Consider the following 60,948-nt stretch of genomic DNA (forward strand, 5'->3'; position numbering starts at 1 on the left):
CCTAGTGTTTGAACAGCAGTGGTCAATTCTGCGCATCTGTTAGTTACACTGCATGGTGGAAAAATCAGTTTCCAATAAGTATGAATGGAAGCGAGGGATGTGCTAGTATTTGGGTAGAAGCTAGATCTTAGTGCAACTATTCATGGTTCAATGTAACCTGCATTAAGCTTCTAAAATGGATCCTTTATGTCTATGTTTTTTAGTAAAACAAAGAAATGTGCAAAAATCATAAGTATTCAAAATCTTTGTGTTAAGCTTCTAGAATGGATCTTTTATGTCTCTGTTTTTTTTAGTGAAATAAAGAAATGTTCCAAAATCATAAGTATTCAAAATCTTTCTTCTCACTAGAAAGCAACTAAAATCAATTAAAATGCAAAAATAAAGGGTTTAACAAGAGTACATTAGCCTGTCAGTTTAGTATATTTTGGTAATATTATGCATCATTTTCATGTCAGTACATGCCAAGTGTCAGGACAACCACCAGCCAGCATATATGCACTACAAACCTTGTGCCCACACTGGCAATATAGACTAATAATAATTCACAGATAAAGCTTCGCATGGATTGATCATTCTCAAGCACATACTGAATTCATAACACCTAGTCTTTATTAAATCCTCTTCCAAGTTATATTCTGCAATTAAATAAAATACCCTTAAACATTTGTGGCTGAACAATGTCACGTTGGAATGAAAAACAAATACCAGTTATGGACACACCTACATGACAGGAGTTATTCCATTTTACTAGTTTGATATTGCCGCCAAGCTCTTGCAGATGCTGAGCAAACCTAGAGATGATTTGGTAGGGAGCAAGGTCATCATCTTCGGAATATAATATGAGAAACGGGCCCATACTCTGCATGCATAGTTAAGTCACATAAATAAATGAGGGGGGAAAAGTTAAGATGAACACTATCAGTAGGTTCAAGTAATAGTGATGAACAAATAAAGAAAGGAGGCTTACAACAGAGGAGTACAAAGTTTGCCAATACTCAGCACGCTGGGCTTCAAATCTGCCTAGAAAGAGAGTATCCAAAGCGGATGCCAGGGATTTTGCCATCCATGATACTACTCTTGGTGGGTGAAACATTTTTGGAATGGTAGGATGAAGGAAAAATTGAGTGCCCACACCACTGGTAAAGTCTACAGGACTTGAATCATATACTTGTCCACAAATGCAGTCTCTTACGAGCTGATATTCATCCTTCAGAAGAAAAATAATTTATAAATTAAGAATATCATGAATTTATTAAAAGTACAACTAAAATAAGTAATGCATGCATCTCTGTTCCTGTAGTAATGAGCAATCTTAACAAGCATAAACAAGTCCTGCAGAATCATCAATTCCTCATAATCAAAAAAAAAAAAAGGAAGGGATAATCTACAGAGACAACAGCACCTGCAACTCAACTGCATCAACAAGCAAAGTAGCGGTCTAATGGGAATAAAATGATAACTGAATAATCACTAGCTTGGATAAAATTAATGGCGAATAAGTTCTTTGAACTGTATATTTCAGCAGGCTCTCTATCACACATGCAGAAGATACTGTAAAGGTATGAATATATAGATTCCTTTATAATCTTGAATTTCATTAATACGCACACAAGACTTTCACATCTCTTCTTCTATTTGAGAGGGAAAGGCTTTTCTAGCCAGATTCAACATGCCGAAGCCTTTGTATCTGAACTCTTCAGAACACCACAAGCTCCAACAGGGGAATCTATTAAGGCAAGAGGAATACTATTTTGGGATTTTGAGTCCCACTAAGATAACTTAATAGGGAAGGAGCAGGTCAATCTCATTGCCTCCCCATTGGAAAAAGATAAAGGAGAAAAAAGGGGCCCGACCCATCCATCTTTCTCCTCAAATCCCATCTTTTAAGCCCTTTTTCCTATTTTTTTTCAAAAACACATGTTTTGTGCATGCCCAACATTGTAAGTTTTATGTAACAACAAGCAACTGGATTTGCAATTAAAAGTAAATGAGCATACCAGACTGAGTTGTCCATCACATTTTCCCTCAAGCAACTGGAAGAGGAGATCAAAAGAATAAGAACTAGAAGACAGAAACTAAAATTAAAAATAAAGCAGACTATTGGATTGTATCCAGAACCAAAGTATGTACCTGAAGAACCTTGTACATGCAACCTTTTGAACCTCCAGAGAAAGCCACGAGTACAATAGGCAATGGCCTATTCTTCACTTCCTGTTTCTCCAGCAGTGCACAAGAGACGAAAACAAATTATAATCCAACCAGTTGATATTAATTTCTGTTAGAGCTAGATGGCAGTAGGGATTCAAATGGGCAAGGTTCACCAATCAGGTCATTTGGCTGGGCCAAAACTTAATTTAATCAAGGTTACATGGTATGATTATATGATGCAAATTCTAGGCAAAGCTCATCTAAGAAATAGACTGCAATTTATTCCAAGTCCAAGGAGAATGCTTTGAGTACAGTAGAAAGCATATAATCACTAGAGTTTCTTTCATTCAATAAAAGATATTGTATAACCACACCTTGAAAATAATCCAATGGAACTTGCTACATCATAACAGTACTAACCTCAACAAGCTCATTAAGAATGCCGTAGGCTAGTGATGTGGCATTCTCAGGGAAAAATCTGCAAAAAGCATAGATAAGTTATGTGCTCAAAACGTTCTGAGATATTTATTATAGACCTTTAAAAATAGTAAAGATTCAATTCGTACAGTGAAACAAAGAATCACATAGACTATAGAGAAATAAATGTAAATAAAATAAAATAAAACACATCCAAAGCCCCACTGAGTCTCATAATCCTGTTGCCTAAAGTGAGGCTTAAAATTTACCCTACAACTCATGACTCGGACTTTATACCATCGAAGGTAGAAAAGTGAAGGTATAATATCTTATTTATACATGCTATCACTTGCAGAGAATAGTTCAAATGACAGAAAAAAGTACTCAACTGTTAAAAATATCAATCTGCAAAATTAGGAGAATTTCTTTTACTCAGCAGAATCATATGTTAGAAAATTTGATTAAAAGCTTCAATAATAATTGTACTTTTATTATATTAGCATATAATCACAATGGTCATGTCCTGACTTTCGCAGATGTGAGCTATTGTCAGATAGTTGAGTTCTAGCTATTATTTGTCAGGTGCAAAGATATTCTCAAAACAGATTAAATTCAATAAAGCACGAAATTATACTCTTGCTTTCACTTTCCGAGATCAGTTATGTGAAAACAGAATTTCCAAGAAGGAACTAGATGAAAGAATAAGTGTTTATTTCTTTTTTTTTTTAATGATTCAGCAAAATTTTGTGCTCCATGTAGATCAATAACCGTTCCCAGTTTATGTCCTTACACTGTCCTGCCAATAACGTAAAGTCACAACTCCTCAGCTAGCATTTTAGATATCATCATAAGCTTGTATTTTGCCTAAAGTTGCTTTGGCTAGGAATTCTCGTTAAATCAGAGGCTTCATAGTAAGTTCAAGGAAGTCATAGAACATTTACAACCTTTTTGGATCACATCTTGATCCTTAAGCTGCTCTCATTTAAATTATAAGAGGGAGAAGTCTTGTGTTCAGTTGGTTGGCAATCTGAGTGAAGGGCTCCAGATGCAGAACTATTTTCTATTTGCCGAAAGATTTTCCATGTTAAAGAGATGCTTGAAATGTAGCATAAAGGTGGTATCATATACACTGATACGCCTATCTCTAGAACCATCACTAGTTATTTAGGTTTACCAAACTTCACACTAAATTACACCTCTATTAACATCACTCACATGCTTTGCAATGTAGGTTTTTGGTACGCGAAATGGTTTTCTGGGAAGTACATGGACTGCATATTCAAAACCAGAGAAAAACCAAAGTCTCAAAATCAACCCAAATTGTGTAGTTTGACCAAACTCACGGGCACAACTTCAGATCAACAATGCCCTATGCACATAAGAACAGCACTTTATAACTATTCTATTCTATGGGCAATCTTGCACACCATCATTGATGGCGTAAAATCTTCAAAGTAGAACAAATCAAATACCAAGAAAGGGATCTAAAAAAGAAAACACAGAATCTTAGTTCAACATACTTCAGCGAGCACACCATAAATTATTTATTTTGTAAAAACTTCCCAATTCAATCAAAGGCATCAATGGTGACATTTCATTACTCTTCTCTATAAGTTCAATACATGCATGGCTCAAAGTCTCAAAAGTCAAAACCATATTACTCTGATGGATTTCTATCCTTTTTATATTAGAGAGGGGAAAAAACTAAAGCAAAACAAAAATCATTATATTATGACTTCAAAATTTTTTATGACCAGGTTAAAGTTTGCAACTTTATTACATAAACAATCCATAGAGCTATGATTAAACATTAAGCTCATCTTTTGAATGCTTTTCCAGTTATCCAGCAGATCAAACAAGAGAAAGAGGATGTAACCAAGAGAGAACCCAGAATGCAAGGATTAGGTCTTACAGTGTGAGGAAATCAGAATGGCAGATGAGGCAGCTCCACCCAAGAGACCAATAGAGATCTATATACGGCTTGAGATGCCTCTCGTCGCTGGAAATCCAGGCGAACACCACCACTACCCCTTCCACGTTCTTCCTCCCCATTCGCTCCAGCCTTGCCCAGTAGAACCTACCTCCATCTCCCCACATTCCCGAAGATTATCGAGCCACGGACCTAATCTATGTCGTTCAGAGGCGATCCAAGGTTCCGATAATCGAATCCCGAAACCTAATTTCTTCAACGGGAGAAATAACTTAATTCGTGTGAGATTTCGGAGAGAAGAAAGAGGGGAGAAGACGAGGGAGGAGGACGAACAGAGAAGCTCTTCGCTTCCGTTTCGCTCCGAGCTTTAAATATCCGGATAGCGTCGGCGCAAGCGGCCGCTGGAGACCAGGATAAGCTTCCGCTCACAACACGAAAGCTAAATCTTGTCTCCGATATTATTTGTCACGCACGGCCCGAAAATTTAAATTGCTGAGAGCACATTTTTTTTATTAATCAATATGAAACTACAAAGGATAGCTACAAATTTAAAATATAAATATTAAAACAATGATAATGGTTCACAGTAATTTTGTAAAATTTAAATAATATATTATTTAAAATCTTACATCATCAGTGGTTTTTAAGGCATGTTTGATTGGGAGGGTTAGACCACGGAACGAGAATCTAAATAAATAATTTTTATTTCAACTATTTAATTGATAAAAAAATTATTTTTATTTTTATTTAAAAAAATAATAATATCTGAATGCTTTAAAATTTAGTTCTGATTTTCCTTTGGTATTCAAACTCTATTTTGATCAAGGATGCCAATAAATTAGATTGGATCAGATCATGAATGATTCCGATCTGATTTGATTATTTGATCAGATCTGATTATTAGACTCATATCCAGTCCAATAAAAAATCGAATTAGATTAGGTTGGGTTCATGATCAAATTTTTTGACGCAATTGGTCATTCGGATCGGATTAGATCCACACATAATCCGATCTAATTTATGAAATACAGGTTCAATTCAAATCCAAATCAGTCCAGGTTCGAATTATAAATAACAAGATCAATAAATATAAGATCTATAAGTAATCTTATCTGTACTATTATTAGACTTAACCAACTTCTTTTGTTAATGATACAGTTTTTCTCTTCATTTATAAAATTAAGTGATTAAAAAGCTACTTGTATTCAACTATTAATTTCAAAATTTACCGTAAATAAAGATTCTCTGTTCTTTAAATCACGTTGAAAATCTATTACTAAAATACATGGGCCATGCTAAATTATTACTGTTTTCTGCTGGTCCCAGCAATTTAACAAGATAATGTTAAAGTAGAATGGAAAACCTCATCTCAAACTACGGTCTTCAATTTCTGAAGGTATCTCTAAACAAAATTGACCAAAAGGACCGGATTTTTTAATCAGCACCTCTTTCTGCTTGCTTTTTCAGCACTGGATTTGGATGGTATTGCAACCACATAAATGAACAGTGTCACCAACAATAGAACTAATACAAGTGATCCATATTTAGCCAAAAGTCTCTGCATACATACAAGTTCTTTTTAGTTAGGTAGGCTAGAAGAAAATACAAAACTCTGGGCACATAATTATAAAATGATTTTGCATAGGAGAAATCTTATCTTTGCCTGGGGAAGTTCAATTGCAAATGATGATAATTTTGAAGAGAAAAATGCGTGCACAAATTATAATCAAACATAAAAAATTATAAAAATAAAAAAATAAAAAAATTATATAAGTAATGGCATGTGGTTCACTCGTCTATCTAAATTTCTTTTCATGAGGTATGTCAGCAAAAATATCTTATGGCACAAGAGGGATAGAATAAGCCTTCTAAAATAGGTGTGTTTGGGTTCAGATGAGTGTTCGATCTCGTATTGTGTTCAAGTCACATCTGGTCATTTATCTTAAGATTCAAATCAATTAAAAAATCTCCATAGATCAGATAAAATCGGATAAAAATTTAGTAAATACATATCCGATCCGAAAAATAAAACAGATTCAATTTTAAAATCCGATCCAGCTCCATGGATCTTTTAAAATGATTCGGATCGGATCAGATTGGATGATAGATGAATCCGATCTATTTGTAGTCTTAATTCTAATTTTAATTATAGACTAAATACCTCAGAGAATATAGTCATTTAGATCCAATTCTAATTGTGGATCAAACATGCTAATTCAATTCAAGGTTGCATAGGTTAGCTAATGTGCGCAACCATGGGTATGGTTTGGTAATTTTCTTTTATTTTTTAAATCACATCCACCTCCGTTGGCTTGGATTTGCGGAACGAGGACGGACCCGTTAGAGAAATGAGACGAGAGAGAGGGAGAGGGTAGTTGGTTATCTGCCAGCTTACAATTGACTGATAGATAAAGCATTGTTGTCTTTTCTGCACGTTGGAAGCTATGAAAAGGACAGCCCTAACCAAAATGTTTGGACTCTACCAAGTTGTGACTTTTATCCACCTCAATTCTCTCGATCTCTCTATCTCATATTTTAAGTCCGTGTAGAGACGTCCGGGTTGAAACAAATCCTTTGACGAGTAACCAAGGAAGCGTTCAAGGTGCACGTGAGTGACGAAGTTGATAGAGTTGACAATGTATTCTTTATCATCCACTTGAGCATATAAAATCGAATGCATTTAAATAGTATGTGGGAGTGGCCACATCATTGCTACCAAGAAAAGATGTAGGTAGATGATTGTGATCCATGGCTGAGGATTATTGGATTGGATTCTCATCGGATCAAATTTAGATTGAATTAATTTTATTTGATCCAAGCTTAGCATACAATTTAATTAGAACTTGAAAATACAAGCAAGTACCATACTTGTTTTACTTGTGCTTAATTTGAGGCCGGTTGAATAATATTAAGAAATGTTTGAGCAAGGCCAAATCAAGTATATTAAGGAAATGAATAAAAAGTTGCAGGATAGACATCAACAAGTCAGAACTTGGAACAAAAAAAAAAAACAGATGGCCTTGTAACAGGGAAGAGAGAAGGATGACAGGATCATATGAAGAGCTGAAATCACAAAGAAACCTACCAATGTTATAATATTATTATATTTCTAAGTAGATATTCAAATCTTTAAAATGTTTTATATACAATCCCTTAGTTGGAAATACTTTTCTCAATTTTTATTTTAATTTTTTTTAATTCCATCCAATTTAAACCTTAGCATTGAGCATTTAATAGTAACAATTTATTTACACCTAAGTATGGCAGGGTCTTATTGGCAAAGCACTAGTCTCCATGTTGTGAATTAGGGTGCCTCTTGACAAAAAGATAATTGAATGCGTCCACAACCCAATTTTATTGATTTTAGGTTTAGACCATGCATGCAATAGCCTTCACAACTAAACTCTATCATCTGTAATTATAATAACAAGAACAAATCTTATACTGTCAGCTCGCCCATAAGGAACAATTAATTCATTGATATCAAGAATAATATCCTTAAAACAGAGAAGAAAAGAAGAATCACATCTAATAAAAAGTAAGTTCTCGTAACTTATTCTGCATGATATGAGAATCATCTTTTTTAGGAAAAGGTAAGTTCTCCTCTCTCTCTCTCTCTCTCTCTCTCTCTCTCTATGTTTTTTAAATTTTTTTTGGGGGAAGAAATCCATATGCAATATACTATAATAAAGAGTGCTATGCAAAAACAGAGGGTAGCCTCCGTCAAATATTTTTAACATTGCAAATACTGGTAAAAGTAGGACTTAACGAAGGCTTTTTTTTTTTTTTAGGTACATGAGGGCGGTCACACTATTCTAATATGAGAGCAGTCCAGAAAATCAAAGTATAAGATCCTACAAGACCGGTGGGTAGCTCTTATCATGTCGTCGTGCCTAGTTTTTGAAATGTTCCACAACAAAAGATGTGATCCAATCTACCATACTATTCACCTATCGATAGATATGCTGCACCATCACTATTATAGAGAGGCAAAGAGTAGTCCAAATGCTAGCAAACTTTTAATAAAAGTATTTCGGGACTGTACTCACAAGATAAACTAGCAGCTTTTGAAAATCATGCATCTTTTATTTTTGTTTTCTTCTCTTTTTTCCTTAAGAAAACCCATAGGTAATAGGCTATGCAATGGAAAGTAACCCTCTTATAAACCCTAGTAAAGGCTAGATTTGATTCCAGCTCATCCTTTTATTTCATAGTTATCAAATATGATAACCATTACATAGATAAACTGCCCAACCTCATACTTGAATACAATAAACTTCTATGCCAACAAACAACTAAATATGGAGAAGCCTAGACTATGACCTGTAAAAGGGAAAATGAATAGTTACCTGGTTATCTACAAATACTCCTTTTTATTGTTTAATATTTTATTATGTTGTTGTTAATGTAAATACTTATTAAATATGATAGGTGGATTGCAACGTTGCATTTAACAAAACTAGGTTTTCGTAAACTAGAAGTTAAGCTGATAGTTACACTTGCTTTATATATGATCCCTTAGTTGAAAACAAATGTTTAAGCAATCCAATTTATATTTTCGTATGAAGTATTAAACATTAAAATTTTGTGTAAACTAAAATTTTACAAGATTTTGTGGCATATCACCGATCTCCATGTTGTAAATTTACTAGTCAAACTAAAAGTTTTCCTTTTGAAAAAGACTTTAACCAAGTGTTAGCTTATAATCCTGAGGAAATAGATATAGAAGAAAAAATTGATGTAGAAGTCAAGATCTATAGGATTATAGTTTTTCTGTAGCTATTTCTATTAGTTATATTTATTTTTGAAGATCAAAACTTATTCAAACTAGGAAAATAATCTGACTTGAATTGTACAAGAAAAAACATCATTACTATTATGAACTAGTCGAAGATCCGTGCGTTACGCAGGGCCGGATGCGTGAAAATAGTTTTTCAGATATTATTGTCCTTGTTGGGTATAAAATACCCGCGGCCGAAATTCCCATCAGAACGGCTCCGTCCGGACTCCTACGGGAGCCGGGCTCCACCTCCGACATCAGAAAGGCTCAGCCCGGACTCCTACGGGAGCCGGGCTCCACCGACGGCATCAGCACAGCTCCGCCCGGACTCCTACGGAAGTCGGGCTCCACCGCCATCAGCAAGTGCAGCTCCGCCCGGACTCCTACGGGAGCCGGGCTCCACCGCCATCAGCAAAAACAGCTCCGCTCGGACTCCTACGGGAGCCGGGCTCCACCGCCATCAGCAAGCGCTGCTCCGCCCGGACTCCTACGGGAGCCGGGCTCCGCCGCCAACATCAAAACAGCTCCGCCCGGACTTCTATGGGAGTCGGGCTCCGCTCTCAATATCAATCGCTGGTAAGCTCAATCCGGACTCCTATCAGAGCCGGACTTCACCCTTGACTTTGTTTGCAGCAGCTCCTCCCGGACTCCTACGGGAGCCGGACTCCACCTCCGACACCAGAACGGCTCCGCCCGGACTCCTACGGGAGCCGGGCTCCACCTTCGACATCAGAGCGGCTCCGCCCGGACTCCTACGGGAGCCGGACTCCACCTCCAACACCAGAACGGCTCCGCCCGGACTCTTACGGGAGCCGGGCTCCACCTCCGACATCAGAACGGCTCCGCCCGGACTCCTACGGGAGCCGGGCTCCACCTTCGACATCAGAGCGGCTCCGCCCGGACTCCTACGGGAGCCGGGCTCCACCTTCGACATCAGAGCGGTTCCGCCCGGGCTCCTACGGAGGCCGGACTCCAACCGCGGTCGAACCTCAATCGACAGATCCGCACCCCCTCGGCAGATCGCGACAACAATCATGATCCTGTTCCAGGTCCTACAGCAGATTCTACGCGGCTCCAGCAACGGACCCATTACTCCCTGACAGGCTGTAGCAAACGGCCACGATTCTGTCCCACTCCCTGCGGCAGGTGCTGCACGATCCCACTACTCACTGACAGCTAGCGGCAACGGACGCCGTCCCACTATCCGCAACAGGCCATACGTGGCAGACTATGACAACAGCCACGAGTCTACCCCACCACTCTCCATAATTAATTTTCCTGACCGTGGGCGGCCCACTACCAAACGGTTACACACGTCGCCATCAGTCCGTTGCCTCCCCCGCCTATAAAAAGGGGGGACTCAGATACGTTATTTTTTTAAGCTCATTTCTCTTATCTCAAAACTCTGCTAAATTCTCCGTTCGAGCACTCCATTCTTGTTGAGGCAGAGAACTGACTTGAGCGTCGAAGGGTCTTGCCGGAGCAACCCCACCTCCGGTTTAGACTTCCCTTGCAGGTCCCGGCGGCGACTGCGGCCTCCTCAACTCCAGCTTCCCCGGCGCAGGCGGATTTTTGCACCAACAGGATTGGCGCTAGAAGAAGGGGGCGAATCTTCGCAGCACCCTTGTTCTTAAAGGAGCGCTCAACGGATCCGCTTCCGGCCATCCTTTCCGGCACCCAAGCCTCCTTTCCCTGTCCGATGCCTTCTCGCAGGGTTTCTACACAACTACCTCTGGCTATGACCGCCGATAAAGGGTGGTCGGGCGACCAGTCTCCGCGGGATTCCGTTAATGTCGTCTCGGGGGAATCCCAGCAGGAGGCGATCGGCAAATCAGCTGCACCCCCCAAGCGGCAAAAAGTCGAGGAACCCATAGCCTTCACTGAAGAAGACGCCCAGGGAGTCCAATTCCCTCACAACGACGCGGTCGTAGTTTCCTTGAACATAGCAAATTATGATGTCCGTCGCGTTCTCGTCGACAACGGAAGTTCGGCTGACATCTTGTTCTACAACGCCTTTTCAAGAATGACCACTCTTGGCGGTCATCTAAGGCCGATGTGCTCCCCCTTGATAGGGTTTACTGGTGACGCCGTTCCTACGGAAGGAACGATAGCTCTAACTGTGACCGCGGGTCAGCATCCAAAGCAGTCCAGGGCTCTGGTGAATTTCCCGGTGGTAAAGGCGCCATCTGCCTACAATGCAATTCTTGGCCGTCCCGGCCTCAATGCCCTCAGAGCCGTTGTTTTAACCTATCATTTGAAGTTGAAGTTCCCCACTGACAAGGGGATTGGAGAAGTTCGGGGAGACCAGGCGCTGGCCAGGCACTGCTACAATATTGCCCTGCAAAGAAGCGATCAAGCGGATCTTTGTCCAGTCGACGGGTTGGATGCGCGCGACGACCTCACTGAAGAGAGGGGCGGCCCAATCGAGGACCTGATACCAATTCCTTTGAATGATGGGAACGCGGAGCACGTGGTGTTGATTGACTCCAACCTGGAGGAGGAGGTGCGGACGCATCTCGTGGACTTTCTCCGAAGAAATGCGGACGTTTTCGCATGGGTCCCGGCGGATATGCCGGGGATCGAAACAGAGGTCATGGAACATCATCTGGCGGTCGACCCTAAACATCGGCCAACAAAAGAAAAAATCCGGAGTCATGCCCCAGAGAGGCAGAAGGCGATAGCCGAGGAAGTGGATAAACTTCTCAAGGCCGGATTCATCAAGGAGGTCAATTATCCAGAGTGGATCTCCAATGTTGTCTTGGTCAAGAAAGCAAACGGCAAGTGGAGGATGTGTATCGACTTCAAAAAGCTGAATAAAGCTTGCCCAAAGGACAGCTACCCCCTGCCCAGGATCGACCAACTGGTGGACGCTACCTCGGGCCACGAGCTTCTCACTTTTATGGATGCATTCTCCGGCTATAACCAGATTAGGATGGCATCGGAAGATGAAGAAAAGACTGCTTTTATCACTAGTCGCGGCCTTTACTGCTACAGGGTTATGCCGTTCGGCCTCAAGAACGCAGGCGCAACCTATCAGCGGTTGGTAAACAAAATCTTCAAAGAACAAATCGGCCGAAACATGGAGGTGTACGTGGACGATATGCTCGTGAAAAGTAGATCTTCCGGAAATCATGTTGCCGACCTCGAGGAAGCTTTTGGCGCTCTTCGAAAATACAGAATGAAGCTGAACCCGACCAAATGTGCTTTTGGGGTAACCTCAGGAAAGTTCCTGGGCTTCATGGTGTCGGGGCGTGGGATTGAGGCCAATCCGGAGAAAATTCGCGCCATCCAGGAGATGGCCGCCCCGCGGTCGATCAAGGAGGTTCAGTGCCTCACTGGGAGGATCGCAGCTCTTAATCGCTTTGTCGCGAGGTCGGCTGAGCGATGTTTGCCCTTCTTCCAAACCCTCAAACAGCCGAAGAACTTCTGTTGGACCCCTGAATGTCAACAGGCATTCGAGGAATTAAAGAGCTACCTTAGCTCACCTCCACTACTGGCAAAGCCCGAACCTGGGGAGGAGTTATTTTTGTACCTGGCAGTCTCTCCCACATCCCTCGCGGCAGTCCTTGTCAAGGAAGAAATAAAAATCCAGCAGCCGGTCTACTACATTAGCCGCGTGCTAAGGGACGCCGAGACCAGGTATACTAAATTAGAGAAACTGACCTACGCTTTGTTGATTGCAGCTCGGAGACTCCGACCTTACTTTCAAGGGCACACGGTGACGTTGCTCACCGACCAACCGATCAAAGCGGTTTTGCACCGAGCTGATATTTCTGGGAGAATGGCGAAATGGGCAATCGAGCTCACAGAATTCGACATCAACTACCAGCCTAGGCCGGCAATAAAGGCTCAGGTATTGGCGGATTTCATAGTAGAATGCACCATCCCTGAGGAGGCCGAACCTGAGCAAAGCAAAATTGACGACCTGAAGACTCAACCGGACTCCTCCGATGAAGAAGCCAATTCCTTCGATGGCTTTTGGACCCTCCACGTGGATGGATCTTCCAACATGGCGGGCGCTGGTGCAGGCCTGATCTTGACCAGCCCGGAGGGAGTCGTCGCGGAGTACGCTCTGCGTTTCGGATTCCCCGCAACAAACAATGGAGCAGAATATGAAGCTCTAATCGCAGGATTGAGGGTCGCTAAGGAGCTTGGAATAAACCAACTCCGGGTGCACAGCGATTCCCAACTTATAGTGGGACAAGTCAGCGGGAGCTTTGAAGCGCGGGAGGACAGTATGGCCAAATATCTTGAGAAGGTGAAGGAATTCACCCCCGCCTTCAACAATTTCGACATCAAGCAAATTCCAAGATCGGAGAATGCCAGAGCCGATTTTCTCTCCAAGCTAGCAACATCGGCTCTGGCCGAATTACCCAAAGGCGTCCTCTTTGAAGTTTTAAAGCACCCAAGTACGGAAGAACCGCAGCTCGTAATGGATATTGACCACGAGCCCAGCTGGGTCGACCCGCTGATAACCTATCTTAGAGATGGGATTCTCCCCCAAGACGCGAAAGAGGCCCGGAAACTCCAAAATCAGGCATCTCGGTACATCCTCTATGAGGGCAAATTGTACAAGAGATCGTACTCTTTGCCTCTCTTGAGATGTCTCCGACTCTCAGAAGCCGACTACGCTTTATGGGAAGTGCACGAGGGAGTTTGCGGAAGCCATTTGGGTGCCAGATCTCTATCCCACAAACTACTCCGCCAAGGGTACTACTGGCCCACAATGCATCATGATTCAATCGAATATGTCAAAAAATGCAATCGATGCCAAAGGTACGCCAACGTCCAGAGACAACCTGCTACCGAGCTCACACCCCTGAGTGCCCCATGGCCTTTTGCGCAATGGGGGATGGATATTCTTGGCCCCTTTCCCATGGCGTCCGGTCAAAAAAAATTCCTCCTTGTGGCAATCGACTACTTCACCAAATGGGTCGAGGTCGAACCACTAGCCAAAATCACAGAAGCGAAAGTGCAGGATTTCGTCTGGAAATCAATAGTGTGCAGGTTCGGTTTACCTCGAACACTGATCACTGATAATGGACGGCAATTCGCGGGAGCCAGATTTGCTGAATTCTGTGAAGACCTAAACATCTCCCACAAGTTCACATCAGTGGCCCATCCCCAGGCAAACGGTGAAGCCGAGGTAACGAACAGAACCCTTTTGCAGGGAATCAAGACAAGGCTTGAAAAAGCGAAAGGAACTTGGGCGGACGAGCTTTACCATGTGCTATGGGCGTACCGAACTACCCGGAGGTTGCCTACGGGAGAGACTCCCTTTGCTCTAGCCTTTGGTACAGAAGCCGTCATCCCGATCGAACTTAAACTCCCGTCGGCACGAGTCGTGACGTTCGACGAACCCCAGAATGCACAAGATCTCAGGGCCAACCTCGACCTACTGGAAGAAAGGCGGGAGATCGCTCAGGTCCGAGTGGCGGCCTACAGACAGAAGGTTGCCCGATATTATAACGCCCGAGTCAAGAATAGGACATTTAGAGCGGGGGATCTTGTACTCCGACGAGCTGCTGTTTCACAGCCGCAGGCCCAAGGGAAGCTAGCCCCAAATTGGGAAGGACCTTATGAGATCAAAGAAGTAGTCCGACCTGGGACTTATTATCTTAAGGAGCTCGGAGGGGCCGACCTCCCGCGACCATGGAACTCAGAAAACTTACGGATATACTACCAGTGATTTCATCCTAATCGAAAAATGTGTGCCCACTTGTCTAGGGACAATTCAAGCAGACGGTATCAAAAACGAGAACGCAATCTTACAAAAGTCGAAGGCCCGGTTCCTTTAGACCGGATGGGGGGAGAGGCCTCACAACGCCCATATGTGCCCCCACAGCCCTGTTAGGGACAGGAGGAGAACCTCGCCCTAACTTGAGCAAAGTCGAAGGCCCGGTTCTTTTAGACCGGATGGGGGGAGAGGCCTCACAACGCCCATATGTGCCCCCACAGCCCTGTTAGGGACAGGAGGAGAACCTCGCCCTAACTTGAGCAAAGTCGAAGGCCCGGTTCCTTTAGACCGGATGGGGGGAGAGGCCTCACAACGTCCATATGTGCCCCCACAGCCCTGTTAGGGACAGGAGGAGAACCTCGCCCTAACTTGAGCAAAGTCGAAGGCCCGGTTCCTTTAGACCGGATGGGGGGAGAGGCCTCACAACGCCCATATGTGCCCCCACAGTCCTGTTAGGGACAGGAGGAGAACCTCGCCCTAACTTGAGCAAAGTCGAAGGCCCGGTTTCTTTAGACCGGATGGGGGGAGAGGCCTCACAACGCCCATATGTGCCCCCACAGCCCTGTTAGAGACAGGAGGAGAACCTCGTCCTAACTTGAGCAAAGTCGAAGGCTCGGTTCCTTTAGATCGGATGGGGGGAGAGGCCTCACAACGCCCATATGTGCCCCCACAGCCCTGTTAGGGACAGGAGGAGAACCTCGCCCTAACTTGAGCAAAGTCGAAGGCCCGGTTCCTTTAGACCGGATGGGGGGAGAGGCCTCACAACGCCCATATGTGCCCCCACAGCCCTGTTAGGGACAGGAGGAGAACCTCGCCCTAACTTGAGCAAAGTCGAAGGCCCGGTTCCTTTAGACCGGATGGGGGGAGAGGCCTCACAACGCCCATATGTGCCCCCACAGCCCTGTTAGGGACAGGAGGAGAACCTCGCCCTAACTTGAGCAAAGTCGAAGGCCCGGTTCCTTTAGACCAGACAGGGGGAGAGGCCTCGCAGCGCCCATACGTGCCCCCGCAGCCCTGTCAGGAACAGGAGGAGAACCTCGTCCTGACATGAGCGGAGAGTAAGGCCCGGACTCCTACGGAAGCCGGGTTCCGCCACCAAAAGGTTTCGCCCGAACTCCTACGGGAGCCGGGTTCCGCCACCAAAAGGTTTCGCCCGGACTCCTACGGGAGCCGGGTTCCGTCACCAAAAGGTTTCGCCCGGACTCCTACGGGAGCCGGGCTCCGCCACGAAAAGGCTTCGCCCGGACTCCTACGGGAGCCGGGCTCCACCTTCGACATTAGAGCGGCTCCGCCCGGACTTCTACGGAAGCTAGACTTTACTTATGACTTTGATTACAGAAAAACTTTGCCCTACTTCTTATGAAAACTATGCTGCTTCAACTTCCAGGAGCTTCTTCGAACCTAGCCCCAACTCCAGCGGAGAAAGATCCCAGCAAACCCGACAAGTGGACATCTTTCAACAGCAGGAAAAACCGAAAAGAAGCCCGACGAAAGACGACCCCACATAAACTGAAAAGGTCACCGACGGTCTTGGAACGGCATGACACTGGCAAAGAGAAGGAAAGAAGTTCGGCAGACAATTATTTGACACGAGAGGTAAACAAGGTACTGAAATCACTATTTTATTTGATAGAAGCACACGTTACAGGACCCGGTGGGTCAGGAAAAAGAGAAAAAGAAAATACATGTCTCGCAAAGCACGGTTCAGGCAGGATGAACCGGAGGCCGATCCAAGCTGCAAATTCCTCTTCCCGTCTCTGTTCTTCTCAGTCGCATTCTCCAGTGCGTGTAACATCTCTCGCCCCATCTCTCTTCATTCTGTCCCCAAAGTTCCGACCTTAGCGAGAAAGGGGTGGGATTGATCTCCGAAGGCGGCGGGGGTAACAACGGCAGTAACGAAGACCTGTTTCAAGAAGAGCCGTAGCCATGACGGCCGCCACCTGAGACGCTCCGGCAAGGTCGGCATGCGCTACTTCCACCGTCTCCGCAATAAGTTCTACCGCCCCGCCGTCGACCGTCTCTGGTCCCTTGGCCCCGACGGCGTCAAGGATCCCGTCATGACTTGTGACGTCTATTCTGCCCTCTTGACCGGTATTGCCCTGCCTTACTGCTCCGAAATTTGCGGGCAGAATAGCTTCTACAACAGCCCCCGATATTAAACCCCTGTTGTTGAAGGAATTCTTCCTTGGGCCCCCTCTGAGATGACAGAGATTCTCACCGACCGTCGTCCTCCTCCTCACCTTCCTCCAAGCCCTAACAATCCCCTCAAGAACAGCCTCCAGAGTTGAGGACATGGTGTGGAAACCCTACGAGAAGGATTGATGGGCAAAAGGCGGCGAGAATTGGCACGAGGGGAGCAAGACTCTCAGGGGAAAAGAAGAACGCCGGGATGAGACCGTGAATGGATCGAAGGGTTTAAATAGCCGGCGGATCCTGGCGCAGTTATGACGGCAAGAATTCCTGGGCCAGATGGTGTGTGCCGCGTGTCGCGCTTATCCGCTTCGTTGCTATCGAGGGTTGACCGCTCACAGATTTCCACAGGACGACGCCTGGGATCGCGTTTCAACGGGGGTTTCGAAAAGACTTTTCAAGTCGCCTTTGCCAAAAAACGGATTCTGACACGCGCACATTAAGTGGGGGCAGCCGCGCACAGGGATCGAGGAGGCAATTTCGGCTGCGCATCTCTCTCTGTGTACTTCCTTCGCTTGAAATTCAAACTTGGAAGTAGGGGGACTGGTGTTGGGTATAAAATACCCGCGGCCGAAATTCCCATCAGAACGGCTCCGCCCGGACTCCTACGGGAGCCGGGCTCCACCTCCGACATCAGAAAGGCTCAGCCCGGACTCCTACGGGAGCCGGGCTCCACCGACGGCATCAGCACAGCTCCGCCCGGACTCCTACGGGAGCCGGGCTCCACCGCCATCAGCAAGTGCAACTCCGCCCGGACTCCTACGGGAGCCGGGCTCCACCGCCATCAGCAAAAACAGCTCCGCCCGGACTCCTACGGGAGCCAGGCTCCACCGCCATCAGCAAGCGCTGCTCCGCCCGGACTCCTACGGGAGCCGGGCTCCGTCGCCAACATCAAAACAGCTCCGCCCGGACTTCTACGGGAGCCGGGCTCCGCTCTCAATATCAATCGCTGGTAAGCTCAATCCGGACTCCTATCAGAGCCGGACTTCACCCTTGACTTTGTTTGCAGCAGCTCCTCCCGGACTCCTACGGGAGCCGGACTCCACCTCCGACACCAGAACGGCTCCGCCCGGACTCCTACGGGAGCCGGGCTCCACCTCCGACATCAGAACGGCTCCGCCCGGACTCCTACGGGAGCCGGGCTCCACCTTCGACATCAGAGCGGCTCCGCCCGGACTCCTACGGGAGCCGGACTCCACCTCCGACACCAGAACGGCTCCGCCCGGACTCCTACGGGAGCCGGGCTCCACCTCCGACATCAGAACGGCTCCGCCCGGACTCCTACGGGAGCCGGGCTCCACCTTCGACATCAGAGCGGCTCCGCCCGGACTCCTACGGGAGCCGGGCTCCACCTTCGACATCAGAGCGGTTCCGCCCGGGCTCCTACGGAGGCCGGACTCCAACCGCGGCCGAACCTCAATCGACAGATCCGCACCCCCTCGGCAGATCGCGACAACAATCATGATCCTGTTCCAGGTCCTACAGCGGATTCTACGCGGCTCCAGCAACGGACCCATTACTCCCTGACAGGCTGTAGCAAACGGCCACGATTCTGTCCCACTCCCTGCGGCAGGTGCTGCACGATCCCACTACTCACTGACAGCTAGCGGCAACGGATGCCGCCCCACTATCCGCAACAGGCCATATGTGGCAGACTATGACAACAGCCACGAGTCTACCCCACCACTCTCCACAATTAATTTCCCTGACCGTGGGCGGCCCACTACCAGACGGTTACACACGTCGCCATCAGTCCGTTGCCTCCCCCGCCTATAAAAAGGGGGGACTCAGATACGTTATTTTTTTAAGCTCATTTCTCTTATCTCAAAACTCTGCTAAATTCTCCGTTCGAGCACTCCATTCTTGTTGAGGCAGAGAACTGACTTGAGCGTCGGAGGGTCTTGCCGGAGCAACCCCACCTCCGATTTAGACTTCCCTTGCAGGTCTCGACGGCGACCGCGGCCTCCTCAACTCCAGCTTCTCCGGCGCAGGCGGATTTTTGCACCAACAGTCCTATTTTTCAGATATTGCTGTGTTCTTATTATTATTTAAATTATTATTAATAATAAATTAATATTTTAAAAATAATATTTTTATTATTATTTTAAAAATAATATTTTTAAAATAATATTTTATTATTAATTTTGAAATTATTTTTTTAAAATAATATGTTAGTATACAAATAGTATTTTTAAATTAATAATAAAAATATTATTTTTTTAAAATAATATTTTAAAAAAATATATTTTTATTATTATTTTAAAATTAGTATTTTTTTACTTCAAAGTATTAATAATAATAAAATAATAATATTTTTTCTTTTTTTCTTCCCTCTCACCAAGTATTTTTTTTAATTTTTTTTCTTCTTTTTTCTTCCTCCCACTGCCTCCGCCCCCACAGCATGGGATCTAGGTTACAGCCATCTGCACCATCCCCACTGCAGCCCCACCCCATTATCGTCCGTATCGGATGTACGAAAATAATTTTTCTGATATTGCTGTATTCTTATTATTATTCAAATTATTATTAATAATAAATTAATATTTTAAAAATAATATATTTAATATTATTTAAAAATAATATTATTTTAAAATAATAATATTATTTATTTTTTGAGATAAATTTTTTAAAAATAATATATTTTTATTATTAATAGTATTTTTAAAATAATATTTTTTAAAAAATAATATTTTTATTATTATTTTAAAATTAATATTTTTCCTTTTACTTCAAATTATTATTATTAATAAAATAATAAATTTTTTTATTTTTCTTCCTACACTCTAAATATTTTTTTACAATTAATATCTTAAAAAAATAATATTTTAAATTATTATTAGTAATAAAATAATAATATTTTTTCCTTTTTTCCTCCCCCTCCCCCAAATATTTTCTCTTTTTTTTCTTTTCTTTTTTCTTTTTTCCTCATTTCCTTCCCTTCCTCCCACCATCTCTCCCTCCCACCCCCCACCCCGCCGCGTCCCCCAGCTTCAGTGCCACCAACCCCCCTCCCCTCCCCTCCCCTCTGTGGCTTCATCCCATCATCATCCCCACCTGTTTCCTTTCTCAGCCCTAACGAATCCGAGCCCCTGTGGCTCCGCGGGAGCACCGACGATCGTCTCTTTCCTCTCCCGACTTCGGCACCACCAACTCAGCCCCACTCCATTGCCGTCCGTGCTGCATTCGCCGTCCGCATTGCACCCAGCTCCATGCAACTACCAAACCTCCTCCCCTCCCCTAGCTCTGATGCCACCAACATCCCTTTCCTCCCCTTTGCGGCCCCGACCTATTGTTGTTCCCTCCTGTTCTCTCCTCTAGTCCCAGCGAACCCGAGCCCTATGGCTCTGCATCAGCACTGGCGACCGCCCCTCCCCTACTCCAACTATAGCACCACCAACCCTCCCTCCCCTCCCCTCTTCTCCTCTGGCTCCGGCACCTCCAATCCCCCTCATCTCCCCTCCCCGGCCTCGGCCTCTATGTGACCACCACCCCCATCCCTTCCCTCCGGGCCCCAATGGCCATCTGTGCGAACACCAAAACCATCTCCAACGTCTTCATTAGGAATGACAGTGGAGCCACCTTGTTTAGCCTTGCCATCGGCTCGCCGTCTCCTCCTCCTCCTCCTTCAACACCACCACCACCTCGCTGCCACCTTCCATCCCCTCCTCCATCAAAAACTCTGTGTATATGAATCTACGACAATCCTCTCTAATCTCCTGATGGAGATTCTGATCCCAGTGGCTACTATCATCATGATCTTCTTCTCCCTGGTCCAATGGTGATGATCACAACTGCCACTGGTGCTGCCTCTAACGGTGGCTCTCCCTTCCTCCATCCCGCATCTTCAGATGTGTCATCGGTATCTCAAGAGCTTCAAGCTTCTCTTTGATCCCATAACCCACACCCTCGACCATGCCTTCCTTACACACGGCTCGCTCCTTCTTTAAAACCCTCCGTGCGATGCATCCTTTTTGTAGTACACGTGGCACAATAAAACTCATTTGAGGAGCTGAATTGGCAACACTCCAACACTCCTCCGTAGAGTATTATTTTATATATATACTAGTCAAAGACCCACGCATCGCATAGAGCCGGATACATGAAAATAATTTTTTAGATATTGTTGTCATATTTTTCAGATATTGCTATATTCTTATTATTATTCAAATTATTATTAATAATAAATTAATATTTTAAAAATAATATTTTTATTATTATTTTAAAATATTATTTTTTAAAATATTATTTTATTATTAATTTTAAAATTATTTTTTAAAAATAATATGTTATTATATAAATATTATTTTTAAATTAATAGTAAAATATTCTTTTTAAAATTATATTTTAAAAAAATTAAATTATTATTATTATTTTAAAACTAATATTTTTTACTTTAAATTATTATTAATAATAAAATAATATTATTATTTTTTTCTCTCTCTCCTTAAATATTTTTTTTATTTTTTTCTTCTTTTCTCTTCCTCCCGCCGGCCCCGCCCCCACAGCATAAGACCCAGGTCACGGCCATCCATGCCCCCCCATCATGGCCCCACCCCATAGCAGTCCATGCCGGATGCACAAAAATATTTTTTTTGATATTTCTGTATTCTTGTTATTATTCAAATTATTATTAATAATATTTTAAAAATAATATATTTAATATTATTAAAAAAATAATATTATTTTAAAATAATAATATTATTAATTTTTTGAAATATATTTTTAAAAATAATATGTTATTATTATTAATATAATTTTTAAAATAATATTTTGAAAAAATAATAATAATATTATTATTTTAAAATTAATATTTTTTCTGCTTCAAATTATTATTAATAATAAAATAATAATATTTTTTTTATTTTTTTCTTCTTCCCAAATATATTTTTTTAAAATTAATATTCTAAAAAAATAATAATTTAAATTATTATTAGTAATAAAATAATGATATTTTTTTCTTTTTTTTTTCTCCAAATATTTTTTTTCTTTTTTTCCCCTTCCCTTCCCTTCCTCCCCTCCCACCCTCCGCCCCGTCGCGTCCCCTGGCTCCAGCGCCACCAACCCCCCTCTCCTCTCCTATGCAATCCCGCCCCATCGTCGTCCCCTCTTGTTCCTTCCCTTGGACCCAGTGAGTCCGAACCCCTACAGCTCCGTGCGAGCACCGATGAGCACCCCTCCCCTCTCCTGGCTCTGGTGCCACCAACCCGGCCCCGTCCCACCTCGTCTGTGCCGCACTCATCGTCTGTATCACATCCAGCTCCATGCGACCACCAAATCTCCTTCCCTCCCCTCCCCCAGCTCTGACACCACCAACACCCCTCCCCTCCCCTTTGCGTCCCCGCCCCATTGCCGTCCCCTCCTATTCCCTTCCCCAACCCCAGCGAACCTGAGCCTCACGGCTCCGTGCGAGCACCGACGACCGCCCCTCCCCTCCTCCGGCTATAGCGCCATCAACCCCCCTCTCCTCTCTCGGCTCCGGCACTACCAGCCCCCTACCTCTGCCTCCGTGCGACCACCAGCCCCATCCCCTCCCCCCCAGGCCCCGACGGCCGTCCGCGCGAACATTAAAACTACCTCAAACATCTTCGTCAGGAATAATGGTGGGGCCACCTCATTCAGCCCCGCCATCAGTCGCATTCTCGTCGCCTCCTCCTCCTCCTTCACCACCACCACCACCTCGTTGCCACCTTCCATCCCCTCCTCTTCCACCAAAAACTCTATGTATATGAATCTACGACGATCCTCTCTGATCTCATGATGGAGATTCTGATCCCAGTGGCTACTGTCATCGGGATCTTCTTCTCCCTGATCCAGCAATGATGATCACAACTGCCATCGATGTCGCCTCCAATGGTGGCTCTCCCTTCCCCCACCCCACATCTTCGTGTGTGTCATTGGTATCTCAAGAGCTTTGAGCTTCTCTTTGACCCCATAACCCACATCCTTAACCACGCCTTCTCCTTATATGTGGCTCGCTCCTTCTTTGAAATCCTCCATGCAATATAGTACACATGGCACAACAAAACTCATTTGAGGTACTGAGTTGGCAACACTCCGATGCTCCTCTACAGAGTATTATATATATATATGATATCTTCTTTGAAACCCTCTACGCGATGCATCCTTTTTGTGGTATATGTGGCACAACAAAACTCATTTGAGGAGCTGAGTTAGTAATACTCCGACGTTCTTCTACAGAGTATTATTATTATTATTATTATTATTATTATTATTATTATTATTATTATTATATATATATATATATATATATATATATATATATATATATATGATAGGAGTTATGTATCTCAATTTACAAGATTTGAATCATCAATAAAAAAAAGAAGGATGTAAAATCCCACTATCACAATTTTTCACTTTTCTTTTTTTTTTTTTGAAAGATTTGAATTGAGTTGATTAATGAAATTCTTCTTTCTTCCAATCAGTTCAAATTGGTATGAGAGCCTTAATTCTCTATATTTGTGGAAGCCTTAGTTTATCGTCCAATATGCGAGTGATGCAAGTAGACGAGAGAAAGGGCTATTTGTGCTTGAGGTATATTGAAGGATAAGATGAATATAAATATGGTTGCTCATTCTACTTCTATAGATAACTTGATAAAGGGACGTTTAACATAACTATGGAGCATATTGTCTAACACAAGTGTTTGCACTCTTATAGCAAAACTTGTTCCTATATTTAGGGATCGGGATCTACCATCCAGTAAGGAAGATAAATATTGAAAACCATCTTCAAGCAAAGCTAAGTGGTTTAATCATACGGGAGGAAAGCAAATATTTTCTCACCTTTTATTCTGATTTAGCAAGGATTAAATCTTCTAACTAAAAGAAGCTTCGAGTCAAGAAGATCACTATATTTGATACGAATTACTTTGGCTATTACATATATCTAGAAAGAACATCAAACTCAATCTATCACTTTGGCTACTATAGTATCCAAAATGATTACTAAATTTGATGTAAACTGCTTTAGCCACATGGATAAGGGTGGAGAGAGTTCGAAAGTAAGATATGCCATATCAAAAAATTTAATTGTGCCAAACCTCCATATACCATAACTTAATCATATGATACCCAATGATAATATTCTTTTTTTTGGAATTGGGTAACTTTTGAGATATGATTTAAAATAGATCGAAATTTTATCATTTGGACTTCCAAATAAGCTGATCAAATCGATTTTTTTTTTTATTTGAGAAAGATTTGGTTGAGTATATCTTCCACTATGTGAAGAGTTAGGTGAAGCGACAGAAGAAAAAGTTAATATAAAAGTCAAATACCATCTTTTATAGAAAGAATTTTATTGTTATAATAAATAAGAGCTATATATTTCAATTTATGAGATACGCATCATCAATAAAAATAAAGAGGATGTAAACCTTACTTTTGTAACTTTTTAATTTTTTTAAAAAATTTGAATTGGGCAGGTTGAGATAATTTTTGCTTCTCTTAATCAAATTGAGTCAATCATGCGGTAGGGTCATCTCATTCATTGGTTCAATGGTGCAACCTCCAATTGGCGTCTCTGTGCAGTTACACTCTGTCCCTGACGTGTGTCCGGGCTAAGAATTTTACAATCATGATGCCTTAAAATAGTTAAAAATCATAGCAACCTAACCTTCAAAACTCACTTCATACATTAAAAAAAAAAAAAAAAAGTTTCATTATATCTCGTGAATTTTTCATCTTGTTTCTCTTCATTTCCTTTCTTCCCGCTCCAACTAGAATTGCGCATGACCGGTAGATGCTTTCACGTTCTAAAAAGTATTTCCATCGGTCATCACCATGCTGTCCCATAACAGCGAAAGGTATAGGTCTAACGCTTGCAAGGACCACTGCTCTTGCACTGTCGCCATCTCTGCATGCAGCATTTCCAGTTCATGCATATGATTTCAAATCCATGATTACCTCGCGCATCCCAAAACAAAAAGCACAGCCGGCTTTGCGTCTGTGGATCAAATGGTCCAACAGTTATCAACGCAATCAACTCCCAACCCATCATTACGTACACCAACCTTCCAAACAAAATGTAATTAAAAGTAATACTCATTTCCCATCCTCTATCCATCAAAATAGATTCTTATCATAGCAACACTTTTAGCACTTCGAACCAAACACAGGAAAGCAAAACTAGTAGATTAGATAGCGAAAAGACCTTGCTTGGAAAGATAAAACTAAGTTATTAAAATTTGTGCAAACTACCACAGCCGTCCATCCCTCGCCAATTTCACGAGTTCTCTCGGCCTTTCCCAAATGTCCACCTCTCTCCTTCCTATTTTTTTGTCCAATCTCCGCGTTATTCTCTCCGCTGCAGAGGCCGGATCTCAGCTTACTTCCGAGATACATATATATTTTTTAAATTCAATTCGGCTTTCTTGCGTAGAGGAGTCGCAGCCGGCCATCCAGCACCGCGAATTCCTGTAAGCTAACATTCCTTCTCCGCACAAAGTGCCGCCTGGGAAAGCCTCCATGTGCACCAGATCCAAGGCAATCCCCAAAATAGTAATCAATTTTAAAAAAAACTCATCTTTTAATCCAGAAAGGACGAAGGGAAAAAAAAGGCGTGGAGATGATTGGATGAGGGTCAGCTCACCATGTGCTACTCCCACCCTTTCCAAGCTACCTCCCCACCGGCGCCGCGGCCTCATCACCGGCGGCCACCGCCACCTAGGCCGGCGGCCACCGCCACCTAGGCCGGCGGCCACCGCAGCCGCCGCCGCCGAGGACAGCCCAAGATGCAAACGGTTAGAGGAGGGGAAAAGAGAGGGAGAAAATAGGGGGGAACAATTTATTAAACTTTTAAAATGATCCTCTTCCCCACCCGAAACGAGACGAAGGGAGCGGGGCTTCGGTTCAGAAGCTTCTCCGTATATCTCGTACTACAGCAAGATAGGGACAACGGAAGAGAAGGCGGTCGTTAACTTACAGTGCTGTACATTAATTCCCTAATTTTTAAAAAGGAAAAAAAGACAATAATAAAATAAAAATTTCCTGTTCTTTATTCTTTTTCCCCTTCTTCTGGTGATCATGGCTCCAATCGAACCCACTCGTACCGGCCATCCAACGGAACGTCGTTGGCGACGTCGTAGTTGTACCTGCGAGAGAGAGGGGGGAAAGCGCTAAGGTTAAGGCGGCGGTCAGATATCGTGCGCCGAAGGGACTAGAATGCGCCGAGGGAGGAGGGGAGGGACTTACCTGTCGCCGAAGAGTCGCAGATTCTCCGAGTTGGCTCTCTCCGCGGCCGCGAAGAACTCCTCGATCTCCGCCACTGGCGGCATCACTACGGCCGCCGCCATCTCTGTCGCCGATCTCCTCGATTTCCTCTTCTCCGCCGTTGATTCCAGATCGCCCGATTCGACACGCAGCTCGCTCGACGGCGTCGTTTCCCTCCTAAAAATTTGAAAAATTCAAATTAAATGATAAAATTAAGAAATATGCAATAAAATGGGAGGAAAATATGAAATAGGGTTACCTCTCTCTGCTGCACTCGAAATGACTTGGCAAAGTCTCCAACTCGTCGTCAACCTGAAAAGAAGAGAAGGGAACGAAGAATTCAGGTCAAACGAAACCCTAACGAGCTCAATTCCGTCTGAATTTCGGGTTCCGCTTACCTCTGGATCGCCGGATCCTTGGAGCGGCCGGGGGTCCTCGACGGAGGCGACCTCGCTGGACGCGTTGCTGGAGCTGCGAGAGAGGCGGTCCGGGGCGGGGCTGGGGCACCGCGCCCGCGAGCCGCCAGAATTTGCCGGTGTCCTTCGCGAGGTCATGACGACGCTCCGGCTCCGGAGCTGGAGGTAAGAATTCTGGACCACCCCCGCGGCCCCCGCCACCTTCCTCCGCTTCGAACCCGCTCTCTCCGCTGTCGCCGCCGCGGGGGAGGCGGAGGCGAGAGCCAGGGTCCGGGCCCTCGTTCTCACCCCCACCACCTGCGACACTTCCATCACCGCTACTTCCCCTCCGACCCCTCTGCACTTCCTCATGTACTTACCCATCTCTCTCTCCCCCCTCTCACTCTCTCTCTCTCTCTCTCTCTCTCTCTCTCTCGGTGGGAGAAAAAGGCGAAGGGGGCGGTGACGAGATCTGGATGGATGGCTGGGATTTACTTTACGGTGGGGCGTCACCTTTTCCCCGTTAACGGTGACGTCGCGGCCCGAAATGATGCCGTTTCGCGGATCTGGCCGTTGGGATTTTGGGAGGGATGGAGCGCGACGTGTCACCGGTCTCGGTCCGTTTAGTCACCGGCTCAGCCTCTCGGATTCCCTCGTGTCCGGTAACCCCACCCGTTAGTGCTCCTGCGAGATGGGATGGCAACAGGCTGCTGCCCGCGGCGCCCGGGATTAGTTTTGTGATCGCCCCACGTCCGTTTGGTAGGAAGCTGGTCAGAAGCGTAATAATTGTGCTAAGCACGAATTTCCTACCATGCCCTCTATCAGATCCTCATTTACGCAACTGCCACCGACCGTGTTTGATTCCCGGGTGGGTTATATGTTTATCGAGAAAGAATGGTTCTCCTTCCTTTGTCCGAATTCACCGTTGGATCACTCAGCGCACAAATCTCAAAACGTTCCTTCGCTATACTTTTTCCGCCTGCACGGTTTCAAACCGACCAGTAGATAATCCAACAGTTGATTCGCGCGAAGAAAGGTGACACCTTCTTTCGTGTGAAAGATACAACCCCATCCATGGATTCCCTTTTTCCGTTGCCCTGAACGAACTCCATGTGAGTCCCCAAAAAAGGGCCAAGACCGCTCGCTCGTCCGATTGCGATCAAACGGCCGTCATAATGAGTTCATAACTAGGGTGGCATATGTCGAAAAACTAATGAGACAAATTTCAAATGTTTATACCTTATAATAACGGGTGTTATTGTTAGACGTAATAATTACTCCAACCGAATACCAAGATTAACGACTCAGGGTCCTCAACTTCACTGGCAGTTAGGCTTTTGATCCCGGCCGTCCACGTGTATCAAGGGCTATGATGTATTTGCAGGCACTAATGACAGCTTTCTCTGTCATGGATGTATTAATTACTACGCACCATCTTACTGCGGAGTAGAGTTACGGTCTATACTTGTGATCAGGGCCGTCCACGCGTACAGAGGGGTTGATTAGTTACTGTTGGAACAGTAGAGACCACCGATAATTGGGTATTAGGGAGCACAGAGTGAGAGAATCTTGGCTTTTTAATGGGGCAAGTTTGTTTTAGGTTAAAAGTGACGGTTTGTGTTTGGTGCACCCATTGCCACCGCACGAATCGGGGACCACTGGGAGGCTTGTGGTCCATGGATCGGAAGGGTGGGAGGATAGGGATGACGACAAGAGGAAAGATTGTAGGCCCATCAGAAGAGGACAAAAGCGACGGCCAGAGAGGCTTCCTCGCTGTATTCTTGTTTAGTCTAAGATACGGAGCGTGTTTTTTTTTTACTTCCAAGTTCTGACCGTGCAATGGAGAGAATGGGGTGATCGATTAGACGCAGGAATCATTCAGGTCCGTACGATTAGGAGGCAGTCTTGGCTCATCGAGGAAGCGGCCAAGCACATGGAAGATTCGTATGGATGGTTTCAAATGGTGTATGATATGTAGTTATTTACTTGATCACATGGTCTAGGGCTGCCAAGGATCTGAGAACTATTAACAAAGAGCCTGGGTTTGTTTTTTACCCCAAAAAAAAAAACAGAGCCTGGGTTTGTTGCTCAAAAATTAAATCGAGGTCACTCAGGTCCATCATTCATGTCTAAGAAATATTACTATTTAATTGTCTAGTTATCAATTAAATGTAATTTTTCATCTCTGCCGCGAATCTAATGAATGGGCTAATTATCTTGCAAGTGTCAGGAGCAGTAGTAGGTCAACTGTGGTCTTCATTCTTTATCTTTGGAATCTTGCTTTTTTAGGTATTACTATTTCATTTAGTTTTATAAAAAAAATTAAAAAATTTGGAGAATTGATCAATCTTTTTTTTCTAAAAAATATAGAACATTCATAGGGTATGCTCAGGATCAGTGAAGATCCAGAAATTTTGCTTTGTGGGATCAATATAATAAAAAAACAAAAGAGTTATAAGAAGAAGAAAAAATAATAAAATATTATTTTTTAAAAATAATAAAATTTATAAAAAATGATAATATGTAATATGTTAAATATCTTTTATAATAAAATATTATAAAAGAGTACTATAATAAAATTTTAAATAATATTAAATGTTAAAATTATAATGACTAACTAAAAATTATTCTAATTATATATATTTGATATGAATGAAAAAAAGGAGGGGATGGAAAAAACTAAAAGAATGTTATGAAAAAAGAAGCTAAAAGAGATATACGTAATTCAGCTTGAGAAAAAAAAGATAAGAAGAATATATAGTTTTCTATTGCATCTGAATTGATTAGAATATAAAAAATAAATTGATGTGAGATTTAAATATAAGAGGTAAATGGATAGAGACTATAAGATTGGGATGGGGTATTAAAAGATAAATAAAAAATAATGAATAAAAAAAATAGGAAGAGGGGGAGAGAGATCAAAGTAGCATGAGAGAGGAAGAAAGATGTGGGATATGTGAATTATTAAAGAGAGAGAGAATGTATGTTATAATTATTCTTTTTATATTTTGATGCGGTCTTTTTAGGATATAAAAAATAAATTGATGTGGAGTTTAAGTGTAAGAGGTAGATGGATAGAGTTGGGGTGAAATATTAGAAGAAAAATAAATAAATAATTAATAAAAAAAGAAAGAAAGAGAGAGGTCAAAGTGGTGTGAGAGAGAGAAAGAAAGTAATAGAACATGTGAGTCATTAAAGACAGAGAATATAGGTCATAATTATTCTTTTGATGTAATTTTTTTTATCATTTACTTTTTAAAAATTTTACATAAAATATATAGAGTCAATTCATAAAATTAGTGAGGTCAATTTTGACTTTTCTACTAGTCAATATGGCTTTTCCTACTATTATATATATGTGTATGTGTGTGTATGTGTGCATGTGTGTGTGGGCATGCATGCGGGCGAGCGATCAATTTTTTTTTTGGGGTCAATTTTTTTTATATGTGGGGTCAATTTTTTTATATGTGGGGTCAATTTTGGGTGTGTGTTTGAATTTTTTTGTGAGATCAATTGATCCCACATTTTTTCACTTGTATCCACCATTGCTCAGAATAGATCAAAGAGCTTAATAGATAAAGATGAAGCAGATTTCTAATACATATCAGGCTACAATATTATAACACTTCTAGCAACTTGCAATGTTAGTATCTTTATTTTTGTGTAAGAAATAGCAAAATTATTAAACTTTCCATCAAACTTAACCTTAAGTACTCTAGACTATCGAGAACTTTGCCGGCTAGAGAGGAGAAAGAATGGCCTCTTCACCGGGAGAGAATTATATAAATTTTTTTAGTACTTTAACTTATTCTTAATATACATATATAATCTATTTATAAATTTATATAAAATAAATATATAAGAGATTACAACAATAAATTTCAGCAACATGACCACCATTGTCATCAACCATGCTAGTAGAATCTTTGGGAGTTATATCCGTGAACCACATTGTCAATATTGTCCAATATGTTACCAGAAAAACATTGATGCAACGAACAAATGGATAAGGAATTTATTTTTTTTACGATAAATTATATATTTTACCTTCACGGCATGTGTAAAAAGAAACTTGACTATAAAAGTATTAACGAGAGGGAATCACTTATTTCATGAAAAAGAAACAATAATTTAGAGATTCTCCAATCTCTCCGCAATTGTTACCACTATGATTAACTTAACTCCAACCCCACAAAATGCTCTATTCTAGTCCATAGGACAGACCCCGGCCCCCACCACCTTGACCTGCTTCCACGGTGATGGGTCCGGGTGCAGGGGCCATTTTTTAACCCAGAAAGGACAGCATACGACGATCCCAGAACCCAACATGTAGATGCTCAAAACATCCCCTAACTTTTGTTTTAAAAAAAAAAAAAAAAAAAAAAAATCCCCTAACTTTCTATAGCAGCGAGCTAGGGCTCATAGCCTAACAGTGTGGCCAGGCTTTCACGTAGAAAGAATTAGGGAAATCACATGGACACAGAACCTACTGGGCACAGAAAGCTAGGGTAAATAGCCTTCTATGGACGAGGGTGAGAGACGTTTCGTTAGGCGTACAATGTAGGCTTACAAAAGGGTCCCTGCAGCCTCATCCGCATGGGGAAAAAAAAAATTGTACTTTCCCTGAACTCCAGCGTGTTGCCCTTGTTCATAACTTGCATGGTGAATCTCTCTCTCCCTCTCTAAGTTGTGTGGTGGAGAAGTACTGCCAATATGTGCTGTGCCAATATACTTGTGTTGTCCTCATTGGTGGTGCCATGTGGATGCGCTTTAATATTTGGGATAGCTGCCTCCACCGGCCCCCATTATTGGTTAAAAATTCATGATGTGGTGATAAGATTGGCAGCTAGCCATGGCCGCCAAATATTGGATATCTTTAAGTCGCTGTTCCTTCTTGGTTGAAAGCTCCTGTACTGAGAGTCGCATTCATTGCATTAATTGGCTAGATAGGTAGCGGACCAAGCTAACGGCGTTTGGCCTAACCAACATAAAAGTTCGTGGCTACGGTACGACGTCCAACAGTGAATTGGAAAGAGATGGTGGAGCCGTGCCGGAACTACGAAGCCTGTTGTGGATTGCCCTGTAGCACGATGGCTTTAGAAAGCATCTTTCGAGTATAATTTTGTCGTCATTATATCAATTATGGGTCCGGTGTACGTTGATTTTAGTAGCTCAAACTTCAAAGCTAAATGAGGTTTATCCTTGTTGTATCTTTCATCCCAAAAAAAAAAAAAATGGTTCTCTTTTGTTCGCGACACCAAGTATTTGAGATGAAAGATATAGATCAGATTGTTTCGAAAGTTGTGTAAAAGTATAGTTTAAAAATTGACATTACGAAAAAGATCCATTATCTTTTCATGCAAAAGGCACAACCTAAACCTACGTAGATGGTAAACATTAAAGTTGTATGAAGACCTATCTGGTACCTGTGCCATATTAATTTCTAGCACTTGTAGAAGGTTTGGATACAGTAATTACCGTGATACATTTTGTCAGATGGAAGTGAAGCCATTTGTATTGTTATGAATGGTTGGATAGTTGCGAAACTTTTGTTCAATTATATCCACCAGCTCTTTATAAAGATTAGAAGTTGGGAAAGGCTGTATGTACGGAGAATATTAATTATTAACCTTGGCTGGTGATTTCTCCAGAGGGTCGGGACTTATTGTGGAATTAGATAACATGATTTTGGGTGCATTACAGGTTTTCAATTTTGAAATCATCAAGCTTTTATTATCTTTTATATTATAGGTTTTTGAACTCCAGAATTCTTAAAAGGTTAATGTTCCAAATAAAAGAAGGTAATTAATTAAAAAAAAGAAAAGAGTCTGATTTAAGTGGAGAAATCTAAATTAAGAAAACTATGTTGAATGCTCAAAATTTTAGTTTCATTGCTAAGGTCTTTCATGAAATTTCATAGCACAATCAAGCATCCTATCCTATAAAATCATAAGAAATTTAAAAAAAATAAAATCAGAAAATAATATGCATTCGCAGTGCTTCCAAAATTGATAAATAATTACTTTGAGTCATTTGGAGTGCCCTCATTAGTAGTACTAGAGTGAGCAAGGAGATTAAAAGCCCCTACAAAAATGGCATCTTCTTGGGAGGGTATCTCGTCTTGTACTCTTATAAGTAAACTTAGCATATTCAATATTAGATGGTTTCTATATATCACTTAATGTAAGATATCACCCAAGTGTATTGCACCTTAGTAAAACTTTTAGATAATCATATTATCCTAACATTATATACTATAATTAATTTAACTTGAGGAAAAAAAACATAAGTATTGTTCTTAATGCAAGTGGGCGTGCATATATTAGGGAACATCAGGGCCGCTGATGCTTTCTTTCATATATTCAAAGTCATTTATTGTTTCTCTCGTTTGCACCAGACATATTCAATACTGATAAAGAGAATGGCAAATCCTTCTTAGCACATATACTACATAGGTTTAGGATCTGAATCCAAAAAAGTGGCATTCTCAACATGGAGAGAAAGAATATGTTTGAAAATTATGCCACTATAACAAAATAGTTAAATAGAAACAAAATATTAAATTACAAAATATAGTTTGCTACTAATAAATACATTTGGCAATAAAATATAAAATTAATTATGAAATATATCCTATGTAATAATTTAATAACGGAATACCATTTCATTGTTAAAGTTTGTTACCAAAAATCTACTAATTTTGTTAATAAATTTACAATCCTTATTAAATCTTAACTATAGACAAAAAAAAATATTTATGAAATTTTTTAGTGATAAAATAGTTTACTCACTAAAATCGTATAGTATATATTGGCTAATTTTAGTGTTTGATGATGATAATAGTTTATCACCAAATACATATTTACTAGCTACTTATATCATTTTGTTGCAAAATATTGACTATTTGACAATGAATAAATTGTCATAATATATTCTTCATTGCATAGCTTTTGTGATGAAGTAATTTGTTTTGCTAATTATATATCAATTTTTTCTTTGAGAATGAAGTTCTTTTGTCACTAATATCTTCTATTTTTTTGTTACAAAATACTTTTCATCTGATTTGATTTTGTCTTTTTAATAATGATAGTATTTCATTGCCAAATATAAATTTATTGGGATGTATATAGTTTCATCTTGAATAATTAATAAACAACTCTCCAATATAATTTATGATGAAAGTAATTATTATAAATCTTCAGGCAATGAAATAGTTTAGTTGGTAGCATATTTTATTTTTGGGTATAAGGTACTTGTCATTGCCAATTATTTGTTTTTATTATGACAATAATTCTATTGTCATTGAATGTAAGGTTACTGGTGATATATATCATGTGGTTCATAGGTCATTACAAATTTTTTCTATATTTTTCTTGTCATATAACTTTTATGATGAAATAATTTTCATCACTGATTATCTATTGACAATAACAAATATATATATCATTTTAATAATAAAGTTAGATATAAATAAAATATTTTAACCATATTTATATACTTATAACAAACATGAGCAAAATGATTATTTTCCTCTTAAAATTTAACTTTCTGTTAAGAATATTTAGATCCTTCCAAAAAAAAGGGATCTTTGACTGATTGCAATTTAATGAATTTGATTATAGATTCTCTTGTTACTCTTGATTTTCAAATGAGTTAATTATTTTATTTTTTGACTGGATTTGATCGGATCTGATTATTAAATAGATCATACTACTCAAATTTAATTAACAGTTAATTGAATAGTTCGGCATGCACGTAGCTTGGATTGGTTCAAGATTTTCATTTTTTATTTTGTTTTCTGGTAAAGCAACGTTGAGTGCTTATGTTATAGGCATCAACATTACAAAATTATGTACCAGTTTTTAATGCTAGGAGAATAATAATTTACAGACAAAGAGTTCAAGGAATCAAAAGAGGAGGCTGGTGCAAAACCTATTTACAAGCATTAAAACTAATAGATGCAGTACAAAGCAAAGACAAAGTAGAGAGTAATGAAGTAGTTGATTTCTGAGATATGTGATGGATTAAAGATAGAAGATTCTTGCTGCACAGATTGGTGAAAGTAGGTCATAGTTAAAGAAGCTGACATATTCTCCCCACCATAGGTAGTCATATGTGGAGATAGATTCCTATTGCAATAATATTTGTGGGGGAAACAAAGTAAGCAACAAACCCAATAAGTGCCCAGCTACTTAGAACAGTTCATGGACAATAAGCATTGAGAGCCATAAAATTGAAGAAAATACAAAATCACAAGAATAGGTTGCGAAGGCCAATCCATTAAAGCAGAATAATAGATGTATATAATCATCAGCCAAATACAATAAACCAACTGTAGACCTTTCCATATGAAGTAAAATACACCTATAGGCCCTTCCAATTGCACATTATGCAAACTGTTGAAATGAGCAGTAGATCCCTCTGATTAGGAATACAATCTTCTAATTAGAGAGAAATATATTTATATAACTCCTAAATTGTAGATCCCTCTGATTATGAATGCAATCTTCTAGTTAGAGAAAAATATGTTTGTATAATTCCTAAATTGTAGATCCCTCTGATTAGGAATGCAATTTTCTAATTAGAGAAAAATATGTTTGTATAATTCCTAAATTGAGCCCCTGAAAATTAATAAAAAGGGCCCTTTTGGTCCTAGAGAAAGTATTCCTTCTTCCTCTGAAATCCTCGTCTTCACCTTCTCTTCTATTTTTTCTGTTTTTCAACATGGTATCAGAGCTCTTTGTTCCATGAATACGCTCTATTCCGCCTCATCTCAATCCCACACCCTGAGCCTCCATCACTACCACTACCGCCTCCACAGCTGTTGCCGTCAACACCGCAGCCGACGCTTCCGATGCTGCTGTCACGACCGCTACTGCATCTCAAATCTTCTCCGGATCCGATGTCTATGACACCCTGCCATCACCACTGTTGTTGCTGCTTCCGCCGCCGCCACTGCCATCACCGCCACTATTGCTGCTTCTGCTACTGCCGTCGATGCCACCGATGTTGCTACTGCCATCGACGCCACCGCCGTATACACCCGTGAACCACAGGATTGAGAACGGAAGCCGCTGACACCCTTTTCATTTGGAGCATCTTTTTTGGGAGTTTCTGAATATTATCGAGGTGTCTTTCATGCAAGCAGATATTTGACATTTTTTATTCATCATCTGAGTTTATCTCAGATCGTTGGTGAGAACAATTCAAATACCTTTTTCTCCCTCAAGTTTGTTCTTGTTTACTTGATCATTTAAGTGTTTTGTTTTGACAATGAGTGATAAAAATCCTTTAATCATGGAGGATTTAGAAAAGTTAATGGTTAGGATGATGGTATCTCGTACCTCGAGTAGTGAGTTTTCAAAGATCATCCTAGAAACTAACTCGGTCAAATTGGATGGGCCGGGTACCTACTTGAGTTGGATGTGACATGTTCGTTTAATTTTAGAGTCTCACAATGTTGAGGGATTTATAAGTGGTACTGCAAAAAGGCTAGAAAGAGATGAGATAGCTGTTAGACAGTGGAATTCTAATAACTCTCGGGCGGTAGCATGGTTCCTTGCCTCTATGGTACCAAGTGTTGCTCATACGGTTGAGGCACTGACGAATGCTTATGAGTTATGGCAGGCTGTAGCCATAACTTATTTCTATAAAGGCAATAATATGCATGCCCATAAGATCCAACGAGAGCTTCGAAATCTTACTCAGGGTTTTCGATCTGTAACAGAGTATGTTGGAGAATTAAAAAGGTTGTGGAACGATTTTGATTTTTATAGTCCCTTTACCCCTACTCATCCTGGTGATGTTGATGTGTTCCGCAAATGGATAGAGCGTCAGCGCCTTGTGGATTTTTTGGATGGACTAAATCCAGAGTTTGAGTATCAATACTCTTCTATTCTTAGTACACAGGAGTGGCCAACTCTTGATAAAACTATTTCCTTGGTTCTTAGTGAAGAAATTCGATTAGTCACTATGTCTTCTTCTACAAACACAGCTATACGATCTGCACTTGTGGTACAGCCAACTACTCTTGGAAGCTCTTCTCCTATCAATTCTGCTCAAGAAACTCAGCCTCAACCTCGTGGGGTTAAGATTTGTGACCACTGTCATAAGCCGGGCCACATCAAAGCTTACTGCTACGAGCTGCATGGTCGTCCAACTAGAGGCCGTGGTCGTGGAGGTGGTCGTTCTGGTAGAGGCCGTGGTCGGTATAATCAGGTTCATTTTTCTTCTATGGGGGATTTATCAGTCGAAGAAATATAACTTTTGAAAAAATTTAAATCTGGTGTAAATATTTCTGAAAGCAGCACTTTCATAAAAGATTTTTCAAATCAACTAACCAGTTCTCTCTATCAGGATAATTTTGCCCAAATAGGTATCAATGATCAAATTCATGCTCTTAACTGTAGTAATTTTTCTCCATGGGTAGTTGACTCTGGAGCATCCAATCATATGACTGGATCCTTTAGAGATTTTGTGTCTTATATTCTCGGTTCTGATCATGATAAAGTTCATCTTGCTGATGGCCTTTATCCCTATTTCTGAAAAATGATCTATCAAATGCACTTTCGAATTACTCTTATCATCTGTTCTACATGTTCCTAGATTTTCTATCAATCTCCTATCCATTAGTGCTATTACGAATGATCTTGATTGTGCCGTAACTTTTTTCAAAACACATTGTGTCTTTCAGGAGCCAAAGACAGGGAGAAAACTTGGAACTGGCATAATGCGTAATGGGCTCTACTATTTGGAGGGAGAAGTGTCCGAAGGCTACTCAGAAATCAGTTTGACAGTTTCATTTTCACAAGAGGAATACCTATTGCTCCAGCACCACAGGCTTGGTCATCTTCTATTTACTCTCTTAGCTCGTATGTTTCCAACTATTTTTGAATCATATAATAAAGAAAAGCTTGTATGTGATGCCTGTGAACTAGCTAAACACACTAGAAGTATTTATCCAGGCTTAGGCCTGCATAGTAAAGTAATGTTTGAGGTAGTTCATTCTGATGTATGGGGATCCTGTGGGACCATCGCTATTTCTGATCATCGATGGTTCGTCACTTTTATTGATTGTTTTAGTCGTTGCACTTGGGTTTATCTATTAAAAAATAAAAATAAAGTATTTCAGTCATTTAGAGATTTTCATAAAATGATTGGTACTCAATATGGAGCAACTCTTAAGATTTTTCGCTCTGATAATGTGACAGAGTATCTTAATAAAGAATTTGAGGAGTATACACATAATAATGGTATTACACATCAAACAACTTGTGTTGACACACCGGCTCAAAATAGAGTTGCTGAAAGAAAGAATAGACACCTACTTGAAGTGATAAGATGTTTGATATTTTTTATGAATGTTCCTAAGTTCTTATGGGGAGAAGCAGTGTTAACTGCGGCGTATCTAATTAATCGAATGCCACTTCGAACTTTGGACTATAAGATACCTCTTGAATGCCTACAAGGAATTAATTCTTTCATAATTTCTCCCAAGGTATTTGGCTGTGTTTGTTTTGTTCGGGATCATCGACCTTCGGTTGGCAAGCTTGATGCTCGTGCCCTCAAGTGTATTTTTGTTGATTATTCCTCTACTCAAAAAGGATACAAATGTTGGTGTCCGACTGAGCGAAAGTTGTTTATCAGTATGAATGTAACATTTCGGGAGTCTGAGCTATTCTATATATCTTCTGTGTCCTCTTCCTCTCCCGTCACCTCTGAAACTGGTCGAGAGGGGGAGTTCTCTGGAGGGAGTCCTATTACTGTGGATGTTGGTATAAATGATAGATCTGATACTCAGGGAGAGTTTATTTCTATTAATGCTAGTTCTGACACTCAAGGAGAAGCATCTAAAACTGCATCTGAGACTCTCTCACAGCCTGTTACTTCAGTTTCATCTGATTCATCTCCTCTCTCAGAGCCTATTATGCATTCTCCAGTCTCCAAGTCTTCCTCTCCTGTCCCGACGGTTTTATCTTCTACGATGAATGGTAATTCTTCTGTACCTCCCATTCATTTTACATTAGATAATAATGATCTAAATATTCCTATTGCTTTACGTAAGCCTACTCGTCATGCTGGTATTCCTGCTCGACTTAAGGATGGAGTGGGGTACAAACATGACATCACTAACTTTGTATCCTATGAGTCTCTCTCTCTCCATCTTATCAGAGTTTTATAGCTTCTTTGTCCTCTGTCTCTATACTCAAGAACTAGAAGGTTGCTAAGGAAGACCCCAAGTGGAAAGCCGCCATGCTTGAGGAAATACGAGCACTAGAAAAAAATAATACATGGAAACTTGTATCTTTGCCAGCTGATAAACAAACTGTGGGATGCAAATAGATTTTTATAGTTAAACAGACACCTGAGGGTACTGTTGAACGGTACGAAGCTCGTTTGGTAGCAAAATGATATATACAGACTTATGGCATCGACTATGATGAAACTTTTGCACCTGTTGCAAAAATGAACTCTATTAGAACCCTTATATCATATGCTGCTAATTTCGGATGGGATCTGTTCCAGCTCGATGTAAAGAATGCTTTTCTTCATGGAGAACTTCAGGAGGAGGTATATATGGATATTCCTCCAGAATTTGCTACCGCTCAGACAGTGGACAAAGTATGCCAGTTACGACGCTCTCTTTATGGTCTGAAGCAGTCATCTCGTGCTTGGTTCAATCGCTTCCAGCGAGCAATCATTCAGATGGGGTATAAACAGAGCAATGCAGATCACACACTCTTCTTTCGGCACAACAAGGATAAGATTGCTGTTTTGATTGTCTATGTTGATGATATTGTGGTCACAGGAGATGATTTTGAGGAGATAGCTCATTTGAAGGCTCAGCTGTCACAGGTATTTGAGGTGAAGGATCTTGGACATCTTCGATATTTTTTTGGGATAGAAGTTGCTCGTTCTTCAAAAGAGATTTTTCTCTCCCAAAGAAAATATATTCTAAATCTTCTTATAGAAATTGGTATGTTGGGATGTCGACCTATTGCCACTCCTATTGAACAAAATCATCGACTAGTAGTCGATACCGGTGTCCCTGTTGATCGAGAACGTTATCAATGATTGGTAGGACGTTTGATTTATCTATCTCATACACGGCCTGATATTGCATTCGCCGTTAGTGTGGTAAGTCAGTTTATGCATGATCCACATTCAGTTCATATGGATACTGTGATATGGATACTTCGTTACCTCAAAAGCTGTCCTGATCGTGGTTTGCTTTATTCTTGTCATAGCAACCTACGGATGGAGTGTTATATAGATGCTGATTGGACTGGATCACTTGATGACCGTTGCTCTACCTCAGGTTACTGTACTTTTGTTGGAGGTAATCTAGTCACTTGGCGAAGCAAGAAACAGAATGTAGTTGCTCGATCTACTGCTGAAGCAGAGTATCGAGCTATGGCACATGGCGTGTGTGAAATTTTATGGTTGCGGATCTTGTTATTGGATTTAGATCTTTATCAGTCATCGCCCCTTATGCTATATTGTGACAACAAGGCAGCAATCAATATTGCTAATAATAGTACAGCATGATCGGATGAAGCACATCGAGATCGATCAATATTTTATCAAGAAAAAGCTTAATGCCAGAATCATTTGTATGCCTTATGTGCGATCTGCTAGTCAACTAGCAGACATTTTGACCAAAGGTCTTAGTATGCATTATTTTTCATTTATTCATGACAAGATGGGTCTTTATGATATCTATAACTCATCTTGAGGGGGAGTGTTGAAATGAGCTGTAGATCCCTTTGATTAGGAATGCAATCTTCTAATTAGAGGAAAATATGTTTATATAATTCCTAAATTGTAGATCCCTCTAATTAGGAATGCAATCTTCTAGTTAGAGGGAAATATGTTTGTATAACTCCTAAATTGTAGATCCCTCTGATTAGGAATGCAATCTTCTAATTAGAGGAAAATATGTTTGTATAATTCTTAAATTGAGCCCCTGAAAATTAATAAAAAAGATTATTTTGATCTCAGAGAAAGTATTCCTTCTTCCTCTGAAATCCTCGTCTTCACCTTCTCTTCTATTTTTTCTGTTTTTCAACACAAACCTAGTTTGAATATGCCTACCATTACAGAGTAGCTCTTGAGACTTTTATTGACTCCCTCCTCCTTTATTTGGTTGCTGGTTGCTACCCATGACCTATGAATCAAGTAAAACCTTTTGTTGTAATAGTAAGATGAGTAAAATTTTAATACGACCCATATAATCTGCTTGGCAGCACCATATGGTTGCACAGAAAATACAAGAAACCAAGTCTTTTTGCAAAAATGACTATAGAGGAAGATAGGGATGGTCCAAAACTGCTTTCATTAGTAAGCTGCTGAGAAATTCAGTCAATTATAAACAGGAATGAAGTCAGTATGTGACTATAGAGAATAAAATTGAATGCTATGGTGACATTCAGATTAAGGGTGAACGGCGATTAATCTCCCCTTTGTTAGTCTGCAAAATGGCATTAAATTAGTGGGTTATCCCATCAGTTGGAAGCAGAGTAAAATCTGTATCTAATGTCCACTTAGCTGCATAGTCAGCTGCTTTGTTGCCTGTGCAATGAGTATGAGAGACTTTGCAGCTCAAAATGGTTGTCAACCAGTTATGTATATCAGCAAGTAGTGGAGAATTGTAACATGTTAGGTTTCTAGGAGATTTTAACTATTTGATGACTGAGGCAGAATCCCCTTCAATGTGTATTGTTAAGTCATGAAATTCTATAAAACAATTAATAATCCTAATCAGGTCGCAGCTAGTTTAGCTTACAAAACATCCAAAATATGAAGTAATTTACCTCCAGCATGGAGAAGATTGCCCATTGAATCTAATGACATATCCAGCTACTACTTTGGGAAAATTGGTAGTTGCATCAAAGTTGAGTTTAATAGCTCCAATGGGAGGGGGTGACCAAGAGACATTGTTATTGCTAGGGGTTGATGGGACTTGAAAGAAGCCACCCTAGTGCCATGATGGGGCTATTACCGAATTAAAAGAAGCATAGTCTGAAGTAGCAATTAGGACTTTTGAAACTAAGTGATGAGGAGTTATATAAATTCGCTGAAAAATTTGATCATTACAGGCAAGCCACATTTGAGAAACAAAGGAGGCAAATAAGACTTAATGATAATGTTCAACTTGATTTGTAGAAAGGAGTTCCACAAGATCCAATACGGTGGAAGGTATGAAGTTTAGCCCGATCATATCTAGCAAAATTGTCTAGCAGCTTACTGCAAAAGGACGAGAGTATAACATATTGGGCATTTTCCTCAGTTACCTCACACAAATCATAATGGCATGGAGTATTAGATAGAATGCCCCTTCTGCAAAGAAGACTTTTAAAAGGTAGACGATTTTAAAGCAATCGCCACTAAAAGAATTTCGCTCTCCTTGGCATATTAAGTTTCCAAATCCAAGCAAAATTATTGGAAGAAGTAATAGTGTGCAAAGGACTAACAAGAGGATACATATCAGTGCTTAAGATATGAGTTTTTTCATAAGATCCCCAACAAAGCTGATTAGCCCAAAGTCCTTGTGGTAAAAGAATACCAGTAATTTGAGTCATCATCTCAGCAAAAAATTGATTAGCTAGTCTATCTATATCCCACTGTCTATTAGGATTAATGAAATTCTGAAGAGTTAGATCTGTATTAATGTTCTCAACATTTATAAAAGTGGTCCACTGAGAGATAGGTGTCATGGACAACCAAGGATTCAGGTATAAGTTTATTGCTTCTTCTATGCCAACCGACCAAATGAATTGAGAATGAGCAAGGTATCCAACTTTATAGATTTTAGACTAAACAGTTGAGCAATACTGGGGTTTATGATAGTCTTCCCAAGATCCCAAAAAGCGATACTTTTTAGAGACAAGCTTAGCCCAAAGGGACTTGGAATGAAGAACAAGATTTATTGCCAGTTTACAAAGAAGCTTTGTCTTGCTTCTAATATGACAAGTCCAAGCCCTCCTTGATGCTTAGGACTACACACTGTTGACCATGCAATAGGATGAAAAGCCAATCGATCCGAAGAATGCCTCCAAAGAAAAGCTCTGAATTCCTTTTCCAATTTATAAAGAAAAAACATAGGCATAGGAATATAAGATATAGAATATAGAGGAATTGATGTCAACATAGATTGTAGAAGGATTGCTCTACTAGCAAGAGACAGAGCTTTTTACTTTCAAGAATTAACCCATGATAATACCTTTTTCTTGATAAAAGTAAAATTAGATAATTGCAAGGCCTTCCCTCAAATTGGTACATCCAAATATTTCCATACACCATTCTTCTCATGAATTTGGAATAGACTTCAAATTTGGTTCTTCAATGCAGATGAAGTATGTGAACTGAATTTGATTTGAGATTTTGCACATTGTTGGCCTGTCCAGAAATATAACAATAGGCATCTATAATTAAGAGAAGGCATACTCCATCCTTGACTATTGTCGGACTCACACTACAAGAAAAGAGTATTTTTACGACAGAATTATTTACGATGCAAAAATTTCGTCGCCACTAACAGCATTTATGATGAAAAATAAATTTCATCATAAATAATAAAATATTTACGATGAATATAATTTTCATCTTAAATAATTGCATATTAACGATGAAAAAATTATTCCATCGTAAATATAAATTATTTACGATGAATATTTTTATCATAAATCATACATCATTTATTTTAATTTTAAATTTTTAAATATTTATGATGAAAATATTTTCATCGTAAATAATTTAAGTATTTATGATGAAAAATATTTTTTCATCTGCAATAAGTTTATTCTCAACGAAAATATTTTTATCGCCAATATTTGAAAAAAATAAAAAATTTAAAAATTTAAAAATTATAGATTATTTACGATGAAAATATTACATCGTAAATAATTGAGTATTTATGATAAAAAAAAAATTATTATAAATACTCTTTATTTATGATTGAAATATTTTCATCATAAATAGTTAAAAAATCAAAAATTAAAAAAAATAATAAAATTATTTATTATTTATGATGAAAATTTTTCATCATAAATAATCATTTTTTATGATGATAAATTTTTTTTGTCATAAATACTTGATTATTTACGACGAAGCTCTTTTCATCACAAATAGTTAAAAAAATAAAAAATTTTAAAAAATCAAAAATTATTAATTATTTATGAACTATAAGTAGTTGAGCATGCAAAATAATATTAACGTAAAATAATCACATGAAATCTAATCCCGAGGGCCCAATGATTTTTTATTTTTTAAAATATTTTTTATCTAAAAATAATAAATATATTTTTTATTTTTTAAATATTTTTAACTAAAAATATTTTTTAAAAATATTTTTTTTTCTAAATGAGCTCCAAATTCAGCCGTCCACGACCCCCGCTCCCACGGCACCGGTGCCGTCACCCAACTCGTGCTGCCCAGACTCGACCCCTGCAACCCTCGCTCTCGTGGCGTCGCCCCTCGCAACCCAACCCCCACGATGCCGCCGTCCTCTCTAACCCCCCACGACCTGAATCCTAACTCGGATCCTAATCAGATCCCGATCTGGATCCTAATCCGAATCGAGATCTCGATCCGGATCCCGACCTCAATCCAATTCAAATCATGATCCAGATTTTATTTTTATTAATCAAATAATAAAATATTTGAATTTAAATTTTTTATTTATAAAAAAATATTATAAATATAAATTAAATATATATATTCATAAATTATTTTTTTTAAAAATATGTAAATTGTTAGCGACAAAATTATTCTTGAAGAAATATTGATCGTCAAAAAATATATTAATGATGAAAAATTGATCGTAAATAAATTTTTTAATAAATTTAAAAATATCAAAATTTTATATTAAATTAATAGTGATGAAAATATTTTTATCATAAATAATTAAAAATTTATTAGTGATAAAAATTTACGTCAAAAATTATAATATTTATGATATAAAATATACATTACTAATATTTTTTAAAATTTAATTTTTATAAAAATTTTTAGTTAAATTAATAACAATGAAAATATTTTTATCATAAATAATTGATAATTTGTTAGCGATAAAAATATTTATAAAAAATTATCATATTTGTGATAAAAAATTTATGTCACTAATATTTTTTTAAATTTATTTTTTATAAAAATTTTTAATTAAATTAATAGCGATGAATATGATTCATCGTAAATAATTATTTTTTTATTAGTGACGTAATATTTCATCATAAATTATTTTTTTTATAACTAAAATTTTTCATCATAAATAGTTTTCGAAAAAAAGATATTTTTAATGATAAAATTTTTTTATCGATAATATCGATTATTGACAACGAAAATTTTTTTCATCGTAAAAAATTATCAACGACGTCATTATTTATGATAAAATATTATCGACGATAATTTCATCGCTAATAATTATTACCGATGAAAATTCATATTAGCGATGAATTTTTTACATCTCTAATATCCTGTTCTGTTGTAGTGTTATAAGCATGCAATCATCCGCAAAAAAATAAGTGAGAGATTGGAGGCCCATTCTGCTAGGCCAATAGGCATGAAGTAGGTGATTTTGCACTGTAAATTGCATGAAATAAGAGAATACTTTAAAGCATAAAGCAGGTGATTTTGCAATGTAAACTGCAAGAAATAAGAGAATACTTTAAAGCATAAAATGAACATATAAGGTGATAGTGGGTGTCCTTGGCACAATTCTCTTGCTGGTTGAAACCAAGAAGTAGGTATGCCATTGATGAGTAAGAAAAATAGAGCCTGAGTGACATATTGCTGAATTAAAGATATAAATTTAGTATGGAATCCAAGTTGTTTAAGTGAGGAGAATAAGAAATCCCATGACACATGATCGGAGGCTTTTTCCATATCTAATTTGATCATCATTAAACTTCAAGAAGGTGAAGCTCATTATAGAGAATGCATTAGTTCCTGACTTATCTGAATTTGATCAATAATGGATTGACCTCAAGCAAAAGTTTCTTATTCAGAGGAGATAGGATTAGGGAGAATAGGCTGAAGTCGATGAATATGGATTTTGACAATAATTTTATAAATAGTGTTACAAAGGCTTATAGGTCTATAATCATTTAGCTGTTGTGGTATAGATTTTTTGGGGATTAAAATAATATAGATCATTTTGCAATGTGAAGGAAGACCGGCAATTTCAAAGAAATAGTATATGGCTTGAACAACCTCTTGCTTAATGATGTGCCGAAAGTGTTTAAAGAAGAATGGCTCAAAAGCTTATAAGAATCCATGCTCTGAAGGGCAAACTTAATTTCATCCTTCATGACATTGCGGATAAGAGTGTTATTAAGTGGGTCAAAGATTGCCAGAGAAACAACAAGGAGAGCCATGTGTTGAGCAGATAGTTGCGCCATCCAATATTGCTGAAAAGAATCAAGTAATGTTTGATAGATTCACCTATGATCATCAATCATCTCTCCATGCGAATTCTTGAATTTGAATAATGATATTCTGCCACCTCCTCATGATTGTAGAGCGGTGGAAGAACTTTATATTAGAGTCTCCATCTGCTATCCAAGCAATTCTTCACTTTTGGCACTATAAGATTTCCTAGCAAGGTAAGTTTAGATGATATTCTCTAAGTAAAGCTAATAAATGGTGGTATCGATTAGCACTAAGACCCCCTTGATGGTATTCTTAGTATCCAAGCTAATCTTATATCATCCCACACAATACGGACACTTGAAACTTTTGAGTCTGAAGTTTCAACTCCGAGCTTTATGTTTTCAAAAAAATTTTGAACTGAGTTTGGATAGATCAAAAGAACATAGAATTTCTTAGCTCAGTTTCTTAATTTTCTACCCAATTAAAATTCTTTCTTGCTTAGAAACTCAAAGATTATTTTGATACTTGATCTTTCTTTCTTGCATAGGAGTTTCTCTTCTTTTGTGCCAATTACTTTTGAGATGCTATTAGAGAACAAGAACCACAAGAATAGGATGGAAATAAAAAGAAAGGTCCAATTTTGATGGGAGAGGGATTTGAAAGAAATTACGGCTCGAGAAAATTAGAAATAGAATGATAGAGCCTTGAAACTTCAATTAATTGTAGTTGGTATATGCTATCATTTAGTGTGAGTGTTCTTTTAAAATGATTATCTATGCTTCTTTTCTAATTTTTTAGGTCTCGCTTCATGTTAGAAAATAATTTTATGAGCTTCACATCTGATGGATAGTGCTCGTTACAAGCCCAAGCTTGTTGAACAACCTGCTGAATTCCAGCATAAGAGAGCCAAAATCTTTTAAATTTGAAAGGAGAAGGACCTCATGGTGCCTCATGAATTATGGATAGGAGAATTTGGCAATGGTTTGATGCATACTTTATTAAATGATGGACAATAGAATTAGAAAAACTATCCATCCATTTGTCATTAGCCAAAGCTCTATTCAATCTTTCCCAAACTTGGGTGCAACCTCGATGATTGTTGCACCACGCATATTTAGGTCCATGAAATCTAAGATCTAGCAATCCAGATTGATGTAAAAAGACTTAGAATTTTCTTACCTCTCTATTAACTTAGAAGGGTTTACCTCCTGTTTTATCTTCGAAGGTCAATATACAGTTAAAGTACCCATGCAAACAAGAGGGAGCCCTATAGACAAAGTTGAATTAATTTGATTGTAAAGCCTTCTTTGCTCATAATAACAAGTGCTAGCATAGATAATTGCCAGTACCCAAGCAGTTCCAATTGTGGGAGAGAAAATAATAAAGGCTATCTGTTGATGATAATGAAAGAAGGTAACTTGATCAATCCCCTTCATCTAAGTAATAAGAATACCTCCAGATAGATCGTGTGAAAGAACCATACAGACATTCCATCTTGACCTTAGAATTATATTAATGTGCCCCAAAGAATTAGTAGATAGTTTGGTTTCAAGAAAACACATGACAGAGAATCGATGTTGCTGAAGTATATTTTTTGTATAATTAACAAAGAAGGGCTTAGCTACTCTTTGACAATTCCAACAAAGAATATTCATGGAGCAAGAGAAGATGATCCACCCACCGCACCTTCGCTACTAGATTGATCATTAGAGGATAGGTTGAGTGTGGAAAAATCTATCAAATTCCTTATCAAACTCAAGGATGAACTTTGCCGACCCTTTTGAGAGTCTAGCTTGGTTTTCAATTGATTAACATAAGTATTGTGAATAAATAATTCCAACCCAGTATGAGAAAGGTTAGATTCTTGTTCAGCCCCTACCAATTGCTTGAGTTCCTTTTATTCTGTTGACTGAGCAATTGGCCTCCAGACCCCCTTTTAGATTTGTCCCAACAAAACCTTTTGCCTAGTTGAAATGCCTGCCCTAGTTGAGGAATGTCCAGTCGCCATACTTGATCCAGATGGCTTCATGATGATGACTTTTTGTTGGAGAGGAGAATCAGAGCCCAGTGATGAAACTATTCTTTGCTGCTTTGGTTGGAGACTGCTTACATTTTTCTTTCTCTGGAGGAAAAATAGATTTATTTATTCTTCAATTAATTCCACAGTTAACTTCATATTTTATCTTCCAGAGGTTGGATCAGTAGATTCCACTACTAAAAGTTCAAACCAAGAGCCGAAAGGTGATGTTGGTGAGCCAATTGGATTATGAGCTCGAGGAGGTGAAGCTTTTTTTTTAAGTCTTCTTTGGATGTGTCCGACTTGCTACTTGCCGATCTTGAGTGGAAGCAGTCTTTGGGGGAGAACGCCATTCTTGTTTAGTTCTTGAAATCTATGCCCTTGTTGCTCTAATCCATGGACCATACACCGGCTTGGCTTCCACCATAGTGGCTTCAGCACATCCGCATGAGAGTGTTGGATTAGCTAACCTACCACATGAGTAACATAATTCTGATAGCTCCTCGTAGGTAAATTGCTATCAGATAACAATGTCATCCAACCGAACCTTCACCCCCAAACACAAAGGCTTGGTAATATCAATAATCATTGCAATCCTTGCAAGCTCCATACAAGCTGATATTGTTGTCCAATCATCTACAAATGGTGGTGTTCCAGCAATAGAAGTAAGTTTCATAATTCTTTGAGTTTTCCATAATTCCAATGGAAGGTCTAGAGAATGGATCCAGATATGGGTATTCTGAACAATATCCTTCTCGGGATGAAAATTTAGTCTCCAGCTCTCTAGAGCCAAGATTTGGTCAGCAAGAGATCTGGGATCCTTCTCAAGCACTTTATTTTTCACTGTTTTCAAAGAGAATTCGAATAACCCTTCTGAACGAGGTGAGATATGGAAGTATCCGTCAACATTCCATCTAGCTCTGAGTTCCTTGGAGATAACTTCAAGTGGATGATCTCAATTCAGAAATTTATCTATCAAAATATTCTTCCACCGTTGGGTCAAAAGCTGAAGCTCCTCCATTGAAAATACCATAACTTGGTTGAACCGAGCCTCAAGCATCTCCACCTCATCCTCCGTTGCCTTCGATGTCTCCCAGCAAAACCGACAGCTACGTTTAACTATCTGAGACTAGGTAGTCATAAAAGCCGCCACTCTTGCCCCATTCTGCTACGAAGATATCCTCAAAAGTGAAGTTGCTGCTTCCTTAAACGATAGATTTGGCCTTTGAGATGCCTTTAGCGAGGAACCGAGGAAGGCCAATTGGGATCAGAACCGACTAATTTCACACCAAATCTTAAATTGTACTCAATTAATGGAACTAATCTAAAAAAATCAATGTCAAAATGAACTAAATCCAAACCAATCAATTAGAATCAAGGTGGTTCAACTTAGCTTACCTAAAAAATCAAAAAATCAATAAATAAATTGCACAAATGAATAAATAATATATTTAAAGGCATGTTGCTAATAAAAATAAAAATGATGAATTATGGGTAATAAATTAATATGGAAGTGGGCAATGGACTGATTTGAACTGAAGAGTAAACCCGCACCTATTCAGGCCTAATTTCTATTGAATTTATGGAATTGAAACTAAATTAATCATGTTAGAGCCAAACCATGCAGGGCGAATGAATAATCAGGATGAGGTTAATTTAGATCAATTATATAAAAATCAAAAATAATAATCAGTGACTATTTTTTAAGAAATGCAAAGAAGAGAAGATAAAATACATCAATATATAATATATTAAAGGAATCTTAAAATTGTGAATTATATGTAATTTATTAATAGAGAGATATGGATTAAAACACTTCTAGTTTGAAGCTAAAAGCCTCCAGACCAGACCCCAAACCCTTATTGCTACAATGCTCTTGCCGTCAGATCCATTACTCCAATGCAAGTAGGAGGGGCAGAATAGGGTTAAAATTTCTATCACATCTTTTATGGAGGGGAAGTCTTAGGGGTTGTCATCGAGCATGATTTGGATAAATATCAACAAGTACATGTCATGAATTAGGGAGCACCAAATCTTTAAGATGGGAAGTCTTAGGGGTTGTCATCGAGCATGATTTGGATAAATATCAACACGTACATGTCATAAATTAGGGAGCACCAAATCTTTACAAAGCGAGAAATTTACCTCCTGCCTGATTTTCTAAGGTGGCTCTTTTCTAGTGTTATATCTATAGAATTTTGACAAACTTAAATCTTAAGATAGGTCTCTCTAATGAACTAGAGCTTGTCCAATGATAGCACCACTACATCTAGCAATAAGGGTTTTGAATTATGATTTTATATGAATTGGAACTTAGATAATTATTATACAGGTCGGTCTCCATTTTTTTTTCCTAAAAAAAAAGAGAAAACGGAGAAAAAGATAAGTCTTTGTCGAATGGAAAGGAGTTCCGGCCGCGCAGGAATCAGACCAAGGAGTCCAACCTGAGGCATGCCCGTCGGGCTTGGGCTGTGTGACTCGGCTCGGAGTCGTAAAAGCCCAAGTCTTGCCCTTTTTCTGTTAGACAAACCCAAGTCTGCTCGACAAAATTGGGTTGACTCCGGTTCAAATTGGGCTCCATGGGCCCAAACCCAAGCATTCTCAGTCCGGCCTCGAGTCAAACCCAGCCAGACCCAACAAAGATACGGTCCGATCCAAGCACTCTAAAGTCTCTCTCTCTCGCGCTGGGATTTGCAGGAACTTCCCTCAGATCCTCACCTCCATCGATAACTGCAAGCAGAAGAGGAGGAGGAGGTGAGAAGCCATGATCGGGGCAGGAAAGATCAAGCAGTACGCCAACGTCCTCGACAAACCCCTTAGCAGGGGGAGGCAAGAGGTATTTCTACCACTCTCTCTTCAAGCATTATTTCTTATCGGAGTCTTCCAAGATCTCGATGTGAGCAGGTGAAAACATCTCAATCCGTGTAACCCATCAAAGCCCATTTTCTTCCTTCTTTGGGTGACCTTCTTTTTCCTGGCGATGATCTTGAGCGAGGGTCCTTTTTTTGATCTTTCGTGGAAGATGAGTAGAGCACTAGGTTATGATTTTTCTTTCTTTTTGTTGTTCGATATTGAATTTCTGGGATCATTTAGATCTTGGGAGCAGCCCAATATTTTGTTTTTCTTGGGAATTTCAGCTCGAATTCGTTACTGATTTGAGGGTGTATGGTAACAACACCTTCGGGATTTACGAGTGAGAGAAAGAATATGGTGTTGGGATTTAAGGTCTCTGATTCATTAGTATACCAAGTCAATATGAATGGATACTGATTGCAATTGCCTCGGAAAAGAAATTTGTTTGATTTTTGTTCCATTTGCCAATTAATTCTTGACATTAAAAATGCCAGTGTTCGACTTGAAACATTTTTATGAGACATAAAACTTGTCAGTCTACTAAATTGTTGATGTGCATAAACACCAAAAATGGATATCATGGATTATGCACACCCTCTTTTTTGTTGTCCCCCTTCTCTGGCATAGGCTGCAGCGAAGTGGTATGACACGAGAAATTTTTATCTGGTAGACTTGATTTTGATTGATGGAATTAGAGCTCTTTATTTTTTAATACATAATCTAGGTCGACTTGTTTGCTCTTCATCGATCAGTTTGTTATCCTCTACATCATGTTGGGAAGAATGTAGAAAACGTTGTTGCTCCTGTCCACTGAATAGTTTGCTATCCTCTCTCTAACTATTCAATTGTTGTATGTGCATTGCATCACTAGCTCTATAGAAACATATATATTAAGCTTTTAGCATCATCTATTGTGCTTTTTCCATTTTTTTTCTATTCTTTCTTTCTCTCTGTCTATGTATTTATGTATGTATTACCTGTTGTATGACATCATCATTAACATAATATAACCTTCTCATATATCAACATTGTCCAGGAAGCTCAACTCCTAAATGACATCTCCCTCACAAATAGGCGTAGTCACAATTGTGTTGTTTGCATGCATTTGTATGCCTATGGGAGTACTCCTTTCTCTGGACGGATATGCATACATATATGGGCATGTCAACTTCTTGGCTATCATTCAACCTCAATACTCCTTGAATATAACTGCAACTGATACATCATGGTGCAGGATTGCATGATTTGTTGCTCAAATAAAATCGTACTTCATAATAAAGAGTATGGAGATGGATAATTAAAATCATGTTTTATGCTTGTTACTTGCAATTCTAGCATTAGGAGCCAATTAGAAGCAAACTTTTCACTACGACAAGGGCATGAGAACCTTAATTTGGGCTTGAGAATATTGGTGACAGTTAGAGTTGCAAGATATGTGCATGCATACGTGCCTATGGACATTTTAAGTTTCTGCACTTTTCAACCAGCTCATGAACCTATTATTTTGGTCTAAATCCAGATGTTTTGGTCAGTTTTGGAGAGCAAAATGTATCTAAGAAGAAAAGAATAGACAAAAATATCTATCTCCTTACCATCATATTTGCAAGATTCATGGTCATTTACTTGTTTTATATCTTACAATATATCCAAATCTCGAAGTAGGAAAAATTTCTTCAAATGCATTTTAAGATTATATAGACATTATATGCTTTAAAAAATATATAGCTCAAAAAAAGAAAAGATATTACAGCCCATAGCCAAAGATTATAATTATTCAGTGACACATGACACGGCTTATTAACTATACCTCCCAAAGAGATGCAATCTAGATTTGTGATTCTGTGATATCATCTGCAGTGAGATTTGAACCGTTGAAGGCTTAAGGACTAGTTCGAGGACTTGAATGGTGGGTTTAGTTGTCAAAAGTTGGGACTCTTCATCATCTCTTGCACACATAGTGACAAATCTGGGATATATTATTATTTTGCCAAGCAAAATGTTGAAAAAGAAGTTAAGTGTTTTTAGAATATTGGAATTTCAAAAATTAAGGAATAAAATAATGAATGAGGTATTGCACAATGTTGCATGGGGAAAAGTCAATAAAGAATAGTAAATTTTTTTTCTTTCATCAGATCAGGATGAAATTGGGGAATTTATTTATTTATTTACAGTAACTGTGATAATTAAATGCTTGAACAAGTCCTAATCATTAAAGAAATTTGTCAATATTCCTGCACCAACTCTACAAAGTGATAAGTTTCGGGTCCTGGTCAAGGTTATCAAAAGCGGTTACTGAAACAGCCATGCAGTTCTAAATCATTTAAGCTAGGAATGTTTAAACATCAAACAGTCATTTATCATTGGTTTTTGTTTTTTAGTGTCTTCATTATGTCTGGTCATTGCAAAGAGACCTTCTTGTTCTTGTCTTTCCCAATTAATTCATTCTCATTATATTTATTATTGTTTATTTCATTGATTCCTAAAGTTTGTAACAGGTAAGAAACCTCTGAAACAGATGATTTTCTTTTTTTTTTTTTGGTATTTTAGATGTGCTACATCATTTTTGATTGTACAGATTTTTACTTGGAAGTTCAACTCTCTTTTCTCACCCATTCCCTCCCCTCTTCTTTCTCTCAAATTTAAAAAAAAAAGAAAAAATCTCTACATTCTCCTTTTAGTGTCAAGTCAAAAAATAAAAAATGAATTTTTTTCAGCAAAGTTTGTCTATTACTTCTAGAATGCATAAGCTCAATAATTTTATATTCAGGATTTGAGAGTTCTTATTGTGACTATTTTTTATGGGTTGGCTGGGTAGTCTGAGCATTTGATCTGTTCATGCACATCAAATCTCGCTCAACTGAAATTTTAAGATTTCACACTTGCTAGATATAGGTATCTCCTTGTATCTTCTCTACTTCCAAATAACCAACAAAAAGAAAATAACAGAACTGTTTAAAAGAATTAAATCTTGGAGATTTCAAATGTGGAGTGTTTAAATTCTTGAAGCTATTATGTCCACAACATTTCTTTAGGGTCATATTTTAAATTAATGGCATAGACACACTTATTTGTATTCTTTGCTTTGCATGGTTTTGTGATAATTTCATGCCACTTTTGCTTGTTGCAGGTCAGCTTAAGTGCATTTGCATTCTTGTTTTCAGAATTGGTGCAGTACAATCAAACTCGAGTTGATAATATTGCAGAATTGGAGCGAAGGTGATGCTTTAAAATTGTCACTTAACACTTTCTTATAATCCAATTCTCTATGTATATGCTTTATTGGAGTCACCCACTTTTTCACAAGATATTAACAAAAGATCAATTTATTCCACTCAGGCACTCACAGTGTCATATTACTGTGGTTTATGTAGTCTTCTTACTGCATTTATGTATATTTGTCTGTCTCAATATTCACATATGCACAATATTTTAGTTGCTGATGCTGTTTTCCTGAAACTGTTGCACGACACAAGACATTCTATTGTGGTATGATTGTAAGATTTAAGTTTGTCCCTTTAGACTGTCTGTTGCTTCATATTTTGCTTCTAGTGGACAGGAAAGATCGATCTGGCTTGGATCAGTTGATGAAAATGAGAATTTGTACAAGTTCTTACATGCCAGCCAAGTATTCTTGGTTAATGATATGTTTTGGTGCTGATTTTTCTCAGACATTATTTGTTAATAGGATTGATGGACTAAGCATCATAGAAGAAAATCTATTGATGTCGTTGGTATCAGAGGATGAATCATGCGGAATTAGTCTTCATGTATCTATGCATCATATCAGAATTATGTATCTGCAGGCTGTGATATTTCTAATTGTATTAACTGACTTATGGTCTTTAATTCATTATAATTTTGCTGCATTTCAATTATTGTTCCTTAAGTTATGGTACGAGAAATGGAAATAGTGTTCTTGAGCTCATCTGATAGATGGACACTCACTATGGGAGTAGTCAATCATTGCTTATGTTAATTGATGGATTTGCACCTTGATATCCTCTTCTGCTAAATGAAATGCTGACTATATCGAGGCTATATCTAGGCTATCTTAGTTATTGGTTGCTTATTCATTTAATTCCATGTTATATTTTTTGCAATAACCCAACTGAGGCTTGATGGCTGTGTACTATTGTTTACATTAAACTAAGTTTCTGAGAAAAGCATTGACTGTATATCCATTGCAGTTGTGTTAATGTTACTTAAGGCCTACTTTCTTAATACATCTTTATGAAAATGGCGCAGGCTAGAGGATGCAGGCTATGCTGTTGGAGCCAGAGTTCTTGAACTGCTTTGCCATAGAGAGAAGGTGCGGAACTTGTGTTTTTTTATATGTATTCTGCCCATTTGTAGCTCCACAAGTAGAATGCCTCTGTAGAGTAATTAGGATATTCAAAGTCAAAAATCAAAACAGAATGGTCGCAATGAAAGATAGTTGAGAAATTAACTTAGAGAAGTATTTACTCATCACCTGCATCCAAACCTGTATAACTATGGGCAGTATATTTCTTCTGTAGTTGATGATGTGGTCTATCGAGCTCAATTCACCTACTCCTGTATCTCATGACAAAAAAAGGACTATGAGCATCATGATTCTTTGTCATTTGATGAATATAGAGAAATTTATTGTCAATTATTATTTTATTATCATCTTGTTTCTTTCCTTTTTTCTGTTGTCATTTATTGAGCATGTTGCAGTCTTCTTCATGAAGTGTTGTAATATGCATACCTTTTAAGTTTGCTACCACTGTATTTGTTATGTAAATACATATGTTACCTAAGTAACATAGTGAACCTCTATATATGAGTTTGTGAGTCCTCATGAATTTTTCAAGCCTTTTGAGTTTAGATCTTATGCTCATGCATAGACTAATTATAAAATCCTATTATTTCCATTTGTTCCTTTTTTGGTGTCTATTGAATGTGATTAACTATTCTTTCAATGTTTATATCATGGAACTGCATATTTAAATTATTTCCTAAGATAAATTGTTAATAATTTTGTGGATGGTGACATGTTTGATCATAAAATACAGGGAAACAGGAGGGAGACACGGCTACTGGGGATTTTATCATTTGTGCATAGCACCGTGTGGAAGGTGCTCTTTGGAAAGGTAGCATTATTTAGTTGGTTGATGCTGTGTACTTAAAGAAATCCCCCATTTTTTCCTTTTCTTTTCTTTTCTTTTTTTTCTTTTAAAATTTCAAAGTTCTATATTTCTCTAGTTTTCACGGAACAATTCAAAGTGGGACATCCTGGTGTTGGTACAAGGGAGATCCTGTTCCATGAAAACTGGGACAGCCCTGGTGCACAGTATTTAAAACCTTGAGCTTATTAGCCGCTATAATAAAATTGTAGTTTTTGCTTCCACTTGTAGTATTTACAACAAGGATTTAAACATTTTAAGAACTTAGAAAACTTGATCTACCTGATCATTTGAAAAATTTTTGAGTATTAATTATTAAAGTACAACTTAAAAATAAGGAATGTTCAAGACTTTTTTTTCTCTTATTCAAGTATGCCTGTTTACTCATTTTCTCTGAACTAGGGTCCTTGGAGGTTTGCTCTCAAGTCACGTGAGCTAAAGGCATTCCTACCTACCAAGTGCCAAGTAGAGTGTAATGGCAAGCCCTTCTTTTGCTCATAGGCCATGGTTATCTCGACAAAAATTTTGATACTGATATATAGAAGATTGATGCCATTTAAGTGTGAGTCTTAGAGCACTTGATTGATGAAAATTCGATCCATGAAGTCAAATCTTACAGTTATATTGAGTTTAATCTATACATTTATTTCTCAATTTGTATAGACCGAGACTTCCCATCTCAAGGCTTTGTGTGTAGCATGAGCTCACCTAGGTTCACCTTCATCTCTATTTCTCCACATCTGACATCTATTTCTGATTTATTATGACCATAGCAGATTGTCTTCATAGTCACTTCAGGTTGTGACATATGCTCCAAGCTATGGTAGTTCATGAAAATGTCTGTCTTTGCTTAGATCATTCATAAAGAAATTGATTCATGTGTTAGTCGTAAGTGCAAGTTCCATAACCAGTCATTTCTGAGATGCATATTTGTAATTACCATCTAAATGACCTGTCTAGCCTTGCTCAGAGAGAGAGAGAGAGAGAGAGCTGTCTGGCCAGAAGGGAACCAAAAATGTCAATGTCAAATCTAAAGACTGGAACACCCACATTTATTATGAGTGTTCACATGCAGTCAATATGTAGTTTTCACACAATATTGATTGATTTTGTTTGGGCTTCCAGAACAATTACTTGCTGCACATGTCTATTTGCATAATCTAACTCATGCTTAATTTATTATCTTATCAGGTAGCTGATTCACTTGAGAAAGGAACTGAACATGAAGATGAGTACATGATCAGTGAAAAGGAACTTCTGGTTAACCGGTATTTTTCTGTCCCTTTTGTTATATTAGCATAGATAGCATTCACTACTCAATTGCATTCTGGTGGGAACAAGAAACGAGGTTTTCTAGTGATTTGCAGATTTATATCCATACCGAAAGACATGGGGACATTTAACTGTGGGGCATTTGTTGCTGGAATCGTAAAGGTGAGAATGGGATATAATCTAGCTGTATTTCGTGGCTTTTTGATACAAGTATTAGTAGTAATTTGCAACAACTTAATGAACTTTCGTTTCTTGCGAAGGGTGTCTTAGATGGTGCGGGTTTCCCTGCTGTCGTAACAGCACATTTTGTACCTGTAGAAGGTCAACACCGACCACGGACGACAATTTTAATAAAGTTTGCTGAAGAGGTTAGTTGCATCGGGCTACAGATGTAATTGTTTTGTTGGATTATAATAGTTTAAATTTTTGATAATCATGATCCTTTGCATGCTTGTTTGGGGATAAGATGAAAGCACCAATCTGGAGGCTTATATTTTATAAATCGTAGAATTTTAAGACTATCAGATTTGTTAAGCTGTATGAAGCAGTATCTATCATACTCAGCTTTTTGTGAATAGTAAAAACCAAAAAAGACAACTAGAACACAACCATTTATCCTTATGCATGTGGGCTTGCTTAGATAAAAGTTTAATTCCACAACTTGCCCTACTTTCATTTCTCTTCCTGAGATTGACTTACTTTTTCTATCTCAGCTTGGAATGGGTATTAGCAATTTTAACTGGCCCAAAGTTAAAATAAAGTATATTACACAGAAAGGAAAGCCAGTCGCTAACACCACTCAATGAATAACCTAAAATTAACCATTTTGACTAAATGCTTCTGAAAATTATCTTGGTTGCCATTTGTAATCATTAAGATTTGTCACTTCATAAAGTTTTGTTGCATCTTTGTTTCGAATGGGATGGAAGAGGAACAAAGGTGTACATAACCTATATGCATACTGTGTTTCCAAAATTCACAGACCTCACATGATCATGACATACCATGAGACCGATAGACAGGTCTTGGAAACTGCTATTGGATATAGCTTCTATTTCAATTAAGGATTTAAGGTTTGTAATCAAATATGACCCTTTTTATCTAGGTTAGGAATAGGATAGAAGTCAGAAGAGCTTCGATATCCGTTGACTTCAAGCGTAGCATGTTAGGTTGACTTTGAGATCCATTGACTTCAAGCATAGCCTGTTAGGTTGACTATCTTGTTTTAATTTCCTGCTGGTACCCTAAATGAGATCAAAGAATGAAATATCGTGTTGTCTCCTAGCACTGGCATTGTATGCATCATGCCATGCTGTGCCCTTCTATTCCAGTGCTTGGTACTTTTTTGACACAAAGGCATGGGAACATGTTTAATACTGGCTTATAGCTAGTATAATACCAGCATCCGTTGCTGATAAGATGTTGGCATGATATGTATGATGCTGTGGTGTTTTGTGCCAAGCAGACCAGCGCTTCCATAGATTGGATGCAACTCTACAAGATCTTGTCATGTGCCATGCGCATGTACCACTATGATCCCTCCCCCCAGGGTTGGGGGGGGAGGAGTTGAAAAGGTGTTTCTTGCGATTTGTGAGATAGATTTTCTTAAATTCTTATTCAATAATGATGTCATTGTATTTGGCATTGCCCATGCTTTTCTTTCAGACCAGAATATTCACCAAACGCTTTCAAGCAAATGTGACAAAGGTCAAGACTCTTTGGTGTCTTCCACAGATTTTGGGTTCCAAAAGAGTGTCATTAATACTTCCCAGAAGATTTATATGTAGATTTTCTCTCTTATTAGCCAGTATATTTCGTGGCAGAGGGTCTGAAAAGAGGGACAAACGTCCTTCTTGTCCACGAAGTCATGTGACTAACTTGGGATGAGGCTTAGGGTTTGGATGCACGTAAGGATACATTTAACTATTGTGCTTTGGTCGCCAGGAAAATCTGGAGACAACACTATCTTTGATGCTGTCACATGTGACTGCAGGTGCTTTTTGATGTCTATTGGGTTTCAGGTTGCTGGGATTTATTTTGTTCTCAGTTTATTAGCCTTTATTTTCAGTATTAAAATCAGATTTTGCTGTTTAGTGAGTTCACTTGATGTCTGGTTGAGATTGGAATATCTAATCTCGTATCCATTGAGACCAGGCTAGTAATGGGGCATAGTCATGCACAAACTGCATCAGAATATCATTACTGGTTTTCCAGACAGTGCCCCAGGGCAACCTGATTTACTTGAAAAGAAATTGAACTAAAACAACCTCAACAAGCCTGAAAAGTGTGAATCAACGGACTGGGTAATGATAGTATGAAATTATATGGTGTCCAGGGAACAGAAAGCATAATTAAGTTTCTCGTATTTCAGGTACTCCAAAGGGAAGCAAGACTTGGCTGAAGTCTGATAGGTATTTGCAGCTGCTGCACTCAACGGTATTAGGTAGTGACTAGAGCAGATAACATTTCTAGCTGATAAATTTAATTTTTGATCTGATGACCTCTAAATCTCACTCAGATTGCAGATATTTCCCACAAGTCTAACCAGATACCTTTATGCATCAACCGCTCTGGAGTTTCTATATCCAGTCTATGCAATCTAAAGCTAGAAAAGTAGCAGACTTAAATCAGTGTTTCACCTTGCTTTTCAGAGGGCACAGCATCAATTCTTCTTTTGTATCATGCTTAAATGTAGTTTGCCGTTTTAAGATTTTTGCCTGTGGCTGCTTGTTTCTGTTTCCAGCTGAGATTGGATCTGCTTGATGCATTGTTAGATTCCATCACATTCACATTTGTACTACTACTATCTCATTGTGTGCCCATGCACACATTTGCATGCCTGTGTGCTCACTTTGTTGAAACCTTGCAAAACTTGGAAAGGGAATGTAGATGTTGGATTTGTCTCAAACTTTTGGGATTGGGGAACAAGGGTGGAGTAGCTCCAATCCCACTCGGAACATCTTTACCGATCCCAAAACAACCCGCGATTGATTATTCTTGTGACAGAGTTTTTTTTTTTTTTTTTTTGGCCCATGAAATTTGGGATTAACTCCTTGTAAGAGGAATGCAGTTGGTTATTCTTGAGAATTATTTTAGTCCCTGCCAAATTTTTCGACCTCGTTTAGATTTATTCCATCTCAAGACCACCAGGGAAATCTGAGAACAAAAAAAATTGCTTGAGAACAGAAGCATCCATCCCAGGTTTACTGTGGCCAAACAAACACGTTCTCATGGAGTCTGAAGGACCGAGTGCCATTGAGACCCACCACTGGTACATCTTAGTGAGCGTTCATCGATGAACATCCTGGTGCTGGATGATTTGAAGCCCTACTTTAAAGTCATACTACTCTGTTACTCCAAAAAAATAAAAAAAGTCACCCTACTCTGGCTTCTGTCTGCAGTTGCGAGTTCAAGTATGGGCATTCTGAAGTAGTTGCCATAAATTTTCGCATTTTGGAAGA

General features: G+C 39.2%; 4 protein-coding genes across 7 annotated transcripts in view; 2 read left to right on the forward strand and 2 right to left on the reverse strand.

Annotated features, from left to right (window-relative positions):
- The window catches only part of LOC105058259 (uncharacterized), a 7,037-nt gene extending 2,121 nt beyond the window's left edge, over positions 1 to 4,916 (reverse strand). Inside the window, exons 1-6 of one of the 2 annotated variants that reach the window (XM_010941142.4) lie at positions 4,478 to 4,916; positions 2,569 to 2,626; positions 2,131 to 2,211; positions 1,998 to 2,033; positions 968 to 1,207; positions 721 to 859 (exon numbers count right to left, since the gene is read on the reverse strand). In XM_010941142.4, the coding sequence (XP_010939444.1) occupies positions 721 to 859; positions 968 to 1,207; positions 1,998 to 2,033; positions 2,131 to 2,211; positions 2,569 to 2,626; positions 4,478 to 4,662 (739 nt within the window). In that variant the 5' untranslated portion in view covers positions 4,663 to 4,916. The remainder of the gene's footprint in view (positions 1 to 720; positions 860 to 967; positions 1,208 to 1,997; positions 2,034 to 2,130; positions 2,212 to 2,568; positions 2,627 to 4,477) is intronic. The other variant, XM_073249376.1, reaches the window with a different exon arrangement.
- Positions 4,917 to 25,987: 21,071 nt separating this feature from the next.
- On the reverse strand, positions 25,988 to 27,252 carry LOC105058260 (cyclin-dependent kinase inhibitor 1). The gene is made up of 4 exons (XM_010941143.2): positions 26,834 to 27,252; positions 26,695 to 26,747; positions 26,418 to 26,612; positions 25,988 to 26,317 (listed from the first exon to the last, which is right to left on the reverse strand). The coding sequence occupies exons 1-4, from the start codon at positions 27,212 to 27,214 to the stop codon at positions 26,248 to 26,250; spliced, it is 699 nt and encodes a 232-aa protein (XP_010939445.1). The 5' UTR covers positions 27,215 to 27,252; the 3' UTR covers positions 25,988 to 26,247.
- A 9,145-nt stretch (positions 27,253 to 36,397) lies between these two features.
- Positions 36,398 to 45,398, forward strand: LOC140853977 (uncharacterized). Its single transcript, XM_073249102.1, has 6 exons — positions 36,398 to 37,048; positions 37,524 to 37,826; positions 38,328 to 38,966; positions 39,356 to 39,685; positions 41,996 to 42,028; positions 45,318 to 45,398. Exons 1-6 carry the CDS (start codon positions 36,398 to 36,400, stop codon positions 45,396 to 45,398), a joined length of 2,037 nt encoding a protein of 678 aa, XP_073105203.1.
- Positions 45,399 to 50,847: 5,449 nt separating this feature from the next.
- On the forward strand, positions 50,848 to 60,323 carry LOC105058261 (uncharacterized). Of its 3 annotated transcripts, none has more exons than XM_010941144.4 (9): positions 50,848 to 51,051; positions 54,196 to 54,284; positions 55,314 to 55,377; positions 56,105 to 56,182; positions 57,407 to 57,483; positions 57,583 to 57,649; positions 57,748 to 57,855; positions 59,859 to 59,930; positions 60,006 to 60,323. In XM_010941144.4, the coding sequence occupies exons 1-8, from the start codon at positions 50,980 to 50,982 to the stop codon at positions 59,886 to 59,888; spliced, it is 585 nt and encodes a 194-aa protein (XP_010939446.1). In that variant the 5' UTR covers positions 50,848 to 50,979; the 3' UTR covers positions 59,889 to 59,930; positions 60,006 to 60,323. The 3 variants fall into 3 exon arrangements, with proteins under 3 accessions (XP_010939446.1, XP_010939447.1, XP_010939448.1); XM_010941145.4 differs by having other exon boundaries at positions 59,859 to 59,923; positions 60,006 to 60,270; XM_010941146.4 differs by having other exon boundaries at positions 59,859 to 59,898; positions 60,006 to 60,270.
- The last annotated feature ends 625 nt before the right edge of the window (positions 60,324 to 60,948 follow it).

This window comes from Elaeis guineensis, chromosome 15 (assembly GCF_000442705.2).
Source record: "Elaeis guineensis isolate ETL-2024a chromosome 15, EG11, whole genome shotgun sequence".
Taxonomy (NCBI): domain Eukaryota; kingdom Viridiplantae; phylum Streptophyta; class Magnoliopsida; order Arecales; family Arecaceae; genus Elaeis; species Elaeis guineensis.

Excerpts from the sequence above, each read along its gene's own strand:
- LOC105058260 (XM_010941143.2), bottom strand. The coding sequence starts at position 27,214 with ATGGGTAAGTACATGAGGAAGTGCAGAGGGGTCGGAGGGGAAGTAGCG. Across the intron at positions 26,748-26,833 it reads AAGGATCCGGCGATCCAGAG|GTTGACGACGAGTTGGAGAC; the intron begins GTAAGCGGAACC and ends TCTTCTTTTCAG. Across the intron at positions 26,613-26,694 it reads TTCGAGTGCAGCAGAGAGAG|GAGGGAAACGACGCCGTCGA; the intron begins GTAACCCTATTT and ends TCAAATTTTTAG.
- LOC140853977 (XM_073249102.1), top strand. The coding sequence starts at position 36,398 with ATGGTACCAAGTGTTGCTCATACGGTTGAGGCACTGACGAATGCTTAT. Across the intron at positions 37,049-37,523 it reads GCCGTGGTCGGTATAATCAG|GAGCCAAAGACAGGGAGAAA; the intron begins GTTCATTTTTCT and ends TGTGTCTTTCAG. Across the intron at positions 37,827-38,327 it reads ATAGTAAAGTAATGTTTGAG|GTATTTGGCTGTGTTTGTTT; the intron begins GTAGTTCATTCT and ends ATTTCTCCCAAG.
- LOC105058261 (XM_010941144.4), top strand. The coding sequence starts at position 50,980 with ATGATCGGGGCAGGAAAGATCAAGCAGTACGCCAACGTCCTCGACAAA. Across the intron at positions 57,484-57,582 it reads AAGGAACTTCTGGTTAACCG|ATTTATATCCATACCGAAAG; the intron begins GTATTTTTCTGT and ends AGTGATTTGCAG. Across the intron at positions 57,650-57,747 it reads TTGTTGCTGGAATCGTAAAG|GGTGTCTTAGATGGTGCGGG; the intron begins GTGAGAATGGGA and ends TTTCTTGCGAAG.